This window comes from Populus trichocarpa, chromosome 17 (genome assembly GCF_000002775.5).
Source record: "Populus trichocarpa isolate Nisqually-1 chromosome 17, P.trichocarpa_v4.1, whole genome shotgun sequence".
NCBI lineage: Eukaryota > Viridiplantae > Streptophyta > Magnoliopsida > Malpighiales > Salicaceae > Populus > Populus trichocarpa.
Window position 1 is genome coordinate 10,042,202 of NC_037301.2, and position 71,205 is coordinate 10,113,406.

Genomic DNA, 71,205 nt, shown 5'->3' on the forward strand with positions numbered 1-71,205 from the left:
AAAATAATCCAATGAACTAATGCAAAAATGCCTACTTAAGGGAATAATCATACCAACCTATGGGACACAAGTCAAGTGCATTGGTCTTCCTATTCATTTCTTTCTCGTAATTTTTTTCAGAACCAAATCAAATCTATACCAAGTGATCTTGCAATTATAAGTGGGTTGCTTCAGACACAGAAAGCATCATGTCTGTACTCTCAAAATGCAAATGCATGAAACATGTCCTAAATGAGGCATTTTAAACATCATTTGGATCAGCATAAAAAGTAAGGAAGTCCGAAATTTTGAGAAAAAAAAGCTTACATATTTCCCGCGTCCATAGCCCTCTTCATCACCATCACGATACTTATTACGATCCTCGTCGTCGTCATCACTGCGGCGACTCCCATAAGAAGGCCTCTCATAATCTCCTCCTTCATGGCTAACCCTCTTAGGTGAATCATCTCCATAACTTGGCTTCTCATGATGGCTCCTTCCTCCATACCCTTCTCCCTCTTCCACGTAACTCTGCTTCCTACCATACCCAGAAACATGCTCCGACCCACCTTCTTCATATTCGGACCCTGGCCTCCTCATGTTGGCTCCTTCATAGCTAACCCTCTTAGGTGAATCATCTCCACTACTTGGCTTATGTTGGCTCCTTCCTCCATACCCTTCTCCCTCTTCCTCGTAACTCTGCTTCCTGCCATACCCAGACACATGCTCCGACCCACCTTCTTCATATTCGGACCCTGGCCTCCTCATGTTGGCTCCTTCATAGCTAACCCTCTTAGGTGAATCATCTCCACTACTTGGCTTCTCATGTTGGCTCCTTCCTCCATACCCTTCTCCCTCTTCCTCGTAACTCTGCTTCCTGCCATACCCAGACACATGCTCCGACCCATCTTCTTCATATTCGGACCCTGGCCTCCTCCCATGCCCGGATCCGTACCCCGTCTCAGTCCTCTCTTCATGTTCGCTGGACTTCTCGTACCCAGACCCGTATTCAGATTCGGGATTCCTCCCATAACCCGAACTGTACTCACTTGGCTTCTCATATCCAGAACCATATTCAGCTTCGGGTCTCCTGCTATACCCAGATCCATATTCCTCACTCTGAGGTCTCTCATAGCCAGACCCGTAATCCGATTCTTGTTTACGCCCATAACCAGACCCATGCTTGCTCGGCTTCTCATAGCCAGATCCATCTTCGTACTCGGGTCTCCTCCCATACCCGGATCCATACTCGCTAGGTTTCTCATAGCCACCAGACCCATATTCCTCACTATGAGGCTTGCCATACCCAGCAGACTCATAGCTAGAGCCATGCTCCTCACTAGCCGGCTTCTCATACCCAGCAGACCCATACTCCGATCCGGGCTGCAATCCATAAGCCGGTTGAGGCCCACCATAACTGGATCCAGGTCGAGGCTTGGGACGGGAGTAGCTGCTGTACTCTGTTTCAAGAGCTTCATCAGCGTAAGGAGACGGCTCAGAATGTGAGGAGTAATTGGGACGATCGTAGTCGATCTCGTCGGACGGTGAGGAAGAGCTGATTGGATGGCAGGTATCATCGGACGGTGGGATTGGCCGACCATAAGTTAAAGCAATGTCGTAACCGCCACCGTATGGGGTGGGATCGTACTCATCGTAATCGTCGACTTGGTCATCCTGTCCTCGTGAGTAGTACGACATTTTTTTTTCTTCACTGGTTTTGTGACTGTTGTCTGAAAGAGTGAGAAACGGGGAACGTGAGAAAGACGAGGGTGTAAAAATATCGTTGATATTTGTTTTAATTTAGTCACGAAACGATGTGGGTACAGTGGGAATGCTTGCCAAGTGGTATTTGAGTGTGGTGTGGGCCCACAATTACTTAGTTCTAGGTTACCGGCGCTCAAATATTTTAATTTTTTATAAAAAACAAATTGTATATCCAAGTTTTTTAAATTAACTAATGTAATTCAAAAAAATTGGACGGAAAAATCTCTCTCTCTCTCTCTCTCTCTCTTAATTAAATAAACTAAAAATTATATATATTAATAAATAAATAAAAATTAATTAAAAACATGTTTTAATTGAGATATTTAATCTCCTAAAAAAAATAATTATTCAATTATATTTATTAAGTTTTATTTATTATAATTTTTTTATTCAATCAAACGATAATAAAAATAGATAAATATATTAAATTAATTGAATAAAATTAAAAACAATATTATACAAGGCTACATATATTAGAAATATTATCACAAAATAAATTATTTTAAAACAATATAGTTCATTTATACAAAAGATAATAAAAAACAATTATAGATGAATTAGAAAACATCTTCAAAAATTAAACACATGATAAAAAAAAATAAACATCATTTAAAAGAGGCTCTCTAAACAAAATAAAAAAGAGAATGAATATTAATCTAAATATAAATAATTTTTTTTAAAAAAAAATGATCAGGCGCTGCTAGGACTAGTAAGTCAGGCCAGCCCGCCTAGCCCATTTCCTTAGGATCTACGTGATTGGATTCTTATTTTTTATGCTACACAAAAAAACCAAACAACACATCGTTTGATTTTATCCATATTTCAACCACTGTGATGGCCGGAAAATTAAGACTTAAATGTTTTTGCCAAAAATCCGTTTTCAACCCCTTTTTGACTTAAAACACCTATAAAAACACCTTAAGAACCATGATAAACATATTCATGACCTCAAAAAAACAAAACAAAAACTATCTCAAAAAACAAAATCAACTCAAAACTAAAAATCAACTTGAGCTCATATTTTTTTTTTCACGAACTTTAAAGGTAAAAAAAACACATAATAAAAACTTTCCTCGTCAAAAGGAATAATTTAACCCAAATATTGTCTTTTTTAGTGGACTAAATCGGTGTCAACGATATATTTCTCTTTCTATCGCTGGAATTCAATGACTTTTCTCTCTCTTCTCTCAATCAAGGACTAAAAAATAACAAAAAATAAATTTTATACCAAAATTTAATTTGAAAAATATTGAGGTACTGAAATTGTATAATCTATGATATTTTTTAAGTTTAAGGACCAAAGTGCATCTTTTTTAAAACTTATAGCACACCACCCATGTCTAACGCCCTTTTCATTTAGGTCCCTTTTCTTTCAATCACTTCTTATATAAAAAATCAAAATTAATTGGTTTTCGATTAGGAATAAATCATTGGAAAAAAATGTTTGAAGACCAAATTGAAAAAATAAAAATTTTTGCATAGTCCATCCACAATAATGTGTGAGAGAATGAATAGTGAGATCATACATAATGAAAAATTCATGCCTTTTATTTTTATACCTAATTATCTGAAGAGATTTCTTTTATTTTTAAAAATAAAGTTCGTTTATATAGAAAATACAAAAAACTATAAATTAATCAAGAAAACTCTTTAAGATTTAAATGCACAACAAGACAATTATCAGTCAATTAAGAAAGACTTTCTAAACAAAATGAAAGAGAGAATGAGTATTAATCTACATTTAAATTAAAAAAAAATTGAGAAACAAGAATATAAAAGGCATTAATTTAAGGAAATAATTAGAAAAAAATAATTTAGAAAAATAATATTCAATCTTGCAAGAAATGACATTTACCTATTTGTATTTGCTAAATTTGTTTATTAGAATAATTGTTTTATTCAATCAAATGATAATAGAAACAAATACACAAATTAAATTGATTCAATAAAATAAAAGGGAAAAAAAACACTATTTAAGGCTGCACATATTAGAAATATTATCTGAAAAAACATTTTTTTTTATCAAAAATAAAGTTCATCTATACAAAAACAAAAACAATTATAGATGAATAAAAAAACACTTTAAAATTTAAATGCATAACTTAAAAAAATATTTGTCATTTATAAGAGGCTTTTTAAATAAAATGAAAGAGAGAAGGGGTATTAATCTACATATAAATAAAAAAAATAATATAAAAAATTTAATTAAAAAAATAATTTAAAAGAATAATATAGAAAAAAATATTTAATCTTACAAGATGAGACATTTATCCGATTGTATTTGATGAATTTGTTTACTAAAATAATTTTTTTATTCAATCAAACGATAATAGAAATAGAAACATATTAAATTGATTGAATAAAATAAAAGGAAAAAAACAATATTCAAGGCTGCACATATTAGAAATATTATCTAAAAAGAAATTTTTTATTTTTTAAATATAAACTTCATCTATACAAAAGATAAGAAAAAAAATTACAAATGAATCAGAAAAGCTCTTTAAAATTTAAATACATAACAAAAACAAATACCAGTCTTTCAAAAGAAGCTCTCTAAAGAAAATGTAAGAGAGAAGGGGTATTAATCTACATATAAAAAACATATTTTGAGAAAAACAATATAAAAATGATTAATTAAAAAAAAAAAAGGTAAAAGTAAAGGTCATGCGTTACCGAGCCTGGAAAGCCAGTCTTTAAAATTTAAATGCATAACAAAAACAAATATCAGTATTTCAAAAGAGGCTCTCTAAAAAAAAAATATGAGAGAAGGGGTACTCTTTAAAATTTAAATGCATAACAAAAACAAATATCAGTCTTTCAAAAGAGGCTCTCTAAAGAAAATGTAAGATGGAAGGGGTATTAATCTACATATAAAAAACATATTTTAAGAAAAACAATATAAAAATGATTAATTAAAAAAAAAGGTAAAGGTAAAGGCCATGCGTTACCGAGCCTGGAAAGCCAGGTTAACTCGCATGGCCCATTTCATCAGGGCTTGTGTGATTGGACCCTTATTTTATTTTATTTTTGTATTTGGAATGGATAACATGTCGTTCACCATATTTTTTTTTTAAAAAAAAAACTAGACTACATGTTGTCTGTTTACCCAAATAGTAACTAAAAAATTGGGGCTTAAAGTTTTTTTTACCTAAAAACCCGTTTCTCAACCCATTTTTGACCTAAAATATCTTAGAAACCATGATAAATCTATCTATGATCTATAAAACTAGAAGTTTGGATCAAGATAACACAAACAAGAAGTTTTGAGGGCCAATCAGGATGGAATTAATGAAATCAGGATCCTAATTGAAGAATTGATAAGTTTGGGGACTTAATTGAGCTTTGAATTAGTTTAATTAATGAAATAAAGGGCTTAATTGAAAACAGTATGAAAGTTCAGGGTCAATTTGGGTCTAAATTGCAAGAAATTAAATTCCAGGGACCAAATTGAATAGGCGCTGATACTTCAGGGGAAAATTGAAGAATAACCCTCAGTCCAAAATGACGCCGTTTTACATTTCCTGTCTCTTCGTCTTCTTCCTCCAGAAGCAGAGGAGAACCACCTACAAAGATAAAAAGTGGAAATGCTGCCCAGGTGAAATGTAGACCGAATGATCTACCAGAAAACCCATGTCAATCCTATCTCCCTCAACCCACGACAAGCCCTTGGAGTCCGGATCAAAACCCATCACCAACAATCCAACCATGGCAGGACTGTTGGTGTCCTAATCCCAGCGAAAAGCCAACACTCCCCAGCCATGCTTATCAGGAAAAGAGACGTGGGCTAGGGCAAAAACCAGGGATGATCCCTATAAAAGGCGAGCCGAAGAGCAACAAAAAAAAGAAAAAAGGACAGAGGAGAAACGAAAGAACAGAGAAAAAAGAACGAAAGACAGAGAGAGCCAGAGAGGAAAAGGGAGAGACAGAACCCAGAGAACCAAAGAGAAAACAAACGAAAACAGAAGCAGAGGAAAAAAGTAGCATCGGCCAGCCAGCACGCCATCGCCATCCGCTACGTCTCCAACAATGTCTGAAGCAGGTAAGTCACTCTTCTTCCCTGCTTGCAAATTTAATTACTCGTCAGCAGTAGGGCATAAATTATTAACAAATACTATATAGACATGTATTAGAAATCAATTCAAAACATATATATTAATTCATATAAAGTAAAATTAATTTTAAAATACTTTTAAAATAAAAAAAACTTACATTATAATTGTTCTTTTCGAGTTTTCATATTTTGAAACCGCTTCATAATAGCTTCATTATCAATCTTATCAAAAATATATTTCTCAAAATGTATACAACCAAACTATCATTCATCCATTTATCTCTCATCATGTTCCACAATCTACTATTGACAATATGCATAGCAGAAAAAACTCTCTCCACTGTAGCAGTTGCAACTGGTAGAAGTAATGACAATTTGATAAGCATATATCTGCTGAAAATATCAAATTCTTCTTTGTTTTTACCATTTTCTCTACAAGACTAGCAATACCTTCAATACCAGAGAACTCATCATCACCACGTAGATCAATAATATACGCATCAAGTTGGTCACCAAGTACCATAAGGTCCACTATAGAGAATTCACTAGGATAAAAAAGAGCAAGGAGAATAAGTTTTTCTTTGTTGAAAGTATATTTGGGCTTAAACGTGCCACACAAAAAAGTAACTCCGTACTCATCTCGGTAAAACGATCATCCAACTCAGTAAGTTGCATGTCAATGATATTGTTAAACAATTCATAACAAAAATGGTGTAAGTTTGTAATCCCTTGAGATTTTCGCCTTGAATGCCCGCGAAGCTTGTACTCATCATCCATGTTTAGAATATCAATATCATGTTTGATGCAAAAAGATGACACTTCTTCCAGTAAAGATTCCCAATCATTCTCTCTCATCATTTTGAATCGTCCCTTTGATGTTTTCAATAAACTCATAGCATTTTCTATGTCTTGATCTTTTCTTTGTAATGCTTGTGAGAACTCATTAGTAACTGCTAGTATCCTTCTCAAACAATGAAGCATGAACACAAAATTAAATTATTCCATAATACCTCTTAAAACGACCGCTTTCATTCTCTGTTCTGAGTTCATCCCATCCTCCCTTATAATCTCAAGCACATTAAGAACTGATGAAAACATTGCAAGTAGATGAATAATTGTAACATAGTGGGAGCCCCAACGGGTATCACCATACCTTCTAAGAGAAGTTTCTTGATTCAAGCCTCGTCCACTAGAAATTTCTTCATTTTCAAGTCCTTCAATAACTGTCATTTGTTCCTTGATTGATATGTCACGTGACTCATCAATTAAAATTGAAAATAATGAGTCACCTAGATCTTTGATAATCACATTTGTAATCTCCTCTGCAGCAGCTTGAGTAATGTCTTTTTGAATATCTGGAGAAGTCAATTTGTTATGTTTAGGAGCTTCACTGAAAGTAACTCTTTTAATGGCTTCATTATTTCTGGAAAGGAAATGTAAGAGCTCTAGATAATTTCCTTGGTTACTTGAACATTCACATTCATCATGGCCACGAAATGGAAGTCCTTGGTGCAACAAAAAACGAGCACACTCTATTGAAGCATTCAATCGAGTTCAATAATCACTTTGACTCTTTATTGTCTGCTCAGATAACAAAGTCATGATACTTTGTTTTTCATTCATCAAATTCTCACATTTTATCCGAGATGCATTGTGACTACTATTAGACTTTCCAATATGAAGATCAAATCTTTCCCCTTTTTTTCAATTTGAAAACCCATCACCCACTTTTGACTTGAAGAGGTAACAATACAAGCAAAAGACAACATCTTTGGCTATGCTGTACTCTAACCATGTTGGGTATGCACCAAACCAAGTCGGATTAAAGCGTCGTAGTGTTGATATATTTCCAAATTGTTTTTGAGGAAAATCATAGTGTAAAGGTTGACAAGGACCTTTTTGTAGATAAGCTCTTCGGATTGCATCCCTATCATTTATATGGTACTCATAAATTGGTCTTCTTAAGCCAAGGTCAGCAAGGAGAGTGTCGGGGTTGATTTCAATATGACTTTTCTTTGAACTTGATTGAGTTACATGACTTGAAGCTTTGACTGACTCTTCATCCTCAAGGGATTTACGCTTGAAATACTAGTCTAGTGACATGTTAATTTAATATGAACCTGCTAGATTTTTTATCATCATTAGTGTCTACATAATAATTAAAACAACTACATAATAATTCACTGTTAAACAAAAGTCAGTTGAGTTACACAATAATTCTAAATCTTTCATATGAAATTAATAGCAAAATACAAGTCAGTTAATCAAAATCAAAACCTATTTCAATTCATATCTATATGCATATAATAAGTATGTTGATTAAATTATACTAAAACATTTCTAGACATTTAATTAAGGAACAATGCCTAGTTTATGTGCAAGAGGAACAATGCTTGAAAAACATGCTTTCGACTTGATATTTTACTTACAAACAAATCATGTGAAAATATTGAATTTCAATAAACTGCTCTATCAATGCAAGAGATGTCAAGAATAGTGGTTTTGCATGAATATTAATTTATTTCTTTCTAATAAGAAAAGAAACACTTAATTGATTAAATTAACAGATTTAAATATTTATTTTGAACATATTCATAACAAAACCCCTAAATTATCATAAACCCTAATATTTTTAATAACTAATTATAAAAGAATAAAACTAAAATTAGACAATGATATGAATAGAAAAGATAAAGAAAATTTACCTAAAACATAAAGCAAAAGGCAAAAAAGATTAATTGATGAAAAATTTGCATATAGGAGAGGCAGGAACGACAGCTGAACAAAAAACCCTCTTTGTTTTATTAGACAAGGGAAGATAAAGAAACAAAAGGGAAAAGGAGAAAAATTGGTATACACGAGTCAAGTTAGTCAACAATAATAAAAAATAAAAACTTTCCTTACCTGTAGCAATAATTCACACCCACTAATATATTAATATTTTAATAAAAAAAAATTAAGGGGGCAATTGCCCCCTTTTGACCCACTGTGGCTCCGCCACTGCTCGTCACTATTGCATGCATGCGTGAATAATTCACGCAAGCCTGTAACAGTGGCCAACCTGGCTTGAGGCAGTGAACTAGCTGGGCTAGTTAGATCCAACAAAAAAAAAACAAAAAAAGAATAGCTGAGGTCGGGATAGGCCTAGGCCTCAGGCCGAGCTGGCCCAATTTGTTTTGGGCTAAGGGTGTGTTTTTATGTCTTACCCTTTTTATTTTGCACTCTTTTTTTTTTTATATCTGGTCAAATGAGTCTTTTTTGGATAACAGAAAATTCCAGAAAATTTCGGGGGTCTTCTTTGATTTATTTATGGGTCTCTTGCACTCTTTTTTCCATGTTGTTTTGTTGGCTTTGTTGTATATTCGATTTGTGGACTTTTATTGTAAAATACGAATCGGATATGCAATACATGTTTTTTTTCTTCCCTAAAAAAATAAAAAAAATTGTTTCCTTTTCTTTTTATCTAAGTTTTGCGGATTTATTTAATTACACAAAAGTCAAGAATACAGTACCTTTTGAGTTACACAATATTTACCAACGCTAGAGTTGAAAATATTCACAGGTGAATATTCATCGACACCAGAGTCATGAATATTATAGGAAGACTATAAGACCTGAACAAAAACAAATATTTAGCAATTTAAGACAAGAACAACAATGCAGACTGCCTCAGGTAGGACACTTAAGGGGTGATAATATTTTCTTATATTATACAATCTTTGTTGACTAGTTAGGGTTCCTAGTGACCATAATACTAGATGACGACTCCTTAAACTAGATTTTTTTCCCTCTAAGAACAAGATGGTAGATATTTATTCTTTTTGCACTTTTTAAATAATTTTTTTAAAGGTTGTCGTGATGTCTGGTTGTAACAGCAATTCTAAAGGATTTTGGCCTACATTTCAAAAATATTAAAAACTTATTTTTGGCAAGAAAATATATTATTTACTTTTACTATAAGGATAAAAAACCTACAAAATGGTTAATATCCAAAATATTATTAGAGATAATAATTTATTATTATTTAATTTTAATATAAGGATAAAAAAAACCTGTATGAGGGTTAATATCTAAAATATTATTGAGAGTATTACAACTCATTCATTTTTAATATAAGGATACAAACCTCAAGAGGTTTTATCTGAAATATTATTTGAAATGATGTAGTAGCCAATAACACCAAGTTTGTCTCGAAAGAAGTCTTAATGATACATGTGTCTTATGATACAAGAGTCATGGATATCCTAAATACCAAAGAGTAAAGAGAGAATAAAAATCACTGAATCTCTTTGGATTTCTAGCTATGATTCATCTGTCGTGCATAAGTTGTGAATATACATATTTTCTTTAAACATATTTCAGACCAAGTTCTTGACCTAAGAAACCAGAGTTTATTCATCATAGCAATCTCGTCATAGATACATTAATAAAAATAAAAATACCATCAGACCATAGCAACCACAAAAAAAAAAAACGATACTGTTTATCTCAAGTAAGGTGTACTAGAAGTGCTAATATTTTTCTTTTACACAACTAGTCCCTTTCCTAGAATCTCTAAAGACCAATTAGGATTTCTGATAACCATAATACTAAGTGACGACTTCTTATCCAAATAAAGACTCTTAACTTGTTCGGGAAGGGTTGTTGCAACGTCGCGCTCTCGCGAGGGTATGACAATTATCCCTAATAGAGTTGCCACATAGTAATTAAAGAAAAATAGAAATTCTAAAATAGGCATTGGTCTAAGAGATTCAAGTATTGTGTTACTTCTGCCTAAGAGAAGATTGACGTCACTCTTATCGCATCTGTTCAAACGAAAAGTTACAATTGCTCCATGTTTTCTCATAAATTTATTCTATACATGCTAGCTATTAAGCTTTTAAACCATTTTCTAGAATTATATTTTTTAAAAAGACATCGGAAACATATTGAGAAATTTGACGTTAATCCCTAAAACTAGGAGATTTTATCAGTTTTGACTTTTTAACAAAAATATTTACGTTAATCCTTAAAAGTAGGAGATTTCATCAATTTAGGATTTTGAATGTAGAATCGTGATGTTAATCCCTAAAATATGATATTTTATCAATTTTGGACTTGAAAATCTTTTTATGTTAATCCATAAAATAGGAGATTTCATCATTTTAGAATTTTAAAATAGTGTTGGACTTCAAGGAATGTAAAAAAATGGGGCTTAGGACCCCCTTTTTTAATATGAAAATAATTCTACCATTTATTTGATTATGAAGATTAGTTGAAAATTACTATTTAAGCACAAATTCCTTTCCACAAAAAACTAGCATATTCTCCCATAGAATTTACGCATCCAATCATAAATCAATGATCTCGTACATATAAAAAATCCTCACATAAAAAAATTGAAACTTCCGCGTATAAAAAATAAAAACATCCCCATGTAAGATCGATAATGTACCTTAAATCATTCAACACAAATAAATCAATGCAACATATGTTATTTAACATAAATAAGTCAACATGACCAAAAGCACAACACAAATAATTCATAATAGATAAATCAATGCATTAGGGTTTGTAATCGACATTTTAGAGCAACTAAGGTGGCTTGAGAGCTGATGTAATGTCTGGTGACAGTGGTGGCATGTGTTTGTCACGAGCCGTGAAAGGTAGTTGTTGTTGGTGCATTGTTGCACATGCCAAGGGATGGAGGCGTTTGGACTAGTCCACTAGATGTGCCTCTTCTTCTTCTTCTTTTGATATCGATGGTGTCACCCATCACTACTTGTGGTGGGAGATCGAAGCGCTAAATTTTTAGTCTTTTTTGTTTCTTTCTTTTCTTTCTCTCTCTTCACTCTCAATTGATTCTATAAGGTGGTTGCTCGGTGTGGTGGTTACTGAAGAAGGTGTTGTGATGGGGGGAAGCTAGGTTGCCATCATAATGGCTCCAGTAAGGGAGAGCTAGGTTTTGAGAGAAAAACATTATTGTTTTAGGATGATTTTTCATTTGGTTTTTTAATTGGAATTTGGGTTATTTTTGGGTTGATTTTGAATGTGATGTTGACTAGAAAATGGAGGATTGGAGTTGGGGTTTTGAGTGGTTGGAGCTTTAGTTGATGATGGCTTGTTTTTTTTTTTTTTGGTGCTATGGTTAGAGGTTGAAGAAGGGTAGATTAGTTTTTTTTTCTTCTATCTTTTTTCTTCTCTACAATTTCTTTTCTCCTAAAGTTTTGCTTTCGCCTTTTTTTTTGGCATATATTCTCTCTAAATTTTTTTCCTCCTAGGGTTTTTTTATGGCCTTTTTTTTTAATCTCTCTAAAGGTATCTTCTATTTATATTACTTCATTTGAGAATATTTTTATTTTTTATTCTTTATTCTAAGAATATTCTATCCTACCTAATAATATCCTTATCTCACTAAACTTTTTTTCTTCTTTGTCTTTGATTTTTTTTTCTTTTGAATTTTTATTAAAAAACTGTTATCACGAAAATGATAAGCAAAATGGCTGAAAATTAGCTGAATTATATTGAAAATATTTTTTTATTTTGGAAATTTAGGTATTCTTTGAAAATATATTTGAAAACGAGGGAGGGGGTTTGGAAACGGGTTATGAGACCCTTAAACCAAATCAATCCAAGATTTAATTCACTAATTTACCAGTCAAACTGGCTAATCCAGTACAAATATGAAAACAGTGGCCTCGTGGTTAATAAGGCATGCTCCTTTTTTAACTTTCCAAATCTCAATTTTATTTTATTTTTCATTAAATTTCTTTTAATACATTAGGCTGATGAGAAGAATGAATCCTTAAGATCACTCAATGACGAAGACGATGTTTATTTTCAATTTATTTTACGTTTTAAAAATATTTTTAAAAATATTTTTTTGTTTTAAATTAATATTTTTTTAGTATTTTTAGATCATTTTAATTCGTTGATATAAAAAATAATTTTTTTAAAATAAAAAAAATATCATTTTAATATAATTATAAATAAAAAAATATTTTAAAAAATAATTGCAATCACAAGCTTATCACCTTTCATATACGAACTAAAATATTAGCACAGAACAACTCTTAGGTGTATTTGTTTAACCAATTAATTATTATTTTTTTTAGTTCAGCAAATTAATCCTCGTTATCTTAAAAAAAAACTATATATTTAATCTTTATATTTTTAAATCCATTTATAATTTATTTTTTTCATCATTTTCGTTTTTTTTTCAATTTATTTTGTCAGATTTATTTGTTTTGAGAAATAGATAAAATGGATATATCACATTAAAAGAATAAATTTTTTTCTTCACAGAATACCGCGTATGAATTTGTAGGATTTTTTTGTTGATTCAATTCTAAAAGGTATTGAATTCTAGTAAAGTAAAAAAAAAAAAAATTAAGAGTTTAGTAACAGTTATTTTTTAATATATTTTTTATTTTAAAATATATTAAAATAATATTTTTTAATTTTGTAAATTATTTTTATATCAATATATTAAAATAATATAAAAATATAATTTTAAATAAAAAAATTTTATTTTATTTTAAAAAATAGTTTTAACCACGTTTTCAAATGTTAGAAGGACAAAGAGGAAAGCCGTGGATGCTATAATTAACTCTTGTTTTTGGGAGAACGCAATTAATTAACTCTTGTTTAATTTTCCAGCAATAATAAATTATTTAGCTATTTTAATCATTATTTACTTCCTAGCGTTTTATAATAATCACAATTAATCTAAATTATAAACAGACAAGACAAAAGCAACGAACATTCCATATTTAACAAACAAACAATACTAAAAAAAAACCCAGTAAAGCAAACAAACAAATCCCATGATTTTTTCAATTCGATCTCATTGTCATTTCACATTTTATTGGATTAATCAATGGCGTTGACGGTGGCAGAAGACGGTTGTCAGACTTTATGATGGTGCAGGAAGCAATAGATGGGGTGCCACTCCGCAACACGTGCAGAACTGTGATTCGTGTGCCACCTGGGGTTTACTGGCAACCCGTGTGAGTGCCAAGACCAAGAATCTCATAACTCTTGCGGGTTTGAGACCAGAAGTTACTAGCTTGACTTGGAACAACACTTCTACCAAAAATGATCATCACCAGGTGCACTGATTTTCTGTGTTTTCTAACTTGCTCATCTGGGTTTTTGACACGTGTTTTTGGAGGTCTTTGATGTTGCGTTTTTGTACTGCAGGCTTCGAGGGTCATTGAGACTGGGACCTTTAGGTGTGGGACTGTGGTTGTGGAAGGAGAGGGTTTTATTACTGAGACTATCACTTTTGAGAAATTTTCTCCTGAGGTAATGTACTAATCTTTATGCTTAATGTAGGCTCTCTCTTTTCTCCTGTTGTCAATTTTTTGGTGGCTTCTTGTGATGGAATAAGATTTTTGGATTTTTATTGTGTTTGAGGTTTTGGGACCTTTTGTTTTTATACCAGTATTCGTTGGTGTGATGAGTAATTGCGATTTTTGTTAATTGAAAAATTGATTTTTTTTTCTATGCATACTTTGAAATTAAGTCTTAGTTGTGTGAACAATGGAGGTGAATACAGTACTTGATAATTGTTTTCTTTTAGCCATTGGTTGTGTCAGAATGTATGATTCGAGGTGTTATCTACATTGTTCAAAATGAACCATCTTTAATTGTTTAATAAATTATTTGAAGCTGTCAAATAATTGATCTGTGTTTTTGATCTTCTTTTACCCCAGGTTCAGGTCAAGCTGTGGCAATTAGAGTGACAGCTGATTGGTATGCATTCTATAATTGCCTGTTCATTGGGTGGCAGGTAAATTAACTGTCTCATTTGGTTGGTTTCATGGATCATTTGCTTCATCGTTCAACGTTTTCTGATGACATTGATTATTTAAGAACTCCATTTACTTGTCAAACTTGTTAATTTTATGGATGCTAAATACAGTGATGTTGAGTAATTCTCTCTCTTAGTGAACTGCCAATTATAATACTACATCATCATTCAAGCTTGCTCGTGCATTAGTTTACTAATCATTGATAAATTGCAGGCCTGATATTCTACCTATGTTGTAAATGGACGAACATCATGAATTGGTTTGAAACAATCAAGAATGAGCTTGTTCCTATAAGTGGGAAGTAGGTAATCTTTTGAAAATAAATGAGTTAGTTGTTTGATTATTTCTCTAGGGTTCTGGTGCCTAAGGCTAACATTGTCTGAGTCAATAATGAGCCAGTGCGTGTGCTTTGGTACCCTGCCAATGTATTATTGGAGTTCTGAACTATATGAGGAGGTATCATATGGACACAAACCCAAAATCATGTGCTCGTGTATTTCCTTATTTTAGGATACTCTTTATTTGCATTATGGGAAGCAGTATTTGAAAGATTGCTACATTGAAGGCTACGTGGACTTTATTTTTGGGAATATCACTGCTCTATTGGAACATTGTCATATCCAATGCAAATCAGCAGGTCTTTTAATTGCTCAAAGCATAAAATCTTCCCAGGAGTCAACTGGTTATGTCTTTCCAAGGTGGGTTTTTATTGGCTTTCACCTTTCTTGTCTATTGTTCCTGCCTCCTGTAAGTACCTAGTCAAGGTTTTTGCAATATTAGCATCTTTCTTCTGGAGAAGTTGGGAAGAATTGTACTGACTCAATAAAATTCATAAGTTGTCTGATAGGTTTATCAATGTCAGCCAACATGAATTCTTGTGCAATGAAAATGTCCTGGCATTTTAAACTCTATCGACCACATAAACTCTGTATAGATCCTTAAAGTTTTACATATCTGCTCCCTAGCCCGAACAAAGTAGTTTTGGTGCACTATTGACATCGAGGCTACAGTATTTATTTCTCTAGTTATTAAGATTTCTATTGCTTGATGATAGAAATGGGAAATGCATGTCTTATACAGAGCTGAATCATGACCCTAGACTTTTAGAGCGGGCTCCAAACGGATTGGTTGGAAATTAAATTGTTGATTCCTGTATGTTTACAGAATTGTACAAGGAACCTCTTGAGGAAATTTTTAATATCCTTCTTACAAAATTTTGAAGTGTTCAGATTTGACTTTAAAATATCCTCATTTTGACATCTATTAGAATATCCAAGGTACCTATAGTTGAGAATTGTCAGATTTCCGATGTAGGCTTATTGTTTCAGAGAGAAAATTAGTGTCATTCTTCTCTACTACTTCTTCCAACAACCACTTGTCAATTCCTTTGTAACTTTGGTTGGGTGTAATGAAATGTAATCTAATGCAGTAGGTTAAGGATCCGTGCTTATTTTTCTTCCATAGCATTGCCTATTTCTTTTTGTTCTTTTTTTCTAGCAAGCATTTCATTATTGTTCTTCATTCTTGTTTCAACTTGATTATATAGCATGTGATAGATTACATCATGTAGACTAGAAGTTACCTAGTTGTGCTCTGCAGTTAGCATTAATGGTTTTGGTATGTTCCTAGAGTTATGTTGGGCAGTTGGGCCTCAAATTAAATCTACAGTTATGTAACTTTCACTACTTCTATCTGGTGTTTCTATGAGTCCAAGTTTCTGACATGTCCATGTTTATTTAAGAGATTTTCCTTTGTTTCTGACAACCCACACTGGTATTTCTATCCAGATATTTGACTTGAAGTCGTAGACTATGTAATTTATTGCGGAAGTACAATTCTACAATTATTTAACCTGTTATTCTGATTAAAGCTGGTTGTAGATGAGATATGAAATGCAAAATCAGAGTACTCTGTTTTTTCATGTCTTTCTTCGATCACTCAGAATTTTTTATTTTCTGCCTATGAGCTTTGTGTCTCAGAGATCTGGCTTTAATAGCTCTCTTGAGTTGTCATCTTATATGAAATAATAGTCCTTGTATCTTTTGCCAACCGAACTTTCTGGTATAATTTGCTTATGGCAATACCATCACCATTGATACATTATTCTTGCAGGGTTGTCTGGCTAGGAGATCCTATCTTGGTTCTCTTGGCATTCTTTCTTGTGATGGTTTGGTCTGCTCTAATTAATTATCGCATCCATGCAGATATGTGATTACTGGCAATGGAGGGGACTTCATATATGTGCCTTGAACGTCCATGGGGACTCTTTGGAAGAATCATTGTAGCAGACATGTAGGATGGAATAACTTGGGTAAAGCGGAGAATAAGAGCAATGCAACTTGCTTTCAAGGATACATGTATTTTGGTTAAAATCATCATGCATGCTTTGACTTTGGCGAACTGCTATAAATATGAAATTTGACAAATAACGTTAAATAAATCTTCCCCTGAATGAACCATCTCGTGGTAATTAATCTTATCCCCCCACTAAATCTCTGCCCCACAAAAACTAAAAAGAATAGAGAAAAATAAAGCCCTCTTTGAGGTTCATATCTACTTTCGGTTCACTTCCATCATATGATTGGCACATGTTTTTGTATTATGTGCCGCTTTAGCTGAAATTACAGCTGCTTTTTGTAATGTGGTTGCCCATCAAAATGAGTGACATGGTCAAGAACACTGATAAAGAAGAAGCAGATCATATTTCTGATGCATTGTTTCTTTGTCCCAGATCCGGAAAGGTGCCTTGGCTATTATGCCAATGAAGGGCCTTGAGGATACCATATTCTGCACAGAAACTATAAGCTTCAGTAAAAAGCATGAACAAACAGTGGAGAATGAAGCAAGCTCCCAGCAGATAATGAAAGAATGGAAGTGAAAAAGCATGTAATCTTTGTTGCCCGTGGTGCAATACTTTTCTGATCGTCTTAAGATTCATTAGCTTGAGTAAAATTCAAGGGACAAACACAAGATCGTCTTCGATTATCGTGTTGGACTGGATATGTGGGCAATTGTGGGGAGCCATGCTATAACCAGCAACTCCCAAGTCTAGAACCACAGGGTTCCATGATTCTCAAGAAAGAAGAAGAAAAAAAGAGAGTTCAAAATTACCGGGTAAAGAGAATTCACAGGTACCCTAAAACCCCCAATAATTCACAACCACCAGAAAGAAAAAAGGGAAAAAACAGAGTGGGTCCACATGTCATGACCGAAAGGCATGAGCCTACGTTTCTAATCTCCAAGAACTTGCTTAGTGAAGAACTGGACAAGGTGAAGAAACCCAATAAGATAGGCTTTCCTTTCCCTTCTAAGGACAAAAACAATCGAAGCTGAAAAGAAAGTGAAATTAAAGAAACCCAATAAGATAGGCTTTCCTTCCCTTCTGAAGACAAAACAATAGTAGCTGAAAGGAAATGAGCGAAATTGCAGCAAGGTCCTTTGTCCCATGCCAGCACCAGGTGCTTGTTGGACATTTTAGCTCAAGGAAATGGAAAGAGAAGCTGAATAGGCATGAGCGGCAATGCCATGCACTGCCTGAACCAAAATCAAAGCAGCCTTTGATCAAGAATCAGATGGCAATGAATTCTGCCACCTACTCTTCAAGAATGACTACTGATATCCCTCTCTATGAGTCTCCAGGGGTACCCCCAATTTTCCTCTCCTCTCCTCTCTCTTTCTCTATCTATGTGCTGTGACACATGGCTGGTTTCTATTTCCTTGCAGGCTTCCTTTGATGGATATTTGGAGGATAAGCCTAGAGTTTTCAGCGCCATATTTCCTGACAAAAGGAGGAGCCAACAACTTAATGAGGTTTCTGTTATATCTTTCGTGCAATTTCCTTTTCTTTTCCCTCGTTTTCCTTTGATCTTTTGAAAATTCAGTTCACTGTGTTGATTACTGAAATGATTTAGAATCTGCCTCACCATTGACTCAAATTGTTAAGGGCCATTTATTTACTTGACATATAAAGCCTCGTATGGTTAATAAAAAAAATCTATGCTTTGAGTGACCTTCTGATTGTATGTGTAGTCAAGAATTAAATGACCTCTGTCTTCTTTGCTGCTGTTTTCCATCAATTCTTTTTCATGTCGTTGTCAATCACCGGCCAGTCAAATGGTATGCAGTGTTTTCTCATTCCATAGAATGATCACTGTTTATCTAAGTTGTCCAATTGATTGTTATTTGTGGGATCCCAACTTTCTTCTCCATGAGCAGCTTTACATGATTCTCATTTATTGATTGGAAATTACTGCTATTTTCTCTGGTGACGATGGAATCCACTAATCAACGGTTCTCGTTTCACCAAGGAACTTCTACAGGTACTATATGGGTGACTGCCACTCACCATCTTTTACAAGTATAATTGTATTAAAAAGAAAACTGTACAAAACACTAGTGGCATACTTCAAGAAGCACAAAGGTTCGTTGCCCGAATTTAAATGACCTTAGACAACAAAAAAACAAAGCGAAAGCTAAAGAAAACTCAAAAGTATGAAAAACAGAGTGTCAAACCAACAACATGGTAACTAGTCAACCGGTTTTTGGAAAATCAAGAATCGGACAACCATTTATTCAAACAAAAAACTAGAAATCCAGAAATCGGTCAACTGTTTACTGAAAAACCCAGAATCGATCGATTGGATAAGCAACAAAAGCAGGCCTGAAAAGCAGAACTTGAATAATAGTAGAAGCAAAAGATCTTATGAAATTGGAAGACCCCAAACGAACCTGAGATCAAGGGGAATTTGATACCATGGCTCTAACTCCATCGAACAGGACTAGACAAGCTTGAAAATATCCTCACTAACATCCTGGTAAGGTTGATAAAATTGGTGGAAGACTTGGTTATTTCTCTCATACCAAATGAAGTAAATCGTAGTTGAGAGGACTAATCGAGTAAGCACATGCATTTACTTTTTCTTCTTCTTGAAGTGCGAGGATGCCCACTAAAGTAAATGTCGCCATGTCTTAGTAGGCTAGTCCAGAAGGGTCATGTTCGTAATAGTACCCCTAAACTGAAGCGGAGAAAAGGCACTTAAAGAACAAATAGTCATGTGTCTCAACATGCAACCCATAAAGTATACATACCGAAAAGGTGATGATTTGATAAGCATGCAGTCTATCTATGGTGTGTAGACAACCCAAAGAGGCACTCCATAGGGTAAATGAGTGTCTCGGGAATGTCCTAAAAACCAGAGGAGGTGATGCATAGGGTTTGTGGGCCTCAAGTCTTTAAGAAACTGTTATGCTGAGTCGATAGTAAACTTCCCTAATGAATGACCCTTCTAGACACGGTGATCTGGTAAGACAATCCTAGGATGAGAATGAACTGAGTCCCAAATAGGTTGTAACTCCTGATTACTTGGGGGAAAAGCCCAAGTACTCTCCTCGATGATGTTTGAAACATTGACATTCCAGGGAAGCCCAATAGAGGAGCACCCTGAAAGACAATAGGTCATAGAATCATTACCCATCTGACAACTAATAATCTGACCATAGGAAAGTCATAGTTGCATCACCAATGCATGAAATAAACATCTCTTCACACCAATCTCTGTTGAGAAGAATCTTCCTCTAGGACCAAGAAGATACTGAAGGAGACTTGACATGCCAGAAAGATCTACCCCTGAGCAGTACACTATGCACCCATCCTGATCAAATTGAAGATCTATCTAAAAGGAGTCTAAAAAATGCTTGAGAATAACTATTTTGTTCCAAGTCTTAACGCTTTTATTGAAGGAGATCTTACATGCCAGAAAGATCTACCCTTGAGCAGTACACTACGCACCCATCCTGACCCAATTGAAGATCTGTCTAAAAGGAGTCTAAAAAAATGCTTGAGAATAACTATTTTGTTCCAAGTCTTATCGCTTTTAATTTCCAAACCACTTTTATTAAGAGGATAACAGGCAGAAGCCCAAGCTATCTTTGCCCCTGAATGGGAGAGCGAACAATCCTTCCAGAGAAAAGCAGCTAAGATACTCTCAATCCTCCTAATGATGGAACAAGGTAAAATGAACATAGATGACCAATAAACATATCTTTAAACAAGAAAGGATTGGTCAGAATAAGACTTCTTTGATCTCATCATTTATGATATCAGACTCCAAGATACCATCATTTATGATTCCTCAGTTTCAATTAGTGTACCCACACTGATGCCCTCCAATATCCCTCTGGGGGAGAATGAAGACTGCGAACCATGCTTGAGAGTGATGCCCTCCAATATCCCTCTGGGGGAGAATGAAGACTGTGAACCATGCTTGAGAGTGTTGGAAGAGCAAGTGGAATGGCACAAGCAAGTTTGAGCTGGCCAAGGAATTTCACTCTATTAGAAGAAATCCTCATCCAGATCTGGAACCGGCCACAAGTAGAAAGCTGGAAAAAGGGTCGAAGTTGACCAGCATTAAGTCAGAGAAGGCAAGATAAGAGAACTTGTAGTAAAAAGAAAAAAAAAATAGAGCATGTGTTATTGTGGCTTTTTCCAAAATTTTAACTCGCATAAATGTCTCTAAAAGAATACGGCACTGTAGTGCAGTTATGGATGCTAGGCCATGTTAAATGCATGATACAAGGCCGGCAGCTCAGGCAAGGAAAAGCATTATGGTTCCTCTCATGACCTTGGCTGAAGGCCACCGAATTCTCTAAATCCAAAGCATGAGAAAGTAACTGAACCAGCTAAAGGTGTCAGGTATTTGGTTGAGACCTTCAGACACATGGCCCAGAGGAATGACGAGATTGTTAGAGTAACCCCATTAATTTGAGCGAAAAAATCAAGTTCCCTTATGGCACCCGCCAAAGACAGTGGGATGCCTTGGTTAATAAGAAAAAAATTTCCCCCAATCATGTACTGAGAAGAGACCTTCGATGCAGCTGGTCTGTTAAAGGAGCTCTCCAGTCAGCTTCCAAGAAACTAAGAGCCTCGATGTCAATACAATAACGAACTGATTGACCATATAATTGGATCTGAGTCCTCCAAGTCAAACCAAGAAGCTCCAAGAACTCTGCCGCTGAAACTTGGTGTGCAAGAAATGCTGATGAATGAAATCCCAGTAATGATCATCCAATCTGGTGGCATAAACCCAACCTCACGAGTAGCAAGATGGACAGAATTAGCACAGGCAAAGTATTGCTCAGTCACAGCAGCCATGAGTTGAGAGCTCGAGCGGAAAGATGGAACAGCTCAATGTCTGAAATGATCAAAGAAGCCAGCAACATCAATCACATGCAGACAATAGGCTGCATAATCCTCATGGTAGTTCCTGTCAACTGTATGCCAGTTACAGCCACTCACAAAGTTTGTTGCACATGCTTGCTGCAAAAAAAAAAAAAAATGTAAGCAAAACAAATGAACAAGAAAACAAATTTTGCTGTTGAAGTTTCCTATATACGAATAGGTAAAGGCAAATGGAAATTGATTAAATAGAAGACAAGGAATAACTATAAGAAATGTATCATTCAATATGATTACACTACATTCTTAATCAGTTAAGCATGTTTTATCTTTCATTCCCTGACATCGTGCCAAACATGCCCTGAGTGTATCATGCATAAATGTGCAGGTGAGCTAGTTAGGTCAATGCAGGCCCAAATCAACATACCTTAAAGCTTGCTTGCAATATAAGTTCTAGTTTCTATATATGCAATATTTTGACTTTTTTGTACTTACCATCTTAGAAGTATGCATTTTATAATCCTCTGTGCTATTGTCTTTCAGGCATAGGGGAGCAGAATCTCTCTGTAATATATGTGTGTTTAATGTTTCCAGGAAGAATGGAGAATTCAGATGTTGCCCATAAATTTCTTGTTCCTCACTGTCTGGCCAGTAGTTGAGATGAGATTGAGATGTAAATCAGGAGGGAGAGATTACCCACCGGGAGTTCCTGAAGAGATCACGAAGGTTCTCGAGCTTGATGTTGTAAGCTTTAAAGATATTCAAGCAGTCATCAATGAAAATTTCATAATTACATTTTTTTATATTTGCTCATGTCACCTCTATATGGAAGTACTCTCTTGCAGATCAGGTGGAAGCTTCAAGGACTTGATAATATTTTTCAACCATCTCAATTTTCTCTTGGTGTAAAAGGAGCATTATACCCTGATAGACAGGGAGTACGAACCAGGCTCAAAGGTCAACTAGAGATGAATATAAGCTTCGTTCTTCCTCCTGTGCTTGCTATGGTTCCTGAAAATGTTCGCCAGCCTGTTGCAGAGTCGGTTAGGCCATAATAATCTCCTTAAACTGATGATATTCTTTGACAATGGTTTAACAGAAAACTAACAATATGCTGTCTGTGCATGCATGACTGTTTGTGTATTTTTGCCCTAATCAACCTGTTTAAAATATATGTTCCAAGAACAGGTATTAAGGGGACTGGTGGAGAACATGAAGCTTAGAGTTAATAGTAGCTTGCTCGCCGATTATAGCAAATTCAAGCAGGAGACACCTAAGAATCGGGTTTGATAGATTCAAACCTTTTGAACTTACGGATCAATATAAAAGTTGCATCTTGCTAGGCGCATTCATTCGAAGGTCAAAGCAAATGGAAAAGAAAGGCCAGATGGAGGACAACTGACTGAGTTGTAGAACTTTTTTTATCCGGATAGCACATGTTTCTACTTTTGTCAATGTTGGAGTTGAAACCAGGATTGACTGGAGACATGAATATGATGAGGGGAATAACTGTAGTTTGACATGATGTCAGCAACTTTGATTTATTTTGTTTCTTTTTGATGAATGATAACCTTGGCAGGCACTGCATGATACTGTGTTGTTAAAATAATCTGTGAAATATGATAGGATTACGAACTCCCATTTTTGTTGTTGTGCAGAACTGGATGTTCTGGCCAGAAAATGATAGATATAAAAATGAGTTTCTGTGAAAATGTATGATTTCTGGAGATGCGGGGGAATGAACCGTCGCGCTCTACCATTCAAGCTACATCCCCATTTGTTGAAAGAAACAGTATCAACTATTTTGTTCGGATATTACTTCATTCAAGCAAGATATGAACAAAATCCTATTCAAGTACCACAGTGTGTAATGAACAAAATTTAATTAGTACAACAAGGTGCTTGATCTTGTCGATGAGGCATGTTCTGTTTGATAAGTTTGTTTCTGATTGAGCAATTGCTCCTGTAAATAGCCTTCGCTGTGCCCTTGGTGAATGGCAACGTTTTTGACTCTGAGAATTCTTTGATTTACCCAACCACATTTCAATCCTATTTGTTAGATGATGAAACTGAATGCATGAAAGTAATGATTGGATCCTAAAAACAAAAGAAAGAGTTTCACCAGGCAGAGCAACTATTTCCTCAAATATCTGAGACACCATGCTCTTCCAACCAACAACAGCGGCAGTAGTACACAAAGCTTACCCAACAATTCCACTGAGAACATCACCATTCTCATCAGTAGCCTATGGTGGATATCTGACTCTTGTCACCCCATTCAGCAAACAATGTAAAGGAAAATGCCTTCAAAGAATCTAGGTGAGCAGCATTGTGAAAGAAACGCCGCCTTTTCCTTTTCAACTCATCATCAGCCTTGCAAACAACTTTCTTTCAGCTTCAACCAATTCTTCAACCTCCCCTTTGTAATTAAATCCCTCCCACGATGATCAAAGCCAGATTCCAAAAACAATAATGTTGTTATCTGATGAGTCCTTGTAGGAGAGAGCAGATTTTAATTAAGAGAGAACTAAAACATTCCAGTCAAGCGGGACTTCGTGATGCGGCTCATCAATTAATTTCTTCAAATATCTGCTTTGCATTTATATTTACCAATAATCAGAGCAAGAACATGAACCATGCTTGAAACAATGAAAACGATTCCGATCTCTAATTACAATTTCTCGGTTGTATATCTTAGAAACAATTTTAATAGCAGAATGACAATCTTGGCATATGCGTAGATTCTTGAATATATAAAGAGGTGCACCAGGTTTTGTGCTTATATGCCCAAAACAGACTGCCAGCTTTTCGCTGTGCAAGAACAATGCCTGCTCTTTCTCCTCCATCTCCTCACTGCTACCCTCCCTGCCATCAGAACCTGGAAAAACTTGGTTAGTAGTATTGGGTACATAACCAGCCAATCTCAACCTTTGAATCATATTATTCAATGCATGATAAATTTCCTTTGTCAGTGGGTGTGACTTATCCCCTGCACTGAACTGATGAATATTTCCACCAACATAAATAGAACTCACTCCAGGGACCTTTCTAATACCCTTACTCTTAAGGATTTGTCTGAGTGAATTAGCCTTGTCTTGCTTTCCTTCTAAAACATACATGTTCGAAAGCAATACATGATATTCTGTATTATGCCCATCCATCTGAATCAGCTCTTGCAGAATTCGCTCACCAAGCTGTAACTTTCCATGGGCATTGCAAGAACCCAAAAGGGATCCTAGAACAACCTCATTTGGACACATTGGCATCTTCTTTATCAACATCACAGCTTCTTCTAAATGACCGGCCCGGCCTAGAATATCCACCATACAAGCATAGTGTTCAATCTTAGGTGTTGTTCCATATTCTGATTCCAGACTACGAAAATAATGGTAGCCTTGATCAACTAAACCTGAGTGGCTGCAAGCACTTAAGACAGCCATAAAAGTTAGATCATCTGGCTTAGCTTCTTCAATCATTTTTGGGAATATATCCAACACAAATTTACCCCTTCCATGCATCGCTAGCCCACCAAGCATTGCATTCCACGCCACCACATTCCTTTTTGGTAGGTACTTGAAGACTTTGAATGCCATATCTATCGGGCCACATTTTGCATACATGTCCACCAGAGCTGTACCCACCATGATATGCATCTCCCTTCCCATTCCCTTCAAAGCATAAACATGAACCCACCTCCCCATCAAGACATCCCCTGATTGTGCACACGCAGATAAAATTGAAGAAAGTGTAACAAAATTCAATCCTAACCTGAACCTCAAAACCATTTCATCCAATAGTAAAAACCCTTCTCTAGAAAACCCATTTCCCACATAACCTGCAATCATTATAGTCCAACCAACCTCATTCCTCTCCGGCATCTCATCAAACACCACTCTCCCATTCTCCACCCCTTCCCATTTCACCACTCCCTCCAACAGTGTACTCCACGAAACCACATTCCGCTCATTCATTTCACAAAAAACTCTTCTCACCTCCTCAACTAACCCACACTTCACATACATGTTCATTATAGCATTACACACCTTAACCCCAAGCCCCAAACCCATCTTCACAAGACACCCTTGCGCTTGTCTTCCCATCCCTAAATCCTCCACACGCGTGCACAATACAAACACAGAAATCATGGCAACATCGTCAAGAACAACACCCTCCTTCCTCATTTCTTTGAAGAAAAAAAACCCTTCAGAAGGTTTGGTTCCGTGTTGAACAAGGGAGGTTAACAGGGTAGTCCAATCTGTAACGTCTTTATGTGAGCGGGGGATTTGGTAGAATAGGTGGCGTGCAGAGGATGTAACGCCGCAGGAGGCATACAAGTGGTGGAGGGCGTTGAGGAGGAAGGTGTTGGGGGATGAGGAAGCAAGTCCGGAGGTTAGGATAACGGCGTGGAGTTTTTTGCCAGTGGAAAGAGAGGAGTTGCGGGCGCAAGAGCGGAGGAGAGAGCGGAAGCGGGCAGGGAGGGATTGGAGAGTGGTGAAGTTGATGGTTGAACATTTCATATGAATTGGGTTTTGGACAAGAATGTGATTTGATTATTCTGAGGATTTTCTAAGCTACCAAACCAAACAGATGGGTCTCCTTCCTTCCTTCTTACCTGTGCAGAGTAAGACATTGATAGCCATTTTGCCGCCTCTTCTTCCTTTGTTTCTTGAGAAAACCGTAGCCGTTAATGAATTGCCTCGTTTTCCTTCAATCGGGGATCAGACTATTGGGCTCATTAGTTCCTTCAGATTTTACCTGCCAAAAAATGAAGATATTCTTACTAATTTTTTTATATATATAGATTATGAGTTTTATTTTGTTTTCTTTTATTATTGTTCTCAAATAAAAAAAATAAAGATAATGGAGATAAAAAAACAAAGATAAAATTGTGCTTTATAATGGTGCAGAAGATAAAGTAATTGTTTATGTATGCTCTTAGGTTATGGTGGACAAATAAGATAAAATAAAAAATATATATATTTTACCCTTAATATGTATCATTATCAAATTTATATATTTTTAAAAAATAATTAGATATTTTTTTTTATTTAGTTTATATTAAGTGTTGAAATTAACAATATTATACTAACCCTAGTTATAAAACCAGGACTGGCCTGACAAGTTGACTCGAAATCGAGCTAATTTTGGGCCTCGCATGGTCCGAGTTTAAGTAAAAATAAAGCAAGGATTAACTTATTTTGACTGATCAAAAACCTAAGTCGACCCATGATAAAACACAAGTTAAAAACCAGTTAATTTTTTTAAAAACATTTTGGTCAAAACAAGGTTACTTTGATTATTTTTCTTTAAAAATTAGGTTAATCAAGTTGACCATCCCGACTCGTGATCTAAACTTTTCCTCGGGTCAAATTCAGAGTCAGGTTTTAAGACTATGATAATAATTATTTTTATTTATACATTGACTTGGGTCAACCTGAGTTAGCCTTCCCGACCAGTGACTCGGGTCTTGCCCTATCTGGTTCCTAAATTGGGTTTTGAAACTATAATAATAACAACTTTATCCTTCCATTGACACGGGTTGACCCTCATGATCTGTGACCCAAGTCTTGCCTTGAGTTGACCTCCTAAATTGAGTTTTAAAACCATGAAAACAACTAGTTTTATTTTTATTTTGATCTCAGTCAACCCAGTTGACCCTTCCAACACATGACCCGGGCCACCTTGCCCTCAGGTCAACTCCCGAGTCATGTTTTAAAATTGTAATAATATCAATTTTATCATTATGTTGACATGGGTCAATGATCAACCCCTCTCGTGCCCCGAGACTTACCTTGGGTCGACCTCTAAATTAGATTTTAAAACTATAATAATAATCATTTTTATTCTTACGCTAACTCAAGTGAATTAGAGGTCTTGACCAATGACCCTAACTTTGCCCTAGATCGACCCCCGAGTTGAGTTTTGAAATTATTATAATAGTTAATTTTATTGTTACATGCTTTAGTTGGATAATTTTAGAATTGTGAGTTTTTTATAAGGATATTTTATAAATAAAAAATAATAAATATTATTTTTGGAGGCATATCTTTTTTGTACCTCTTGTTTTGAAAGTACAGAAATTTACTATAAATTTTATAATAATAAATTTATTTTTATGTATTTGTCTCTTAAACCTAACACATTTCTATTTCAATTGTCTTTGTCATTTTTATTCTAGGACAATAACCAAACATTACCCAATAAAATATCACCAGTTACTCTTTAAATAGTATAAAATTTTCTCACACATAATGATGATTAAACAAAAAAGATATATATATATTAAAAAAATAAAATTAGAATTTTTTTCAAACATAATATATTTTTAACTATAAAATTAAAAAAGTAATTTTCAAGTTTTTCAAATTTATAATGAGTTTAGAAAACATATTTTAGAGGTTTTCTCTTAGTTTTTATTTACAATTTTTTTACGGTTTTTTAAAAGAAAAAATATATCAATAATATTTTTTTCTTTTATATACAATCACTTTCTGGTAATGTAAAAAACATGTATATATATATTTTTTTATACTTTCAAATTGAATTAGTGTCATCGATTTAATTTTTATTATAAAATTAATATAAGTCTCAATAATCTGGTCCATAATACTTTCAAATGTAATGCTCAAATTGTCATCGGCATTTATTTGCCCACACTAGCGTCTCTCCACACGTGTCCCTGCCTCTGGGTTACAGGTGCAGGGCTCTTTTTATGAACTCTGATTTGATAGTGTCCGAGGATATCATTGTTTCCCTATGCAATCAATAATACCATTTTTTTTTCCTTTTATTTTTAACATTAAATTTATTAGAAATTGATTTTTTTTATATTATTTTCGTTTCTTTTCACATGTTTGTTCATTGGAACATTATCATATTTGTTTTTCTCTTTTTTCTTTGTTTTTATTAATATTTTTTAATATTGAATTTATTATAAATTGAGTTTTGTTATTTATTTTGTTTTTTTTATACAGGGTTATTGTAGTCTAAATAAAATAAATCTTTGCATTGAATTGGTGCTCAATTTTACTATTATCTATTTTTTTTTATCATATTGTTAGATAAAAGATGGTTCCAAAAATAAAATATAATTACTATGAATTAAGTTTCATGATTTATTCCGGTTTGTTTTTTATTGGGTTATCATGGTTTCAGAAAAAAGTCCTAGTATTGAGTTGGTATTCAGTTTTGCAAGCGATTGTTTTTTTATCATATAATTAAATAAAATTATTTTTTAAAAAAAAGTTATTGATCTCGATAAAGTTTATAATTCAAATTGTGGGTTTGACAGGTTAATTTAAATTGATAAAAAATAATCCAATTAGTCGTTATCTCAATATTTTTTGTTAAAAATAAATTATCTTAAAAATATTTTTAAAATCAAATAATATATATTTTTTAACCTGTTATTTCGACCGAGTACATAAACATTATTTTTGGTCCTGTGGCGGCGTGGCTCTGGGAATATTTTTGTTTTCCTTTATGCTGGGTTATTGTAGTCTAAATAAAATATATCTTTGCATTGAATTGGTGCTCAGTTTTACTATTGTCTATTTTTTTTCTATCATATTGTTAGATAAAAATGGTTAAAAAAAACATAATTACTATGAATTAAACCTCATGATTTATTCCGGTTTACTTTTTATTGGGTTATTATGGTCTAAGAAAAAAGTCCTAATAATGAGTTGGTATTCAGTTTTGCGAGCACTTGTTTTTTTTATCATATAATTAAATAAAAATATTTTTTAAAAAAAATTTATTAAACTCGATAAAATTTATAATTTAAATTACGGGTTTGACATGTTAATTTAAGTTGATAAAAAATAATCCAATTAGTTGTCACTTCAATATTTTTTTGTTAAAAAAAAATCATTTTAAAAATATTTTTTAACCTATTATTTCGACCGAGTACATAAACATTATTTTTGGTCCAGTGGCGGCGTGGCTCTGGGAATTATCTAGTACCTCCTATTTTTCTTGAAAATTAAGGTCCCAGCCAGAACTCCCATTTTCACTTGCATGAACTAGGAGGGCTCCTTTGGTAAAAGATTAGTACCATCTTAGGGAACGGACTTTGAGTCAAGCATGTATCGTATAAATTCTCAGCAATAAGGCAACGACTTCTAGCCCGTCACCCAGAAAGCTGAATGCAGCATGTATTTGCAGCAACAATCTTTGGTGAATTCTCCGATTGCTTTGGGATGGATACTATTTTCGCTTTTTCTTCACGATGAGAGCAAACTTTTCTGTTCCCAGTCAGCTATGTAAGTTCCTGAATTAATCTCATGTCCAAAAAGAATACCGTAATGGGAAAGAGATGCCATGAGTTCATCAAAATTCACTCCATATATAATTAAAATGGATAAAAAGTACACGACTATATATAAATCAAAAACTTCACTCATATCAGCAGTTGATTGCAAAATCACACACAACCGAATTCAAAAGAAGGAAAAGCAAAAAATCAAGACATGTCTTGATAAAACACGCGGGTCGGAAACAAGGGATATCTTGGCTATTTGAGTTTGAAGTACAAGATCAAGCTGATGACAACCACAAGGACAGCAATAATGGCACCAATAATCCACTTGTTCTTGTTGATCCTCCTTGACATGGCAGTCAGCACTCTCTTACTCTTACCGATGTTGCCATCCACTCCATGAAGCTGAAAATATTTGAACCATAAAATGAGTACAGGGCATATGGCGTTACTAGTTCCAAATCCCAATTCCATTACTTCCCAGACTCAGTGAAACCCTTTACAGTAAAGCACTGATTAAGATCAAAAGGAAACTGTGGTATGCTACCAAGGGCTGCCTTGCTAATAATGCATCAGAATTTAGAGTCAGTCAAACTATAACTGTCATTCAACACGTTCAAATATCACTAGTAAATAAAGAAAAAAACAGACTTGCTAGAATGAAAGTAAACAATGTTCAGAGACGGCAGTTTGATGCAAATGAAATCAATACCGTGTCATGGGCATGCAAGAGAGACTGTCGCTGTTGATGCAAATCTTGAAGAATAGACACACCAAGTTCCTCGGTTTCAAGCATAGTTCTTCTACTATCCTTGATTCTGTCACCGGACTGATTTAGCCTTTCTGTTGTCATCATCAATCTTGATCTTTGATCTGCTGAGGCCTATTCCAGTTGCCCAAACCATAATTGTCAAAATATATATTCAACACTAAGAACAAGAAAGAGACTCAGAATTGCATTGCAGATTTTAAGAGAAGTAGCCACAAAACTACAATGAAATTTTGCTCACAACAGGCTATTCATTTATTCATCAAAATATACACCCAGATTGCTTTTGAGTTTTGATGCTGCACCAAAATACAGATTATTACTACTATTATTATTATAGCGTGTAGCTGGAATTAGAATTGTAGCACACACCACAATGACAAACAGCCTATATATATATATATAATGAAAATCATAATCCTACATAAAATCTACCAAAACAAATGCGTAAGAGTACAAACCAACCCAGAGAGAGAGTGACATACCGTCAATGAATTAGCCATTCCAGCTTCCAAGAGCTCATCGCGAGCAGATGCATTGAGATTACCAGAACCAATTCTTTTAACCTCAGTTTTCAGATTGTTCAAATCTGACTTATACTCCCTCAGCTTAGCCAGAAGAACCGCCTTCACATTCGGCTGCAAGTTTCTCGCTTCCATATCCATTTTCCGAATCTGCAAAATTAAACTTTTTAAGAAATAAATAAAGAATAATACATAAATTCCTGGGTGAGGAGAATCAGGATTAGGATTTTTTTAAAGGTACCAAAGATTCAGCATCCTCTAATCCAGCTCTTATTTCAGATATCTTTTGCTTCTTTTGCTCTGTGCAAATAAATATATATTCCACGAAATCAAAATCAAAATTAAAATCAAAAGAAAATGAAAATAAATAATTGAGAATACGTACGTACCTCTATCAAGAGCAAGAGCAGCGGTGCATTTTCTGGATAAATTAGCAGAGAGCTCGCAGTATTGACGCTCGTATCCTTCAAATATTTCGTTCATCTTTTCCAATTTTTCACCTCTCTATCTATCAAAACCCAATTCCTCAGTTCAATCAGTCAATCAATCACGATCGGAAATCCAACTACCTGGTATGATCGGAGAAACTGATCGGATTCTGGTAACCGTAGCTTCTCGAATCGGCGTTGGTGATGGTTTTTTCAAACGACAATGCACGTTTGCTTGGGACAGGACACGAATGAGTATAGTGGGAGGAGATATGTCACGTGTCGGTTTGTTCGGTCATGTAACTCATGTCTGTTGTGTTGTCTTCGGTATGTGCGCCATCTGGTGAGATTAGTTTTCTCTCCTGTAAGAACCGGGGAATATCCGGTTTAAATTTTGTAGAGTTATTTCAATAACGTCGTCGTTATAACGAAAAATTCAGTACCTATACTTGTAAAACTTTTTTAGTTGAGAGTCTCTACTTTTTTTTTTTTAATATATATATATATATATATATATATATGCGCGCGCGCATGCATGCATCTCCATTGATGATGTGACCTTTTTTAAGGTTTTGGTGTTTAGAAAAATAAAAAGATTTGTTAAGTGAAATTGAATTGTATGTTTAGGTTCAATTTGCTTTATCTCTTTCATTTCTGCTCTTCAACTTAACCTTTTTAGCAAACTTAGTCTGAAACATATTGCCGCAAATAACAAAGAAAATAACATAAAAAAATTTTATTTTCTAGTTTAAATAGTCCCTTGCTCGAATAATCATTATTTTTAACTCTAGGATCAGTTATTAATTTTAGAAATTACAGATAGACTAGGAGAATCAATTCTAACTTGAAAATCTTTGTTGTCATCTCTAGTTTTTCCTTGTAGGGTTTGGTTTCCTTACTTTACTTGGACAAAAATAATGATTCTTACCTTTTTAGTTGTTGACTTTATTAGTTTTTTTCTAGACTAGAAAAATTATTGTATAATCCTCCCTACTTTAGAAAACAAATTTGATACCCCTTAGTTTTCTTGGTGGTCTAGGAAACTTTTTCTTTTTGAATGCTAAGAATCCTATAACCGCTAACTTTAATAATTCTAATATTAGAAAATCTTGCTCAAATAAGGATTTCATAGAGTTGTTCACATTAGGCCCATGTTGTACTTGGATCATGTGATATTTTTTTAAGGTTATGGAGTTTAGAAAAATAAAAAGGATTTGTTAAGTGAAATTGAATTGTATGTTTTGGGTTTTGTTTAGGTTCAATTTACTTTGTATCTCTCATTTTTAATCTTTAACTTAACCTTTCTAGCAAAAATTAAAATACAAGTCTAAAATATACTGCTACAAATAAAAAAGAAAATAACATAAAAAAGTTTTATTTCCTAGCTTAAATAGTCTCCTTGCTCGAATAATCCTTTATTTTAGTTCTAGGATCACTTGTAAATTTTAGGAATTACAAATAGACTAAGAGAATCAATTCTAACTGGAAAATCTTTGATGTCGTCTCTAACTTTTCCTTGTAGAATTTGGTTTCCTTGCTTTACTTGGATAAAAATAATGATTCTGACTTTATTAGTTTTCTTCTTAGACTAAGAGAATTAGAAACTTCTTCTTTTGAATGCCAAGAATTCTCTCCCATTAAGAATTTGATCTTGATGAATTTACCTTGCACAAAAAGAAAAATAACCACCAACTTTTAATCGTTGTAATATTAGAAAATCTTGCCCAAACAAGGATTTCATAGGGTTATTAACATTAGGCCCATGTTGTATTTGGATTGGACTCTTCTTATATTTGGATTAGATGAATCAAAAGCTGATCTTGAAGCTTTATAAGTGTAATGTGCTTCTCTAAATCCATCTTGGCTCTTCGCTCTTGGCTCATGGCTCAAACGTGCTGAACAAACTTATTCAATGCTTTTTTAAATTTTTTTGTCATAATTTGTTTTTGTAATTAGTCCATTTGGCATCTTCAATGGGTCAATAAAGTATATAGTCGGTATAGTCATGTAGTTGAATTGGTTCTGATAAGATACTATAACACAAGATTATCAAGGATTGCACGTACATGTCATTACTATTACTACGGGGCTTGACATCTACACTTCAAAAACTCTTTCTTGAAATATTTTTGGATTTTAGAAGAACAGCACTTCAAGAATATTCGCATTTGAAAACCAGTCAACCATCTTCAATCAACACATGAAATCATTAATAACACATGTAAATTTTAGGAATTATAAATAGACTAAGAGAATCAATTCTAACTGGAAAATCTTTGATGTTGTCTTTAGCTTTTCCTTGTAGAATTTGGTTTCCTTGCTTTACTTGGATAAAAATAATGATTCTGACTTTATTAGTTTCCTTCCTAGACTAAGAGAATCAGAAACTTCTTCTTTTGAATGCCAAGAATTCTCTCCCATTAAGAATTTGATCTTGATGAATTTACCTTGCACAAAAAGAAAAATAACCACTAACTTTTAATCATTGTAATATTAGAAAATCTTGCCCAAGCTTTCACAGAGTTATTAACATTAGGCCCATGTTGTATTTGGATTGAACTCCTTTTATACTTGGATTAGATGGATCAAAAGCTGATCTTGAAGCTCTATAAGTGTCATGTGCTTCTCTAAATCCATCTTAGCTCTTGGCTCTTGGCTCATGGCTCAAACGTGCTGAACAAATTTATTCAATGTTTTCTTAAACTTTTTTGTCCTAATTTTTTTTTGTAATTAGTCCATTTGGCATCTTCAATGGGTCAATAAAGTATATAGTTGGTATAGTCATGTAGTTGAATTGGTTCTGATAAGATACTATAACACAAGATTATCAAGGATTGCACGTACATGTCATTACTATTACTACGGGGCTTGACATCTACACTTCAAAAACTCTTTCTTGAAATATTTTTGGATTTTAGAAGAACAGCACTTCAAGAATATTCGCATTTGAAAACCAGTCAACCATCTTCAATCAACACATGAAATCATTAATAACTAATTTCTTTGTTCGAGGATTAACCATGGATCCTCCAGGTGGAGGAACAAGAATGGCCCTTGACAACTTCATTAATCTGGAGCCAAAATCATACTATATATATATATATATATATGTCTACTAGCTAGCATGCTAATCACTTGCCTAATCTACAGCTTAGTACGTAATAGTTAATGGAATATTTTAAAATGGAAGAGGAGGAATAACCATAAGCTCCCAAGTGGCAAAGCTTTGGCCAATTCAGGACTTGAAAATTAACCACTCTAATATAATTAATTAGATTATAAACTAGCTCTCATTAACGGGTCTAATTAAGCAGCAGCATCAACGGGTCATGGCTTCTTCTTCTTTTCTTTTCTTTTTTTTTTTAAATTTTGTTTTGAGAAATTTATTCGTTTGTTTCTCTATCACTCTCTCTTCCTTGTAGAGAGGATTCTTTTTTGGCTGGTTAAGTCGTCGGGCGGCGCATGCAAGACTTAATTTCTTGCTGCTACTATTCAAGCTAACATAGAGGATGGAAAACTTAGAAAAATGCAGCGTAGCCAACACCAAAAAGTGTGAAGCTGTTGGCATCTATGATCTTGTTCGTCTCTTCTTCTGTCATGGCCCTACAGGACAACCTCCCTTCAAGATCTTAGACGTCATAGTTTACAGTTTCTTGAATTTGTTTAGATTGGAGAGAAAAGTGAGAGCAATTCAATAAATTATTCTCTTCCTTGTTATGCATCATCATGACTTGCTGTAAAACTTTCACTTCATGTTAAATTTTAGTTTTTTTATTATTCATAAAACATTAAAAAAAAAGCATATTATCCTCATCTGGCTAAATGTTACTTGATTGAGGGGGAAAATCGTATTTTATTATTGTAATTCATTGTAAAATGAGTCTACTGTTACAGTAAAAACAATCATTTGCAGCCCCTTTTCTTTTTCAGTTTATTTCTATTATAATCCCACCAATTTGTGATTAAGTACTAATCTCGGCATGTCACCTTCACTTCAATATTTAAAGATGGCTTTGCTCTGCTATTTTTTAAACTAAACGGTTTCATGATAATAATATTCCAAAGATGGATTAATATAATATATTGTTTAATAAATAAAAAGGTTTATATAATTCATCATGTCTCCTTATCGTGCTCGGGCTTTGGAGAAATCGACAATTTTAGACTTTTATCAGCAATTAACAAAGCAAAAATGATTAGTTTTATGCTACACATGACTAATAATCCCAAGTAATTTTCTTGACTTTTCGGGGCTTGAAAATGACTCACATGGCAGGTTTCCTTTCATTTTATAGTGAATCAGGTTTTACTACGGACAATTTCGCATGTGAATGATTACATGGTTTTCAACATTCTATCAGAATAACAAGAAGAATACAGAAACACAAGAAAACAACAGTGTTACTGCTAAGAACTGAATCACACTTGACATTTATGAAATGTGAAGTGCAATAATTTGGCAGTCCACAGCATCCATGCATGGACATCTCTGCAGGAAATGGATGGGGCTGTACTGTAGTTTGTTTTTGTTGGAGCTCATTTTGGCTAGTTAAATAATGCATTAATCTCTCCATGTCTTACAATAGAAAAGCTACAATTTAGTCTCTTTCATGACAGTGATGATTTCTATGTTTGTCTCGTGGGTGCTTGAAGACAGGTTGCTTAGGGGAATCAATTGTATTTCTTAATTCAACTCTATCAATAAGTCTAAGCAATAAAGATTGATGAAAAGGGTAGATTGACTCTTTCAGGCTTAGATTTCATCATTAAATTTTTTAAAAAAAAAACCCTGTAAACAATAGCATTGTAGGGAGCATTATACCCTTTGTCTGAGTCAAAGCAAAATTCATGGAATTAGCATCGCCTGACAATATATCCACTTGGTGGTGCTCCCTCACTGTAATTTAAGAGAAAACTCCACCTGGTTCCATAAGAGGCTTAAACTGAAAAAAGAACAAGGGAGTATGAACAAACAAGACCATTTCAACTCTCCATTCTCATTTGACAGGATCTTCAAGAACCTCGTATAAATGCCACTTGACCAGCCAACACAACATACCCAGAGCAATAAACATAGCTTCCAACAACACAAAAGAGAATATAAAGAACTTAGTGCTCATAAATAAAGATATGGCTAGGAAGAGAAAGGTCAGTGAAAGTGTTGAGGACAAGAACTCTAGTGAAGGAACCATGGCTTGGGATGAGATGGTCAAGGAAGCTGCAGCAGCAGCAGCACTAGGAGGAGCTAGGAGAGCTAGAAAGAGATTTGTTGGTGTTCGACAAAGGCCATCAGGTAGATGGGTGGCTGAGATTAAGGATACCATACAAAAAATAAGGGTGTGGTTAGGCACCTTTGATACTGCTGAGGAAGCAGCAAGAGCCTATGATGAAGCTGCTTGCTTGCTTCGCGGTGCTAATACAAGAACTAACTTCTGGCCTTGTTCTCCAACTTCTTCAACAACTCCAGCTCTTCCCTCAAAGATTACTAACCTTCTCCTCCAAAGGCTTAAAGCAAGAAACAACTCTTGTGATCCTTCCAAAACCTCTCAGCCCCACAATCTGCAGCAAAAACTAGTGGAGGAATATAGAGAACCAGCAACCGATTTCTCAGACACCCAATTCACTGATTTCCTCGACCATCCAGACGATTACCCCGTGTGCAACGACGACACCATTAACACTAATGCTAGTGCATTTGATTGCACGACAAAAAGTCTTGGGCCATGCTTAACAGAGAAAGAAGATAGCGGGGGGAAAGAATGGGACTTCGACTATAGCTGGAGTGATGTAGCGCAGTCATCTAGTGGTGATGGTAACAACTTGGGAGGTGAAGCAGAAGAAGATGGAGAGGAAGAGGAAGAAGGGAACGACATAGGAGCTTTGGATTTCCATTTTTTTGATGATGTTGGATCTCCTTTTTACTACTCTCCTTTTGAGATTGCTGAAGATATTGAGGAGCCAGTGGAGCCTGAGTGCTATGGAGATGAGCCTTCTATGCTTAAAGCAGCCATGAAGAGAATGAAATATGAGAGGAAGTTCTCAGCTTCTCTTTATGCTTTTAATGGAATCCCTGAATGCTTAAAGTTGAAGCTTGGATCAGGAAATGCCAAGGGAAAAGGACGTTCAGATCAATTAACCGAACTTCGAAATGCATGTAACGGTAGAAAGGAGGGGAATAGAGCAGAAGAAGAAAGCTTGGAAGTGATGCAGAAACAGGATGATTACTTACAAAGCTCAACGGAAATGGGATCTTCTTCCTCTTCTTTGATTAATGATGGTGAATTGTCACTTTGGAACAATCTTGATCTACCGCCAATCTGCTTCATAAACTAATTGACAGAGGATCTTCCTTTCATATGCATTTCACGCTCCAATATATTAACCATCCCACATTCCATTTTTCACAATTGCTGAACTTTAGATTTTTGTTGACATGTAATATTAGCTTTCTAGCCAACAACAGAAAGCACCTTTTAATCTTGTATCAAGTTCAGAAGTCATGAACTGTTGAAGAAAATTCAGATGTATAGAGCTATGAAGCATTTGAGGCTTGATTGAATCATTTGGACAGCAAACAAAAAAAGAACTGTGTGTCTGTTCTGCTCTTTTAATTCTTAACTGATAATAATCACTCTGAAAGGATTAGTGGGGTGATTGTCATGAATTCTAGTTCTTGTTTTCCAGTAAGAAAATCTAAAGACGGAAAGCAAAACGTTTTGCAGGAATTTAGGAATCTGGACTTAGCCTTGAACGTGAAGCTAAATAATCTCCGTTAGTAAAGCTAGCTCATGATGCAAGAATTGAGGCTAAGAGTAGTGATGAACAATATCTGGCTTTGACCAGAGAAACCATTACAAGAAAGCCTAGGAAGGGATCTTAGTTTTTTCTCGTTGGATTCTTTTCTGAGGAGGTAGCAGAGCAATGAGGTTTATGAGACAGAATATTATTTGCACTGGTGAAAACAAACTGCCATCAGCCAAAACCTATTCTCTATGACTTCTACCATCTTCTTTTGGTAGGTTGGAACATTTGGATTGCCATGCCAATACTCCAAGATGAAGTATTTCTCTTCATTCGAACAAAAAAAACAACAACAGGATGAAAAGAACAGAAAAAAAAAAAAAAACCACGGCAGTTGGTTGTTTTGAGCAGAGTGTCAAGTGAATGGTGCCTTCCACTTCTACCGAAACAAAAGCAGTACAGCAATAGAGTCAACTGTTTTTAAAAATGAATTAGCAAGTACGATCAAACCCTTTTCTTCTTTTTCATGGCCTGGCCACTTTACAGCCATAAACATGGCAGGAGCACCTATGCACGCATGTTCAGGCGTTTTAGCCTATCATCCTGCGCTGAAGTTAGGGTAATGGGGTTACCACTCATGTATCGTTTGTTATCCTAGATTATCAGCAAACCTTCCACGTATCCGCCGTCAGAGCGATACTGTTTACCAAGGTGAAAACAGGGCAGAAAAAAAAGAGACAAAAACAGGAATCTCCGTGGTTATATATGGCAAGAGGCATTCAAAGATTTGCCGTTCATCACACCAAAGACAATAGATAATTTTTCAAGAGTATGACTTGCCATTCAAGTAATCGAACAACACGTCTCTCTCTCTCTCTCTCTCTCTGAGATGATCCATCATCGGACCAAATAGAGCCAACAATTAATGTGTTCAACCAAAGCTTGCTCTTGATGCTCCCACCAAATATAGGCAGAGGCAGAACTAGAAAATCTTAACTGGGGTTGCCATCGTAAAAACTATAAGATTAAAGAGCAAGGGGGCTAAATGCATAACTATTATGAAAAAAATTGAAAATTTAAGAGCTAAAATTAAAATTTTCTTAAAACTTTGGGGGTGCCAAGATCCCTCAAAGCTTGTCATAGATCTGCCCCTGCCTGTAGAGATATGGTCATTTGTCCGTATATGATTTGCCAAAATCAAATGAAGAGAATCGTATAAAGAGTCAAATAGTTGGGAAGGGTGACAGAAATTTTTTTTTGTACCATTTACACTTGAGTTACTGTTTGTTGGCTTACGTTATATATATTTTTTTAATGTTAATATGACTCAAGAAATCAAGGATTAACAAAATAGCCTAATTTTTATATGAGACCGTGATTTTTTTTATAAAAAATAAAAAAATAATTTAAAATAAATCAAATATTGAATGTTAAAATTTATATAAAAAAATCAATTAAATCTAAAAATTCATTTTGATCCATGTTTTTTACCCAAAAACACAAAACAATAATAATAATAATAAAATTAATAACACCCTAAAGATCTATATAAACATGTTTTTACCTTCAAAAAAATCCAAAAAAACATTTTAAAAAAAATAACACCCTAAAAACATAAATATACATGTTTTTGTCTTTAAAAAAAAAGTTCAAAAACAAAAAATAAACTCGAAATCCAAAAACATCCCAATATTAAATATCCTATCATAAACAATTTCGAGGTAAAATAACACACCGGTAAGACTATCCTTATTAAGGAAAAGTTTTGACACCAAGATAAATAAAAAATAAAAAAATGAAATCTTGGGTCAAAAGGGAATTTTTGAAAAACAAAAAGGACTAAAAATGGGTAAGTTGTAAAGTTAGAGGGCCAAAATTAATATTTTGATCAATTTCAAAACCATCAAGTTTCTCCATGTTTTTCAATTTAATCCCCATCTTTCAATTTCATTGGCCATTGAAGGATCCAATTGAGAGGAAAAAATGTGAAAGAATGAGCATTAAACATTTGAGCTCTATAAACTAATTGCTATCTCGTTGTTGCATGGCTCAGGTCGGAGCAACGCGCCATCGGACGTTCAACAGGCAGTCTCACGATCGGGCATTGTCATTCTCAAAAGAAATACTAATGGCAGTCCAATTTTGAGGGCTCATTTGAGCCTTTTAAGTCCAAATCACGGAAATGGATAGAAGGAAGAAAATTATTTGGAGCATCACTCAGTAGTGACAAGCATCGGCTGTCGGGTGAAGTCTAGCTGGATAGCTTGAAATACATAATTACAATAACATGTGCATGCACAATTATAGTTACCATAATGGCATAATTTCATGAAAAGCAGCTAGATTCGGTTATCCTTTCTAAGAAATTATAAGAACAGAAATGGTTACATAACTTTTGAGAGAAATCCTAGTTAAGATAAAACCACTGTAAGAAACAAGACTACTGGTGCTTTTACCATCTGCGCTGTAGGATGTTGGCCTCAAGCAACTACTACTACTCTCATGAAACCAAGGGAAAATTTATGACATTAAAGACAAAGGCTAAGCCGAAAAGTTATATACATCATGAGTGAATTCCTACTCACAGGCATGACATGAGATCCATGGCAAAGGTCTTCTCGAAAGGCTACCTACAGGACCCGGAGCTGAGCTAGAAAAGCTGCACAAAGATCCAAGAAGAGAAACTGCGGGCCCTGTACTCTTTGCAAGTCCAGCAGGTACTTCTCGTCACGAGTTTTGTATAGCTGTCACAACCATTGAAATTGCAAAAATATTAGCCATCATACTCTGAATCAGCTCAATGCAACAATCTACAGAGCTACTGACATGAAAAATGATCCTTTATCAGCAGTGCGACATTTGGAAATGACTAAGCAAAGGCAAGGCAAGGCAAGAGAAGCAAACTCCACTATATCTTTTGTCCACACACCGAACCCAACAAGTTACAAACTTTCCTGTATAAATTCTTTCAAGGAGGGTCGAAGTGCAATAACTAAAGAAGCAATCAGAATGGTTAACATCACCTGCACTTCAAACTTGACCACATTTGGTGAGTTAATGATTCCATCATTTTCAATAATGGTGGGTTCATCCCCAAAGAAATGATTGTAGTGTGCAGGATGGTTAACCATTCCTTCATGGTGACCGGGAGTGCCTGGAATCCACCTGCACTTCATATTGTACTGACCAATTTTCTTCCAGCATACATTCAGTTCTTGCAAAGCTTTGAGAACTTCTGTCATTATTTCACGAGGGTGGGCTCGAGACTGTCAAAGAGTAGGGGGAGAATATGATCAATTATAATTGTAACACAACCACAGGGAGTCATAATAAAGCCATTCACTCCATCATCATTGCACATGTTCCACAAACTATGACTTGAAATAGTTGCCTAGACTTCCCTAACATTATAGGTAAACAAGTAGATTTCAATTTCTTTGTATATCATGTTACTTGTATAGGAAGGCATCACAAAACCTTGAACTCTTTAGCAGATCAAACAATCAAACCCCCTTCACTCATACTAGAAATTGACTCATAGCATCCGACACCATTGGAAACACCTAAAATGCCAAGAAACTTAACCTGAAGGCCAAGAGCCCATTTCCTCTCCACTGGGAACTGTGATTTCAAACCCATTCCTTGATAATCCATGAATCCTGGAAGGCGGTGTCCTCCAGCTGGAGACAAAGGTTCGTTTGGATGCATTCGATTGAATGCAGTTTCCTATAAAATCCAGATAAAAAAGGGTCAAAATGAAAATGGAAACAAAAAAGAGTCCAGTGTTTTTTTCTCTGGTCAAATAAAAAGAGGGGGGAAAAATTGTTGACAGTAAAATATAACCATTGATCACAAAATGATTGAACCAGTAGTGCATGCCGCATGGAGTAATATCCCACTTTGGCACACCACATATGTGGCACACACAAATGCACAAGATGCCAAAATTTAGAGGTTTCAATCTTTTAAAAACCATTATCAACTCAAGATAACTTCCTACACATAAAAAACAATGGGGACACAATTTTCTTCCTCTCTATAGTAAACTTGGAAACCAAACGCACCATAGTTTCTTGGAACTCAGCTCCAAGATAGCCATTGGAAACACGAAATCGATTGTCCAATAACAAATAGTAAGCAACAGTAGCCTGAAAAAAGCATGGTAAGTGATGAGGCCATATCTTAATATTGTATACAAAACGAGTTTTAAGAGATCAATCAGAGTCCAAACCTCATTTTGCATTCTGTTGCGAAGAGATTCAATAAGTTGGATCCTGTCAAATCCCATCTTGACAACGTCCTGGAGAATCTCCTCGTCAATCTGCAGCAATGACAACCAATGGTTCAATAAATTACTTGATAAATCTCTTCAAACATAAAAAAAAAAAAAAAAAATAGACCAAACCTTTTTAGCTTGTTGCAATGTATCTGGTGGGGGCACTGCCAAATAACGGGGAAGGCGAGCTTGGAACCATTGGTGTTGACGAATTTCAGGAATGGTCATTCGCTTCATTGGATCAACCACAAGCATCCTTGGGATGAGATCTCTTGCTCCGGGTGATAAATGGCTGGGAAGAGTATATATCCCATCCTAAAGAACAAAATGATATAGACAGAGAACATAAAAGTTAAATCCATGGGCAAATGAAATGCAATAAAATGATCCTAATCTTAGAGAACTCACGATGGCCCATTGACTTAAGTTGTTACATAGACGAGCTACTCCATATTACAAACCATGGCAACACTCCCTATCCTAACAACAAGTGATTCATATTCTTAAATCACACTCGGCACATGCTAGGTGAGCCTAGCAAATGGCACAGTCATGATCAAATGCAAGAGAATCTACATAGAAGAACAAGCTAAAAAAAACAGGTAATGTAACATGGGCCACAGCTGGACAGCTAGTGATAATATGTTAGAGAACTTATAACCAACTCAAAAGCTTAAGATCAGTGCCTCACTTAAATTCTTATTTTTATCTATTGGTCTTGGAATTACTGATTTTCTAAACTATTACGTAATGAGATCATAAATAACAAATATTTAAAATAAAGTGTTTGGCCTGGAAATTATATTGCAGAGTCTTCGAATCTAACAAAAAAGTTTCAAATAACAAAAAAGAACTCTGGGACACATAGCATTCAGCAGAAATACAAAATTCATGTCAAAGCATGCATAACTGAATCTATAAGATAAAAGTAATACATGGAAAATTAAGTCTCCAAACTATATTAGCTCGACAATATTCTAAAGATGTTGATGACCTGAAACCATGAGTGCGTTGAGTGAAAGGTCATTAGTTATGCCCTGATCCTAGTCAAAAGAATTCCCAATACCTTTATTTTCTTAAAGAGGTTGGGAATGTTTTCATCATCGAAAGGTAGTGTACCGCAGAGAAGAGCATACAATATAACACCACAACTCCATACATCTACTTCAGGTCCAGCATACAGTTTCCCAGAAATCACCTGCAAAATAAATAAACAAATCATGCATAAAATAACCTTCAAGGTAAAACCAATACATGGGCACCTGTATTTTACATTAAATAGATGGGTGTACGGAGAGCCTCCTTTTTTCAATTAAATCTTTATAACAAGTAATTCCACAACTCCATACCTCTGGTGCAGCATAGTTTGGGCTTCCACAACTTGTCTTAAGGAAATGACCATCACGCATTATATTGCTCAACCCAAAATCAGCTATCTTCACATTCCATTTAGAATCCAATAACAGATTCTCAGGCTTGAGGTCTCTATGAACAACCATATTCCTGTGGCAATATTCCACACCGGATATTATCTGCACCAACACAGAATTTTGCACACCATAACTAAATAGCAAAAATGAAGGTAACCTATATGAGGATTGTGATGCATGTTAGTAGGCAATAGTACTTGTTGGAAGAAATTCCGTGCTTCATCTTCCTGCAATCTACCCTTCTCCACAATATAATCAAAGAGCTCCCCAGACTTCACATACTCCATGACAACATATATGTCAGTTGGTGTTTCTATAACCTCATAAAGTCGTATAATGTGGGGATGCATAAACAATCTCAAGATTTTGATTTCTCTTCTCACTGCAAAAGGGAAGAAGAGGGAGCACATAAGCAAATCAAAATGAACTGCATCAGTCATTGAAAATTTGAACAAAACTATCATGCACGAGGAGAGGAACAAAACCTTACTTCAACTCCCCAAAAAACTGTTAAAATAACCTCAGATATAAATCTTTATAATCTCGGTATTGCATTCTGTATTTCAGGTTTCAAATGACCTCCTTTTAATCATATAAATACTGTTAGTCACTATGGGAAAAATATCATCCATGCAAATCATGAGATGGGAGCACCCATCATCAAAGATAATGGAACAGCCAGATTACCCAAGCAAACCTACTCATTTTGATAGAAAAGAGTCATGGATCATCCATACCTTTTTCTTCCATCTCCATGTTTTTTATCTTACGACGGTTAAGTATCTTGACAGCAACTTTGTGCCCAGTCAATGCATGCTCTGCTATTTTTACCTTTCCAAAGGAACCGATTCCAAGAGTTTTACCAAGCTTGTAATTTGGTAAATACATATCCACACCACTGCTGCCTCTGTGAGATGGCCCTTCCATTTTCCTATTCAAATGGAATAGAGAAAAACATAAATTCAGAGAAACATGAAAGCAACTACACAAATATATCATGTGTTGTATGTATGCACTAGCATGTTGAGGTGGGCTTAGAACTGGAAGCATCAATAAAGCACATCAGCATGGCATTTCAAGGAAACTAGTTCAATATAAATAGAAGAGGTTGGCTTATAAAACAACATTTCATGCATATGTAGAAATAACCTTCAGGCAATGACACAAGTGCTAACTCATATGCACCAATCAACAACCCAATGTGTCACTTGAAATCAATTACGAAAACCAGGTATGGTAGCATGCCAATAACAGAGGCTTCAAGAGCACCTATATGAACAGTCTCCAGATTCATTGTTGATAAAAACCCACATGTTGTGGGAATGGAATCAAATAATTGCCATGAAGCAATGGAACCATTCAGAATAACACCTCTAACAGCCTTTGATTGCCAGTAACAGCCATTGCAGCAATCAATGTGTCGCAGCCATTTCACTTGACACTGTCGATGTATTACTTTCAGGAACACATCGAGACATCTCTTAGTTATGCATATATTAAGCTCGGTTGCGAAAAACTTTAATCAAGTAATAAGGTAATGCAGGTATTTATTCATTTAAAGTAATAAGATATTCATTTATAGTAAAACTAATAAAACTTGTTCACTAAAGAAAATTTGTTAAGTTTGTTAAACAACTGAGCAACGGCAAACAGCCATGACCATTAAGCATCCCCCACGATCACCACGGCATCATGATCCTAACTGAAATTTAAAACCCTGGCTGTGGGTCCCACTGGTGGGGTTTCACGCTATAATTTCACCAGCAGTGAGATCTATAGAGCATCTAAATACTCACTTTAATAAACAACTGCTCTTACCACTGCCCTATTATAAATTCTACTGTCCAAGCAGTTCCCTTATTTCCTAAGATTTTGAAGAAACAACAGCAGCCGATGAATAAAAACAGCATGCTGATAAGCAGGCATGCATGGTTACAATCCAATACAAAAGAAAGACTAACGATCACAGATACAAATGAAATAAAGACAGTACAAAGAAATAAAGACAGTACAAAGACAATCACAAGCAATTTCAAAAACCCATTTAAACTCTTACAAAGCAGTAAAATTTACCAAAATGTTAATCCCAAAGAATCTCATAAATCCCAAGATTTCACATTTCCAAGAAAGATCAGTTAATCCCTAATGCACACTCATAATTGATGATTTCATCCAATTCAAATAACATGCCAGAGAATTTTTAGCCCTAATTGAACAACTCAACCTTAAAAAAAAAAAAAAAAGAAGAAAATCGAGAACCCATTAATAAAATAAAATAAGATTGGGAACTTATCAAAATCAGATAAAATTAGGCTCTGATTGCACAGGAAAGAAGAAAATAATGTAAATTTGAATCAAGTAAAGAACCCTAGCTTCCACAGATCTTAAATAAAACCATATAAAAAAAAAAACAAACAGTTAAGCCAAACATTTTACAATCAAATACATACACAGACTTACCTAGAATGTGAGAATCCGAGCTCAAAAAAGAGAAGAAGAGAGAGAGAGATTGCAAGATTCTATAACGAGACAGTTGTAATCATGGATTAACGAGAATTATTTTTGTACTAAAACGTATGAGACTAATTACTTTTGTTGTTAATTCTCTCTCTTTCTCTCTGTGGTTGGTTCTTGTTTGTGTGCTCCCTCTCTCTCTCTCTCTCTCTCTCTCTCTGGGAGTTACAGATTCTCTCTCTCGAGAAGACAACAAAATCCATCTTCATCTCTTTTTTCTTTTTTCTTTTTTTTTCTCTCCTATTTTTCACTTTCTCATTTAATGACTCGAATTGCCCTCGGTGTCCTTGATTAATGGCTACGGTGTCCTGTGTTGGGCATTGTAATTCTTTTCAGGTGTTGGGGGTAAATATGGGAATGAAATGGTAAACGAGGAGTAGGTTGTGGTAGATTCTCCTCACAATAAAAGAGGTAAGAAAAAGAAAAGATTGATTAGTGAAAAATTAGATCAGAAAATAAATAAAAAGAGATGTTTAAATTAAGCATAAAAGGGTATTAGTAATTTATAGATATTCTTTTTTTTTATTTATTTAGAAAAAATAGATGAATGAAACGGAAGGCAGCTATGGATAGGTTTGTATGACACCACATGCTGAGTCATAAGCAGCTAAGGATTTATGTTCTCTTGTCGTTTGATTTCAATTGAATGATGATTTCATAAAAGAATTTTCGTAGTCATACCACATTTCTTTCTTTTTTATGATAACAATATTAATCCAAGAGAAAACAAATAACAATATTTCAACAATTATGTTGTCCTAATGTGATTTAATATGATTCAATGATCATATTATTTTATTTTTGAAAAAAAGCCATTTTATTTATTTAACAAAACATTAAAATATGAGGTTAAATCATATAATCACATTCATGAAATAATATTTACTACAACAGTATTTTGTATTTTTTTTATTTAATCTCACCCTTTAATAACTCAATTTTATTTTTTTTATTTTTTTTTCAAATTGATACTTCAATAGTGTTTTTTTTTTAAATTGTGCTTAATAGTTTTTTCAATTTTTTTGTTGGGTCATTTTTTAATCTCATGAATTTAATTTTTTTTTTCTCTATTTCAACTTTCAACAATATATTTGTTGGAGGTGGTGCTTTATTTTTTTATTTGTTTTCTATTAATCTATCATGATGTAATGATCCAGGTCGCAGGTTTAATAGGTTAACGCGCATTGATGCGGGTTGTTTTTTTTGCCTTTTTTTTAATTAATTTTTTTTCGATTTCGTCATTTAACATAGGGTTGGTTGGAAATTGAACTTTGTAATTGTTTTTTATTTGTTTTTTTTAGATTGTCCCAATCTCAAGACACGGATTACAAGTTTAGCAAATTGATTTATGCTGGCTATGTTCATTTTTTTATCCTCTTTTAATTGGCCTTTATAATCTTATTTTTTATTATTTTCTATAAAATTATCTTAAATATATGAATTATATGACTAGTGTGATACAATATCACGTTGAATACATATTTGGTGTTGATTCATTACTCATTATTGAAAAGTTGATCCAATATGATCTCATTTAAGAACCAGGCAACTCATGTATGCTTCTTTAAAAATATATTTTTTATTAATAAAGATATGTTTTATCTTTGATATTCATTTATGTTTGATTAATGAGTTTAGAGTAAAGATATTTTTTTTTGAAACAAAAATATTTTACAAAGAAAATTATAAAGTGGTTATAATAATGAGAACTTCTATTGCATTAAAGCACTATTCTGAATTGTTCATAGTCAATGCTCTATTAAGACTAGATATTAATTAGAGCTATTGAAACATGTAAATATTATTTTTTTTCTTTATTAAAAGAAATAATTGTTCTTATAAGTTGAAGTGTGAGTAATATCTCAAACTAATATGTAGGCGTTTATCAATCGACATGTACACTGAGTTGACTCATATGAGGATTCCATATGGAGAGATCACACGTGTCTCTATAAAGACTCATGCGATAATTGTGTAAGTGAGCTTTATACTTAAGATCATTAAGTTTTCTTACATAAAGAATGCAATATTTTGATCCTGACTAGGTGTTTTCTTAATCAAAAATAATAAATGGGCAAATATTGGATAGGTCATAAATTATATGAAGATATTTGAGTGATCAAAAGATGATTTATTATTCTAGATGAATTAGAGAAAATATCTCACATATTCTTAAATAATATTAATTAAGAAATCCTTATATGAGGTGAAATGAAATTTGAAAAGGGTTTCAAGTCTTATTAAAAAAACAAATAACTATAGTGTTGAGAACAAATATAATTTAAGAAAACAGACACACTTCATGTTCAAATATCTAAATCAAAATATTATTTATGATGAGATAATAATTATATTGAGAAACTAGTCACTAAAAGATTAAGTTAAACAACTTATAACTTTTCTAATATTTAAAAAATCATGACACATTACTCAATAGTGCACTTGATCTTCAATATAAATCAATTAATTTGTTGAATTGATAATAAGTTAAATTATTTAATTTATTTAATTCTATTTTATTTAGAATTGTAGTTTATATTTAGACCAATATATTAGGAACCTAATGGGTCATAAAAATTAAGAACTATTAGTAAAAAAAATTAAATTGAGATAATAAATTTGTGAAACTTGATTGTAAATAAGTTTTAGAAATTGAAGACTAAAATTTAATTTATATAAGAGATTACTATTCTAGACATAGAAAAATCAAGTAGGGACTTGATTGCATAAATTTCTAGAACTATTATGAAATAATATATATGATATTTTTTAGGAGGTAAAATGATTTTTTTTTCATTAATAGGGTTATCAGATTTTTTTTCTTTAAATAAAATGTTATGTCTCATATTTCTTTCTACATATTATGCACTTTTTACACATCAAATACACATATACAGATAAGCAGAGATGAGAAAAAAAAAAAGAGAGATAGCACTCAAGACATAACAATTCTTATCTCTTAAAAGGGTTTTAGAAGATTTTTGATTTGGTGATTTGTGTGGATTATTATTAGATGTTAGATAATTGGATGACTTATTACTTGTAATAACCATGTTCATCTAGCACAGAAAGAATAATTGTTCTTTAGATAATCTTCACGCAAACTTTAAAGGGTCATAAATTGTCTAATAAGATTCTTGAGACTCCTAATTTAAAAAAAAAATTAATGTTTTTGTTGTATTTATGTATTTTGGAAAAACCAACAAATATGGATGTGGGTTCATCTTTGATTTGTACTATAACATCCTTAACTTTTAATTTCTCATTATTGATTTTTGTCTATCATGATTCAATGTAAAACCAATGAAATTTTTTTATGATTTTAATAGGTCAAATCTTAACTTGACGTTTTAATTATACCAAAATTTTGACGGAGTTTCCCCTAAATTTTTAGTTTTTTCCAGTGTCGACATCCTTCATTATTCACAATTAACACAACTCAAATATTCAATCCAATTGTTCTAGATTATTTTCATATTCTACATACTCATTATTATGACACTTTTATTCTTCCACATTATAGGTATAACCACTAACCAAAATATAAGAGAGTAGTAAAATGAACAGACATTCTCTATTTAAAATAACAGGTGTTAATTATGTAGTGATATTACTACATAATTATAAAACTAAAATATTATATGCTATTAGCGTTAAAATTTAGATACACATCAAAAGACATTTTTTAAATTAAAATGCATAAGAAGTTTGTAAAAGTTCCTATTACAACCTTAATAATATTAAAAACTAAAGTAATCTATTGTTCGGCACGAACATGAGAAGATCCTGAAACCAATTTGATTATTTAATGAGAAACATTGTCTAATGACCAATATAATAAGATGAAGTTATATATGTACTCTTTATCCAATTATATACTTTAATGGTATTTCATTTGCACAGTGTCTCTATCTTTTATTATTATCATTTAAAACTTTAAATAACATATTATCTCAACTATCTGATACTCTAATACCCCTAGCACCACTTAGGTACTAGTCACTTTTATTCCCGGTCGCCAGAGTCATTGACACCTCTAGTAACACTCAAGGTACTAGTTGAATTCAATCTTGGTCGTCAGATTCGTTGACGCCTTTAATACAACTCAAGGTACTAGTCAAATTCAATCATGGTCGTTAGATTTATTAATGCACCACTCAAGATACTAGTCAAATTCAATCTAGTATCCTCAACATAGACCTACGCAAGTATTTTAAGAATTTATCAGTAACTAATATTCAAAACTATAATATATAAAAGATATATGAGGGTGAGAATAACACCTACCTGGTGTTAGTGCTCATGTTGTCGCTCCTAACTATTTCTCTAACCCGACAGCTTCCTTTGTGCCATTATGGTTATGATTATTATTAGAATTGTAACCATCAATAATATCTCAATTCTATTCTCATTCAAATATAAACAAGGAAAAATTTCCAGAATTCCACATACATAAGTATTTCCTTTATATTCATACTCATTCTCGTAGTTTCCATGTTAGAATTATCCATTAACAACAATTCCAAACAACATTTGAAATTTGTAAAATCTTGGTCGGTTTAGTCTTTTCAACCCCGAACATTATTTAGTATTTCAATTATATATAGGGTTTTATAACTTTGTTTTGGGTGTGGTTAGTCTTTTCAGAAAACTTAGACATAAGGTTACAAGTTCCAAAAAAGAATAAATACCTAGTTCTGTCATTTACCTACCCAAAATTATCTTTAACATTATCACACCCAACAGTCCTGTTTAAAATCCAATTTGACCATCTTTCCATTATTAGTCCATAATGGGAGTTTTATAACTCAAAATCGCCTAAAATCATTTTTCATTGAAATTTAACACCTCAAACTACAACTTTCATAATGAAACATATTTAAAACTCCCTCATTTACTTGACATAACTTATACTACAACCTAGGTGACAAAACTATCATAATTTCAGCTTACAAGTCTAAAACACAACCAAAATATTTTCATGTGTTCTTTTATCATTTATGGCAACCACTTCCATCCTCCACACCACTTAACATCATTTATATATATGTCTCCCAAAATAAATTTACTCTTATCTATTCTTTTATTGAAATGGTCCATTATGGAAGAAAATGCATTTTTTTTAATTTTCTCTCGCACTCTCAATTCAATTTTTTTCTCGTGAATTCAAATCGAACAAGAATTTAACAATTTACAGTCGGAGCCCTTTAATTTCCTTCTCTTGTTCGAAACCTTATGGCCACATAAAGTGATTCTTAAATTCTCATTTTAGGGATTTTACATGTTATTCAACTTTCTAATACAATACACATTATTTTTAAATACAATTCTCCTAATAATTTCATCAAATAAATTCATTTCCTAATTATTTTTTTCCCTTTGGCTGAATCCTTGTAAGTGATGGGAACATGTTTTATATTTTAAATTTTCCAAATTAGATCATCACCTATATATAAGCATCATTCAAACATTATATTAAACATTTAATCAACCATTCATTCAAACCCACATTCCATAATGCATTTTCTAAAAAAAATGTATTAACACACATACATATAATTAAAGTTAAGATTGAAACTTCTCACCTCTTAAACATAAGAATTTAAATAAAAGAAAGTGTTCCCTCCTAAATTTTCCTCCCTAACCCGCCATTTTCCATGCCAAAATCTTATAGATTTTCTTTATTTTTCCTAGCCTAATCTCCTCTTAATTCCTTTTTGCCCCTCAATTCTTGTATGGAGATAATTTGGGTAGAATATTAAAGAGATTTGAACAAAAAAAAAAAAAAAACTCTTCCTCTTTCCTTTTCTAAACAGTCGACCATTCTTGACTTTTAAAGAAAACCAAAAGTACTTATATACTCATCTTTTTTTACCCTTTAAGGACAATAATGCCTTTCCTTTTAATAATCTAGTGTTTTTCATTTCACCAAGTATTTCGTCTCATCAACCCGACTAATTTTTAATTTAAAACGGTTTTTTTAATCATTTTATTATTAATGTGAAAATCTCTCAGTTTAATTTTACCCATTTTATTTTCTGAATCAATAATATTTACAAATTCAAAAAATTCTAACATGGGGTTTACATGTACTGTGATATATTGTAATGTAACTTATTTTGCATTCCTCTTAATTAGAATCTTTAATATATTATTAAAGAGAAACTCATTTAAACTCAAATAAATGATATAAACATTTAACAACAAATCTAATATCAGTATATTGTATATCATAAAATATTTATATTTGCAGGCATATCTTTTTCCTCAAGGTATATAAGTTGAAACATGAATGTCAATTCAATAATTTTGCTAAGCAATTGCAATACATAACACTTAGTAACTTTTCCTGAAACAATTTAGAAGTTTCAATTCTAATAGGATTCTTAAATTTTTTCTAAAACTCAAAATAGTTACTAATGGAATTTAGAAGTTAAATGACGCAACATTAGCTTTATATTCCATTCTTGATTATGCTTCTTAAAACATAATAATATTTCTTTATGAATTGGTTCAAAGACATTTCAAGACCTACATAACCATCAAATAAGGCATCAATACTTTTACTTTAATGAGTTGTTGATATTCCTTCAATATATACTATAACCCAATGACCATGAACAATATATAAAGAAACCAACTATTTTTTTTAATATAATAATATTTGATAATTTAAGTCCAAGTCTTTTCACATTATTTAATCTTCATATAAATATAGACAATCCTCTTGAAAACTTTCTTAATTTATTTAAATCGTACCATATCTTAAAGTTTTTTAGGAATTTTTTTCAAGATATATCAAAGGCAAAGTGATTACGAAAACACCATTTCACTTACCCTTGAAGATATTAATCAATAATAATAACATTTGGACCACGTTACAACATACATTCCAACCATGATTTAAATAATAAAACAAAGTTATCTTTGTCTCCCTGTGGTAAGAAACCACACCCAACAATATAGTTTATGCATAGTGTTTAACCCCTAATAAAAGAAGCAAAAGGCACATCATTACTATCAGTCAAGTATATATAATCACATGAGATAATATCACCAAAATATTTACAATCACATAATGCTGTTCTAAAGGCATCCATTACTTTTTATTTTGATGAATCAAATCATTAATGATGAATTAATTATTACTCTTGAGATTCTTTATTATAGATTCAATTAGTACACAAGTTATCTCAAGGTGTTGAGTTTAAGTGGTTAATTAATAATCAAATATTTTAGAGACCAATTTAATTCTAAAATACCTTTAAAATAACTTAAACCCAAGAACATAATGCTTTCATACATAAATCTTTTAAACCTGCTTTGAAATCATCATAGATAAATATATTGTTGCTAGATGATCCCATTCTAAGTTTACAACTTTTAAACCTACTTTGAACTAATATAATCATCATAGATCGATAGTTGAACTAATATTGTTACAACTTTTAAATACAAAATATGATTAATGAAGTAATATTGCTATAATAATGATAAGTTTTAGAAATACATACGAGTGAGACATGCATGAACATTCATGTAATCAAAAGAAATATTTAACCCTTGAGAAAATAATACTATATTAATTTTTTTATTCTTATTTTTTTTCTTTCATAATGGAGCATATCTTGAGAGATAAAATGCTAACATTACAATTACAAAACAAAAGGTCTTTCATTGTTGTAGTTATTGTGGAGCTAGACTTGACGCCACCATGGGTTGCTTAAAAAATTAAGTTGTTGGGTGAAATAAATTGCTTATTTATTAATATATTTTTGACAAGTTTTTATCACATTATTTGAGTTTTTTCACGAAATCACATATAAAATATTAAAATATTATTTTAAAAAAATTAGCATCATGGTAGATTTTTATTTAAAAAATAATGCTTGCGATTAAAAAAAATAAGATTTTGTTAAAATAATAAACAAATGCGTAATAAATAAATCAAGTTTTAATTTAAAAAAATACATTTTTCCTACTTATTTCAAATTATGAAAAATTTAAAAACTTTTATTTTACTTGTTGTTGCCTTTTATTCACAAAACATGTTGCTAATAAAATTTATGTCAATGTTTTTAAGAAGATTAGGGGTTTTTTATGATGATATTATTGATTACTTTATAAATAATTATATAATAGCATGATATGCAAAGTTTTTAAGATGATTTGCTCATTAATGTTAAATAACAATACAATGTCTATTTCTTTTTTCTTTTTTTTTATTGTAGATATCTTATATAAATTTTTAAATTTTTTTATTCTAATATTTTTCATATAGTTGCAGATAAATGATTAATTTATTATTTTTTAATTGAAACTTGCATTTTATGATAAGTTTTTACGTAAAAAAATATTTCTCATAAAAAACATGTTTTTATAAAAAATAAAAAAGAAATGGATTAATAAGATAATTAGTATTTTTAAATATATAATTTTTGTATTTAGTTTAAAAGTTTTCTGATTGCTGTTGCTTTTTATTTAATGAGTTATGTTGCTATAAAACAAAACCATTTTGTTGTAAAAAAAAAACTTTAATAAAAAAAGATAATTTCTATGAAAAAATACATTTATGTTCTGTAATTTATTCATTGTGTTTCATTCAAATATCTATTTTTATTATTGTATAACTAAAAAATTATATTTTAAAAGATAATATTATTAAACACATCTTGACCCATGACTTGAGTAATAAGTTAATAGAGTTAACTCAATTTCATCTAAGTCAGTTCAAAATGTTATTCCTTTCATATTTTTTTAAAAAAATATTAAAAAAATATTATTTTTTAAAATTCTTTCATAAAAAGTCGAATCTAATTTTGATAAAGTCGATTGTCTGGTTTGGAAAACAATCTCATGGCTTTGGCAAATCAAAATTGATAATTGAATTCAAAAAATCCAAAACAAGAATTTAAATAGTTTGTTCCTAGTCCATCATGGGTTAAACATGAAATAAAAATATCACAAAATTTGAAATCAATGTTGAAATAAAAGGAAAAGATAACTTGGAAAGCTAAATTCTCTAAACGATAGCAATGTGGGGCTTTGAATAAGCTTTTCGGATCGGTATGATTTGTGCCCATTAGACACCCGGATTAAAAACCATGACCCGTTAAAGCAACGGTACATGCTTGCTCTTCCAAGCACGGCAAGTTGATCCGTGAATTCTTTAGCCACATCACACATCCACTTCGAAAATATGCATCGTCATTGGTAATTGTTTACTTTATTATTTTTATTATTATTTTTTTAATTTTGGAGAAAAACTGATTAGGTTTTGTTTCATGTTTTTTTTTTTTTTTTAGGGAAATGGTATCATATAGTATTGGATTGATCTTCTATTTCAATTATGCAATTATGGAAACTTAGTTTTTTTTTTAATTGTATCATCTAATATTAGTATTGAACTCCATAATATAGTTTAATTTTTTTTTATATAGTCTCTTGGTCTCATGACTCGAATCTCAAATCGTGAGTTTTGCGGGTTAGTCGTGTTAACTCAAGTCAATATTTTTTGTCATTTTAATAAATTTTTTCTCAATCTCATTCTTCAACAATAAGTTGATTGAAATTGGACTTTATAATTATTTTTTGGCTTGCTTTCTGTAGGGTTATCATATTTCATAATCAGGCTCGCGAGTTTGCCATGTTAACTCATGTGCTTTTTTATCTTTTTTTAATTGAATATCTTATTTTAATTTCTTTGTTTAATATTGGGTTGATTGAAAATTAAATTTTATATATTGATTTTTTGATTTGCTTTATATGGAGTCATCTTGGTCTCTTAACTTAGGTTTGGTAAGTTAATCTTAGTTGATTAAGGTCATTTGTTTTCTATTTTTAATTTTTTTTTCAATTTAATCATTTAATATTGGGTTGATTGGAATTAAGACTTATAATTTTTTTTTATTTGTTTTTTATGAGGTTATCACGGTCTTATGACTTAAATCGCAGGTTAGGGTAATCGAATTAGATTTTTTTGGTTCTTTTTGTTGGTTGATTTTGTTTCCAATTTCATTCTTAATATTGGATTGATTGAGAATTAGACTTCATAATTTGTTTCATTTTACATTATATGAAGTTATCTCAATCTAATACCTCAGTTCACGAGTTTGATCGGTTGACTCGGGTGGTTTTTATGCCATTTTTGTAATTAATTTTTTTTTTAATTTTATCCTTCAACATTAGGTTGAATGAGAATTAAGCTTCATAATTTGTTTCGATTTGCTTTCTATGGAGTTATTCCGATTTCATGACCTATGTTTGACAGGTTAACCTGAGTTAACTCGACTCATTTGTTTAGTTGAATTTTGTTTTAATATCATCCTTTAATATTAAGTTGATTAAGAATTAAGTTTAATAATATATTTTTTTAATTTGTTTTCTATTGGCTTATCAGGGTTTTATGACCTGAGTAGCAGATTTAGCAAGTTAACTCAAGTTGATCCGAGTCAATCTAATATATTGATCGTTTTAATATTTTTAAAAAATATTATCTTGATTTTTTTATATCAAATTATATTTTTATTAATTATTTAGATTATATTTAAATTTAACAAATCAACTAGTTCATATCATATAATTAACAAGAAATGGCACTTATAAGCCTGGACATGCTAGGCCTGTGTTGAATGGGTCTAATTGCAGCCCATATGCTTTCCCTATTACAGCCTTTATTCTCTTCACTTAGCTCTTCACTTTTCTAAACGGAATCGTGATTATGCACCACTTTTTGTATACTTGGAAAATACTACTAGATTATTTACCCATGCTGTTGTGCAAGTTAAATTAATTTTTTTTATTTTTTTTAAATTAATATATTTTTAGTTTTTTTAGATTATTTTGATGCACTAATATCAAAAAAAATATTTTAAAAATAAAAAAATACAACTACACTTCTAAACACACTCTGAAAAAGAAAAATGGAAAGCAAAGAAAATTATTCTCTCTTGTTGTGTTTGGATGAGCGAAAGACGAAGGGAAAGAAAATAGAAAAAAAAACTGTCTTTATTAAAAAATAAAAATGAGAAGGAAAGATTAGAAAAACACAAAAATTATTTTGAATTTTAATGCATTTTTAGTCAAATCATTTGATTAAGTCTGTCAAATTAATCTTACCATAAAAAAAAATACAAATAAACAATAACTCTAATTCAAACAGTACAAATCTATTTTAATTGAAGAACTCATTTGTTTTTTTTTTTAATTTTTAAATTATTTTAATGAATTAATGTTAAAAATATATTAAAAAAATTATTTTAATATATTTTTAAATTAAAACATTTTAAAAAACAATAACTACTTGAAACTATTCTGTTTTTCCAGATTCTGTTGGTCGTTTCTAACTGTTCGCATTTGGCGGAGTAACTAACTCATTAAATTAAAGACGACAGCACCAACGCTACAACATAGAAGAAAATAAGCATATTTACAAATAGTCCTCAATATTTATAGAAACTAACAAATTAGTCCCATCCCTTAAGATTTTGCTAATATCAACCCTTTTTCGATTAACAAAGTAACATAATAAAGATGTCTGATCTACTCTTTTTGTTTCTAATATAAACGAATCATATAATAGTATCATAGCATTTCATCGACAAGAGCGATTTTAATAAATTCAATACTCTGGCAACAGAGCTGATGGGGACGAACTCGTGAGACCAAGGAATGTAAAGGGAAAAATCAGCCAAATTTAAGAGATTGGAGGCCGATATGTTCATGAATATATAAAACAGGGACTGATTCTTAATTACCAAATAAAGGAAATGCTTATCTTATAAAAAGAAAAAGGACATGATCTAAGGTAACGTGACGTGTAAGGCTGACAACAGATCAGACAAAAAACAAGTAACAGAAAATCACAAGACTCTCTCCTTCTCTCGCTCTGTCTCTGTCTGTAACCAGCGAGTTTAGGACATAAATAAAGGAAAGGAAGGACAGGAGACCTTATTCATAGACAGTTGCATTTATGTTAGCGCTGAGTACAATAACCTTTTTTTATTTTTTTGAAAAAAAAACCACTAAAAATAACCTATTTATCAGTAATGGAACAACTCAATCTTAACCTTTTCCTTTTCTTTTCTTTTGTTTTGTAAGGTTTGTTTTATAGATAATTGTTATCTATAAAGAGAGGAAGTAAAAGAGGAGTGGTGGTTTTGTTGACATTTTGACCCGGATCCGACATCGTCGGACCCACCTACCTTAATCACCCGCCGCCATTCCTTGGAACCTCCCTCCCCTCCTTCTCTTTGTCTTCCGGTTCGTGGTCAGAGTGGCGAGGGAGATCGATTCTTTCTGCAAAACCGAGGCTTAATCTTCTATATACAGGTTGGTAATGTTCTACTATCATCATCATCATCATCATCGTCATGATCTCTGTTTAGTTGAATGATGACATGTTTTTCTTTAAAAAAAGATTTTTTTCTATGTATGATGCATGGCATTGTGATTTACCTGGATTTTTCTAATCTGGGTTTTGTTCGAAATGATCATTCATCTGCAAAGGGATTTTCTTTTTTCCTTTTCTGTATTACAATGATTTTCTGTCCTTTTTTAATGTTTATTTACGGGAAATTTGAAAATTTAATTGTGGATATGGGGTTAAATCTTTTGTTTTTGGTATTTCCTTGTGATCATATATTCATTTGGATTTTAATGATAATATATATTCTTATCATTCACTTTGCTGTGTATTCTTCTTTATTTATTTTCGTGTGTATGCATTTCCCTTTCACGTTACCACGTCAAACGTCAACCTTTCCATGATTTTCCTTCGATGTGTTTTCTTCTGGTGTTGTACCTGTTTTGTCTTCTTTTACATTATTTGATGGGGACCCCTTGCCATATTTTTCTTACATTTACTTCAGCTCTCGCATTGCAGTTTCTGATTTGAAACTGAAACAAGTGCTTCTTTGAAAGTGAAAAGATCTTTTTCTTTCTTAGATGGTTTGGAAGTTCTTAGGACACGGGTCAGATTATTTTATCCATCTTTTTATTTAATTCTGTCTTGCAGTTGCTAATCACCTGCTTGACTTGAGATTAGATGCTTGGACGCTAGGTTGTTTTACCAATTTAGGAGGTTCGTCTGAGATTATTGCTTGCAGAATATTTTGTGAATTGTGATCATAATGATACTTAATTACACAATCTCCCTTTTTAATCAATACAGTTTTTGCCGCAGCCTGACTCCTTCATCTCTCAACAAATTTGATTGTATGCTTGTTTACATATGTTCACATACTGTACGTTGAGTTGCTAAAAGACTGTTGAGTGGGCTAGCACTGTGGCTGGATAATCAGCACTCCCTAGTTAAGAAATTGTAGGGAAAATGATTGTCTTAATAAGTCATTTATTTGATCTAATTTTAGATTTGTTCTTTTACATTTTTTGGCAAGCATGTGTTTTCAAACATCAGATTAGTCTTCAAGTTCCTGTTTATGGACTCGAATCTCTTGTGAATAGTTTTTGCTACTGGCAGGATTGTATAATTAGGTAGCTAGAATGGGCAGCTGCGTATCAACACCACCAAAAAAGATTAAATTACATAAAAGGCGCCATCGTAAGGGCAGACATCTTGTGAAGATATCCAATACTGTCCAGGATGGAGGTAAGAAAAGGATTAGCGATGCCAGATGTGTGAAAGATTTTACTGTTAGTTAATTTGTTCATATGAATTTTGAGAATGGTGCAGCTACCAGGTGCAGAAAATCTGGAGTCTCCAATTCGACATTCCATCTCACCCAGTTGCAATGGCACCTCAGTCAAGTGGACTCTGATGGTACTTTTTTCCATCTCACTGTGTATCATAAAATATGCTAATCAACCACTGTTTTGGCATTCTTGATTCTGTTGGCCGGATCTTGTTTTAGTCCCAAATGGGAAGCATCCATCATGGCCTCGTCAAACTAATATGCCATTCTTGCACAAATTATGAAGTCCAGTAGCCCCCAACTTTTAATTGCTTGTAGACTATACAGGCAATGGCACACACTATGCTACGAATCAAATACTTCTGCTTTGACCAATTTGGTAGAGATTTTTTTATGGAGTTCTTGGCCAATTTCTTATAAAACACAGTGTGATTTTGCAATGACTTCCTATCTTTTCTTCATAAGCTATATGCTTAAAATGGAAACAGCTGAAGTTCATTACACATGCATATGCCCATCGAAATTCACAGAAGATTTTAAGAATTGATAGTCCAAAAACTGTTCCTTATTGTTCTGTTTTGGCTAACCTTCAACCTTATGGATGATTCCCTTCTATCCTCGTTCAAATTGATCATCCTGCTGATATACACCTTGTTTAATTTTGAATATTTAAATTTTGGGCACCTGGTGCCAGGTGAAATATTAGGAATTCTTATTTTAATGCAGCAAGAGCAAGTGTGAAAATTAGCTCTTGATTTAGTGTCATTCCTTTCGGTTTTGATATGCATGTTCTGGTTGCTGGAGTCATATCTTGATGGTCACTGTTATAAAATGCATGTGTGTTTACCTGTCTGGATTGGTATCCATCTCAAAATTTGAAGTGAGCTTGAGATGGAAGCTCTTCTGCATTAATGCGAAATTATTGTATTTGTTTCTCAAAATATAGTCTTTGTGTAATTGTTATGTTTTTTTTTTTCAAGGGGTCCATTGATTATTGATGTATATGATAGATTAAAACTTACCAATTTTACCATCTATTCTTTCTTGTTCTGAATGTTTAACTCACTGGAACAATCTTTCAGACCATTATATAAGATCATTACAACCTTTATTGTTGCCTCTGTAGTCCCAACAGGGTCCACAGACACCTGTGCATACTCTTCTAACTGCTGAAGAACATGGCAATTGACTTTTAAGAGTTTTTGTTTGCAGTAATCCAAGAGGAACCATGGTTTGATACAGTCAGTATTCTGGAGTCAGATTCTGATGATGAATTCTGCAGTGTGCTTGGAGGTAGTGAGCGCTGATATCTATTTAACTACTTTCATGAAATGGTACCCTCATTTAATGAAGATAAACAAGGGTGTTTTTATTAATGATGAAGTGATCTCAATCAAAAGCCCCCACCATGTTTTTTCATTTAATCTCAACATATAAAACTGAGATAAAATCTACCTTGTACTGATTTCTTCAGGACATAGTGGTAATATGTGGAAACGCCCTAGCTAAATGTATTTATAGATATTTTATATTGACAAGTTTCCCGCCATGTCTCCCTTCATCAGTTGCGGTTTAACATGTAGAGTATGTGGTAAAGTAACTCCAGTTGTTGATGTTAATGTGAAATGCTTGTTCACTAGTGTACACTATGTATATATTTATATATATATTTTTTATTGCAGACCGCTTTTCATCAGTGGGTTCTACAACTGGGAACATCTCAAGCGGACAAGTGCTTCAATATGAAAGCTCTTCATGTTTTGTGGATGGCAGTTATAAATATGAAGAATACCATGAAAGTTATATGAAAATAGATGGATCAAAAACAGGAAAAGATGAATACAAGGAATCCAAAGGATTTGCAGTTATTAGTGCTCAGGGTTATGATCTTTCACATTTTAGTAAAGCTGATGAAATTCGGAGGAAGAAATTATTAAATAATTCCTACGGAAGCTTCAAAGGTCTAAAAGAGGATAGACGTGACTCTCAGGAGAATAACTTGAAGTCAGGTCGATCTCGATTGGTTCCTTCTGTAAGTTTCAATGACAAGATTTTATCTGCTTCAGCTCCAAAAGGGAAGCTAGCAGTTTTTAGGCTTTCTTTTAAGAGGAAATCAGGTGATATTGGGGAAGAAGCTAGTGAACACTGTAAGTACTCAAGTTTTTGTTGCACAACTGCAATGCAGCATTTCTTTATCAACGTGTATTTCCATGATTTTCAAGCACCACTTCTCTCGTTGTCTAATTTTATTATCCTAATATAACTTAAGGTTGCATGAGTTTTCTCTCAGTCTATATTTCTTTGAGTACAGTATTGAGCCTCAATTTTGGACTTTTCACTTTATTCGTGTTACATGCAAAAGGGTAACTTTGCAAGACATTCAAGTTTATGTGCTTGTAAGTACATGGATCGCTGACATAAAACGTCAATCTTGTTGATATATATGTATTCAGGTCCATCAAAAAGATTCTTGTACCGTCCTAAAGCAGGATTTGTTATTCCACGAGCCACGGGAGAGAAGCCAACTGCAGGATGTTGGTCTGAGATTCCACCCTCAAATTTCAAACTTCGTGGCCTGACCTATTTCAAGTATGTCATCGACTTACTTTAATCGTCCTTATTTGGTGGTCAGGCTATTATTACTAGTAGTTATTCTGTACTTTGTTCTGTGATAGGCAATGATATAATTTTGGAATGATTTACAATGCAGAGATAAGCAGAAGTGCCCTGCTCCAATTCACAGTCCATACACTCCAATTGGTGTAGATGTATTTGTCTGCCCAAGAAAGATAAATCACATAGCTCAACAACTTGATCTTCCAAACTTAAAATCAGATGGGAAACTCCCTCCTCTGTTAATAGTAAATATTCAGGTATATGTTTCTTATAAATCATGGTAATTGCTCAATGTATCCTCTTTGTCCTGCGAAAATAGCAATTATAATTTTGTTGACTTTTAAAGTCAGCAGTTTCTCATGTTATATTGAACCTTCTTGATGCTTCGCAGATGCCAACCTATCCTGCTGCAATGTTCCTTGGTGATACTAATGGGGAAGGGATGAGTCTTGTACTGTACTTCAAGGTTTCTGAAAACTTGGAGAAAGACATTTCTTCCCAATATCAAGACAATATCAAGGTAACTCCGTTTTAAATTGTCTTTTTTTCACCAGCATGCTTTATTTCAGCGATATAAATCATAAGGTGTTCAACTTATACTCGCTTTTAAGGTTTACTGTAAGAAGCTAACCTTTCGGTGCAAGTGTTATGTTTATTTTGGCTTCTTATGTCCCTTGATGTTGCAGATGCCAACTTGATGCATAACAAATCTAGGAGAAGTTTGTAGTTTCTTGTGTTTAGGGTTAGGGAGATGCAATCTCTTTCTTTTAGTAGAACTCCACTTCCATTACCAAAAAATGGAGAGAGCACTACTAAGCATAGTGGAGACTTCATCTACACGATATTTTTGTCATCAGATGTTGACTTTGCTTCAACAGGTTCCCAAATCCTATGCTCTTACAAATAATTTTTTGATGGGTGCTGACAGACTCCGGGCTTCTGAGCTTTGTGTACAGTATCGAGTGGATTGTCTATCATTTTGGGACAGATCATTTGAACTGTCATTAGATGTTGACTTAGCTTCAACAAGGTCCCAAATCCCAAGCCCTCAAATAATTTTATCTCGAAACCACCACTCACTCGAACGTTTGGATTCAGACAACTTTGGTAGCATTATTTTGTTCTCCCAAAGGACTACGACATCAAGGGGAACCTATAACGTCATGGCTTAATGACAATTAAAAGGGTGATTTCAAGTTCAATGGGGCCTTTGGGTGATAATCATGGAGGGGAAAAAAAACGACCATGCACAATATTCATATTGGGAAGAAACATCTGTTTTCCCTCAATTTCATTGTATGAGGAAATCACTATAATATTTCATCCAAAGTACTTCCAATGACTTCTTGAAAATACTCTTCATGCTGTTTTAGTTTGTTTTCCTGGGTTTCAACACACTCTGTGTTCTGTTATCTTTGGTTGCTATTGTCTTGGTTGACTGAAATTTTCTTTCAAATGTGACAGAAATTGATTGAGGATGAGATGGAAAAGGTTAGAGGTTTTGCAAAAGACTCAACTGTTCCATATAGAGAAAGGATAAAGATCATGACTGGGTTGGTTAATCCTGAAGATCTCAATCTAAGTTCTACTGAAAGAAAGCTTGTTAATGCTTATAATGAAAAGCCAGTTCTTTCTCGTCCACAGCATGAATTTTTCAAGGTAAAGCACGGATTAAATTATTTTTGGTTCAGCCAAATGTCAAATTAGTTTGCAGACGATCTACTATGCTGTTGAAATTTCGTTGGATAATAACGGACTTGAGGTCTTCTTTCTCATAGTTTGCTACATTAGACAGCAATTACTTCCTAGTTTCTTTCTTCTCTTTTTGTTTCCACTGTGAAATATGCTAGTATTCCATCCTAGTGATTATGTGATGTAGCTTTGATATGCAAGACTGAGGGAAAAGATTCATGACCATGCCCATCCTATTGTTCATCATGCAGGGTCCTAACTACTTTGAGATTGATCTGGATATCCATCGCTTCAGCTACATATCAAGAAAGGGACTAGAATCATTTCGAGACCGCCTGAGGAATGGAATACTTGATCTGGGTCTAACTATCCAGGTGATCAATCTAACTTATCACATGCATTCTTTACTGCAGGACATTCAGGCTTGTCTGGCGTCAGTGTCCATCCAAGTTAAAGTTTCCATATGCTAAACCTAAGATCACTACTCAGATAGAATTAACCCCACCTTTATCACCTGAGCTAGCTGGTTCTACAAGGTTGCTTCCTATTTTTGTTTTTTGTCAATGTTTCTGGGAACTTATTCTGTGCACAAGAGGAGGATTAAGGAACTGGATAGTAAATCATTAAGCCTATATATACTTGATCAAGAGCACTCTCAAGCTCTCAAGCTCATTCTGGGGTCAACATTTGTCTTGTATTAACAGGCACAGAAACAAGAAGAACTTCCGGAGCAAGTGTTGTGCTGTCTGAGATTGAACAGAATTGATTTTGTGGATCGTGGTCAACTGCCGAGGCTTATGACCCTTGATGATGACTAAGATGGATATATTCCTGCATATACCAATGCTCAATCATTGAAGGAGTTGAAACTCCTTTATCTCTAATAATGAAAAGGTGAAATATGTTTATTACGTGATGCACAAGTAAATAATGAAAATACAAATGTTCTTGTATAATTTTGTGTTTATATTTTTGGATAACCACCGTTCCAAAAATTTTGAATTTTTTTATGTTTTTAAATTGTTTTAATATGCTTATATCAAAAAATAAATTTTTAAGAATAAAAAAAATATTGTTTAGATGCATTTTCGAGTGAAAAATTATTTTAAAAACAACCGCTACTGTATCACTAAACACATTTTAACTTATTAAAAAATATCCTTTATTACTAACCAAGTAAAACAACTGTTAAATGTTCATAAATGAATAACCAAATTATTAAGGAATAAAAATGATAATTCATGGAAAATATTTTATTGAAGTTGTATTTTTGATAAACTTTTATTATGATAAGACAAGTAGTTTGATTAAATTGGCAATTAGAGATTATAATTCTCAATGGAAGTTTTTATTAGAATAATTTTTTTTTAAAATAATATTCAAAGTAAGAAGTGTTGATCAATTTAAAATTAACAACTCAAAACACCTTAACATTTTTTGGGCAAAGTACATATTAATCCCCCAACTATCATCCAATTCTCAATTGGGTGTCCAAACAAAAACAAATTCCCAATTGAATCTTTAGCTAGTAGACATTACCCCATTCACCTTCTCTATAAAAGTTTTTGCCTTTATTATCAAAAGGACTCATTTCTGTTATTAATTTTAATTATGGTTTTTGTGGAGTATTGTAAGATAGATTGGGATTCAATTGAGAATTGCTTTTTTGTTTTGTACCAATTTGAGAATTATGTGATAGTTGGAGGACAAATCTATACTTTACCCCATTTTCTGAATTTAATTTTATTTAATTTTATTATTTTTCACAAAGTTGGTAAACATTATTAGATTCGTAATTAAGGTTAGCTAATTAATCAAGGTTAATTTATATCAATTTAAAATAAAGATATTTAAAGAAATGTTTTTTAAAAATCAAATAAAATCTCAAACGAATTAACTAAATCATGAATTATTCATCAAGTTAACTTTAAATTCATTATTTTTTTTACTCAGCTAGGCTAAAGGTTTGGTTGTCCAAGACACGTGTCAGCCACGGATCACTTCAAGTATAATAATTGTGATATTTCATAAATCTATTACTTTTTTCATTTCCAAATAAATTTGTTTAAACAAAAAACCAAGAGAGAGCGCCTTGCTGGCGTTCCCGTACGGCACCAGCTCTCTCTCACGACGGAACGGGATATTTATTATATTCAAATAAAACGGCAGGGATACAAGCGTAAATATAGAAAGCATATAGTGGCAAAAAAAGAAAAGAACGAAAATTAGGGTTGCTCTGGTATAAATTGAAGAGAGGGCGAGCGGGCAAGATCTAAATCACGCCCAAGGCCGAGCGCTTCCCTCTTTAGTTAGGGGTGGCGTGGTATTCCACGAGAGAGGTTTACATCGTGGCGCACGTCAGTGCGTTGGGCGCACAATAAGAAATAGGGAACTCCATGGCCGCTTTGCTGCTCTAGTCTTTGCAGTCAAGGCGAGGGTATTGTCCTACATCTTTTCTTCCTTTTTTTTTTGGCTTTTAATTTCACACAGAAGTTATTTTCCAGAGATTATTACTTGTCAAAGTATTTTTTTTGTGTGTGATCGAAGAAATCCTGAGTCGTAACTACACAGAATGGAAATCTGAGGTTTTTATCTTTTCCCGTTTTTATTTTGAATTTTTTTAAGATTTTGTTAATAAAAATGGAAAAACTTAAAGCCGCAAGGTATGTATCACCTAATACAGTCCCCGTGAGTCTTGTTCTAGTGCTTTTGATTTTTGAGTTGAGTTAATAATGCAGGATTTTATTGCAGAATTATTTCATAATAATGTTTCAGTAAAATAAAAGCAAAAACGTTGGAGTGCGAATAAGTATTTTTGTAAAATTTTTCAATTTTGTTTCTATACTTTAAAAGCACATTCAATCACATTGTGTAGTGCGACTTGTTTGTTGTTCTTAACATAAAAGTATTATCTTTTTATTTTTATATGAATTTAGATATTCATATTTATTTGGGTATCCAGGATTAATCAAATCCTTGAGGTGTAAGTAGTAAGGAAAGTGAAGGTAATTTTGAAAAATTAGAATAAACATAATTTAATTTGAAATAACATTTAATTACTATTATTTACTTACCTGTTGTTGGTTTTGAAAATTTTATTCAATAACTTGCATAGAAATATGAGTACTTTCCCTTTGAATTATATATGTCAAGCCTAAATGTGGCCATGATCATGTTGTTGATTCGAAGAAGTGAAGGCCATGAAAAGATAAATCTTCTGGCTTTTAAAGATCAAAATATAATAACTGGATTAGAATATTATGACAAGATGAGATGAATAAAGAAAATATTATGACAAGATGAGATGAACAGAGAAAAAAAATTGAGGTTGAAATGCTATTTAATTAAATTTCTAATAGGTTTAATTAATTTATTTAATGATTTAATTGAAAAGAAACTAAGTTAAAAAGTCAAGTCAATTGGGTAAAAATTGGAAGAATTAATTAAGTTAAAGGATTTAATTAAATTTTTAATGGGTTTTATGGATTTAATTAAAAAAAAATCAAGTGTGAAGGTCTAATTTATAAAAATTGGAAGATTAAGGATACAATTGAAAAATTAAAACTTTAAAAATCTAAATTGGTGCAATGAGGGGTTTAGTTGAAAGAAATTTGAAAATTAAAAGCTAATTGAGGGTTAAATTGAAGAATTTCTAAACAAAAAATTGTTCTTATATGAAAAAAAAAACTCTTAAAACAACATTCACACACTTATTAAGAATAGAAAAATTAAAAAGTTATTAAAAAAATAAATATAATGAAAAAAAAAAACTTATTTTAATTTCATTGCGTGTGAAGCTAAAAAAAGAAAAGAAAAATCCATAAAGTATGTTAATCAAGAAAAAAAAGACTAAGAAGATAAAAGAAAAAAAGAGAAGAAGATTTACATGTGCATGGAGGAGAAGAGAAGAGAAAAAGTTGAGGAGAGAAGAAAAAAAAAGAGAAGGACGTTGATATTTTTACAAAAGAGAAAGAGAGGAGAAGAAGAAGTGCATCTGTTATGAAATTAGTGATTTTGGTGTTTTAATTGAGCTTTTTTACAAACAGATAATTAAATATTAATATTTTTAACTCATTATTGGTGAATTTACAATGCGTTGGTGATTCTGCTTGTAATATTTAATTTAATAAAAAATTTTCAGAAACCCTCCAAATATCATCAACGACTTTTTCAGTCTGTCGATGATTTTATTTGTAAAAAACAATAATTAACTGTACAATTTAAAAGCGACCAGTTCTAGAGCTTTTAGGAAAATACCAACGGACTTAATCCGTTGGTAATTTCGTATGTAATTGACAACATAAACAATGTAATTGAAAAGTAAACAGTCTCAAAGCTATTTGAAATATACTAACAGACTTATTCTGTCGGTGTATCTGTTGGTATTTTATAATTCCAATTCTCTCTTAAATATTAGAGATAAATTTATGGATGAATTAATACCGTCGGTAATGCTATTTATATAAATGACATGTCATTATACCTTTTTTTTTAAGTCCTTTTCCCACTATCATCCCCTAATATATATCGACGAAATATTTATGTTGGTGTTTACCAATGGATATAGTGGAAGATATTTTATTGGTAAAATTTATAACAATCTATCGATAAAAATATTCCATCATTATTTTTATTTGCATTTGTTAATTTTTTAATAATATATATATATATATATATATATATATATATATATATATATATATTACAGTCATCTTGGGCCTAATAATAAAATTTTAATGGTGGCAAGTAGCAGCGCAACTGAAACTAGCAGGCTGCCTAGGGCCATGTTCACGGTTTCCAGACTGCTCTTCTGCTTGCATCTTTTACAAATACAAGCCATCTTCTGCTTGCAAGACTTTTGGTACCGCCAAGCCACGTTGCAATGGTACTCACTAGGGCTGAAATAGTCTTATTGTCATAATAATAATAATAATAACAACAACAAATTATATCACAATTATAGTATTACATGGCAAAAAGTGTGTTAATTTACTAAATAAGATTAAAACAACCCTTTATTTTTTTTAAAAAAAATGTTTGTAAAATATCTTATCTTATTTTGAAAAAATAAAATAAAAATTGAAGCCACGTTGTCACAAAATCCAAGATGCCGCTGGTTTCCAAAGAATTAACTTTTCATCTAATGCATGAATATGGTTCATTTTTTATACAATGAATTTTTTTATTCTATTTTTTAAATTGATTAAGATTAGCTTATTATTTTAGAATTATACTAGCTAGATGGACTACTTTATAAGCCAAGCTATTTTTTTAATGTAAAAAAATATTCAAATGACACAAATATTTATTAAAAAGTAAATAAAATCTAAAATTGAAGTTATTAACTTGACTGAGATTAATAGGTTTGGTTAATTTAATAATATAATTAAGAAAAAGACAAAAATAATAAATAAAGCATACAAAAAAAGATAATAATAAAAAATAAATTATCAATATTATACACTAAAGAAGAAGAAAAACAAGTTTATTAGAGACATATATAAAAACTAAAAAAAAACAATAATTAAAAATAAAAAAAATTATCAATATAAAATAACGATATCATTTCACTAAACTTAAAAAAATATATATATAAAAACTAATTTGTCTCTAATTAGTTTGTTAATACCCAATAAATCCCTTGTAAACGATGGTTTTACTCCCCCAGGCAAGCTTTGCTAGTTTTTCTAAGAAAAGCAAATTCATAAAAATACTTTTCCAATTCACAGTATTGTATGGCTGCTTGGGCTATTGTATTTCTCTTACTGTATTTCTCTTATTCCTCTCTCTCTCTCTCTCTCTCTCTATATATATATATATATATATATATATAAAGAATTACAACGGTGATTGGTACCAAGAGAAGAGAACATGAAGCACTCGCAATAATCGTAACAAGTAATTCTCCAAAAAAGAAGAAAAAAACCCAACAGTTCCATTGTCAGAGGTCACTGAGACCATATTGTTACTAGTAGGAAATGTACATTTATGCAAGAAAGATAGTTATGATGATGAGTCTACTAGACGAGAAGAGGATTTAAGATAACAGAGATGGAAATGATGATGATCAGCAGGAACATGAAGACTCCACCGAATCCAATGGATATAGCTAAAATTACGCGATAACAGTAAGTGGGCACTTGGCTGCAGATTGGTGGCCAAAATGCCTGAGAATCTCCATGCTTGTGCAGATACGCAGCTGCTATAGCTGCTGAATCCATTGCAACAAGGAGTCCGAACATGATCTTACAAGAGAGAAAAACCATATAAATATCCAACAAATTATTACTACTGTAAAGACCAATTAAATTATACTTGTTCATGCCAATATATAAATTAATAAAAAAAATGCATTAGAAGACCATGCAAGAGAGTGTTACCACATCTAAAACAATAGCCAATCGCCAGAGCAAGCTCTTCGGAGGAAGGCATACAAAGAAAAAGCTGTAAAGGCTTGCGGCAATGTTTGCACCCAAAAAGGCCCTGAAAATCATAGATTTTTTTTTTTTATATAGATTAGAGAGAGCATGCATGGACCAA

The 71,205-nt window shown here is 32.9% G+C and overlaps 8 protein-coding genes and 1 pseudogene across 13 annotated transcripts in view; 4 read left to right on the top strand and 5 right to left on the bottom strand.

Moving 5' to 3' along the window:
- The window catches only part of LOC7495990 (uncharacterized protein At5g39570), a 3,204-nt gene extending 1,417 nt beyond the window's left edge, over positions 1-1,787 (bottom strand). The window contains exons 1-2 of one of the 3 annotated variants that reach the window (XM_052448615.1): positions 734-1,781; positions 307-571 (exon numbers count right to left, since the gene is read on the bottom strand). In XM_052448615.1, coding sequence (XP_052304575.1) covers positions 307-571; positions 734-1,677 — 1,209 coding nt within the window. In that variant the 5' untranslated portion in view covers positions 1,678-1,781. Of the gene's footprint in view, positions 1-306 lie in introns of all 3 variants that reach the window. The other 2 variants (XM_052448616.1, XM_002324037.4) reach the window with 2 other exon arrangements.
- Positions 1,788-13,517: 11,730 nt separating this feature from the next.
- On the top strand, positions 13,518-17,029 carry LOC18107307 (pectinesterase 31-like; annotated as a pseudogene).
- Positions 17,030-17,320: 291 nt separating this feature from the next.
- On the top strand, positions 17,321-23,404 carry LOC18107310 (uncharacterized). Its single transcript, XM_024588998.2, has 5 exons — positions 17,321-18,230; positions 18,313-18,399; positions 22,358-22,507; positions 22,609-22,806; positions 22,952-23,404. The coding sequence occupies exons 1-5, from the start codon at positions 18,003-18,005 to the stop codon at positions 23,051-23,053; spliced, it is 765 nt and encodes a 254-aa protein (XP_024444766.2). The 5' UTR covers positions 17,321-18,002; the 3' UTR covers positions 23,054-23,404.
- Positions 23,405-23,560: 156 nt separating this feature from the next.
- On the bottom strand, positions 23,561-26,545 carry LOC7495992 (pentatricopeptide repeat-containing protein At5g15340, mitochondrial). Its single transcript, XM_002324038.4, has one exon. The coding sequence runs from the start codon at positions 26,278-26,280 to the stop codon at positions 24,370-24,372; it is 1,911 nt and encodes a 636-aa protein (XP_002324074.3). The 5' UTR covers positions 26,281-26,545; the 3' UTR covers positions 23,561-24,369.
- Positions 26,546-30,090: 3,545 nt separating this feature from the next.
- On the bottom strand, positions 30,091-32,042 carry LOC7495993 (vesicle transport v-SNARE 13). 2 transcript variants are annotated; one of them, XM_006373279.3, is made up of 5 exons: positions 31,706-32,042; positions 31,558-31,616; positions 31,278-31,466; positions 30,736-30,906; positions 30,091-30,428 (listed from the first exon to the last, which is right to left on the bottom strand). In XM_006373279.3, the coding sequence occupies exons 1-5, from the start codon at positions 31,797-31,799 to the stop codon at positions 30,279-30,281; spliced, it is 663 nt and encodes a 220-aa protein (XP_006373341.2). In that variant the 5' UTR covers positions 31,800-32,042; the 3' UTR covers positions 30,091-30,278. The 2 variants fall into 2 exon arrangements, with proteins under 2 accessions (XP_006373341.2, XP_024444369.1); XM_024588601.2 differs by lacking the exon at positions 30,091-30,428 and adding an exon at positions 30,443-30,584 and having other exon boundaries at positions 31,706-32,031.
- Positions 32,043-36,744: 4,702 nt separating this feature from the next.
- Positions 36,745-38,330, top strand: LOC7495994 (ethylene-responsive transcription factor ERN1). The gene has a single exon (XM_002323842.4). It carries the CDS (start codon positions 36,875-36,877, stop codon positions 38,075-38,077), a length of 1,203 nt encoding a protein of 400 aa, XP_002323878.4. The 5' UTR covers positions 36,745-36,874; the 3' UTR covers positions 38,078-38,330.
- A 2,393-nt stretch (positions 38,331-40,723) lies between these two features.
- On the bottom strand, positions 40,724-46,908 carry LOC7461096 (SNF1-related protein kinase catalytic subunit alpha KIN10). Its single transcript, XM_006373280.3, has 11 exons — positions 46,652-46,908; positions 44,929-45,122; positions 44,389-44,573; positions 44,111-44,293; positions 43,828-43,959; positions 42,891-43,076; positions 42,717-42,806; positions 42,550-42,633; positions 42,071-42,211; positions 41,509-41,751; positions 40,724-41,229 (listed from the first exon to the last, which is right to left on the bottom strand). The coding sequence occupies exons 2-11, from the start codon at positions 45,116-45,118 to the stop codon at positions 41,116-41,118; spliced, it is 1,548 nt and encodes a 515-aa protein (XP_006373342.2). The 5' UTR covers positions 45,119-45,122; positions 46,652-46,908; the 3' UTR covers positions 40,724-41,115.
- An 11,620-nt stretch (positions 46,909-58,528) lies between these two features.
- Positions 58,529-65,675, top strand: LOC7495995 (uncharacterized). Of its 2 annotated transcripts, XM_024588604.2 has the most exons (12): positions 58,529-58,678; positions 58,805-59,035; positions 60,186-60,314; positions 60,399-60,485; positions 61,570-61,650; positions 62,040-62,504; positions 62,811-62,946; positions 63,068-63,230; positions 63,365-63,493; positions 64,438-64,632; positions 64,917-65,039; positions 65,370-65,675. In XM_024588604.2, exons 3-12 carry the CDS (start codon positions 60,209-60,211, stop codon positions 65,481-65,483), a joined length of 1,599 nt encoding a protein of 532 aa, XP_024444372.1. In that variant the 5' UTR covers positions 58,529-58,678; positions 58,805-59,035; positions 60,186-60,208; the 3' UTR covers positions 65,484-65,675. The 2 variants fall into 2 exon arrangements, with proteins under 2 accessions (XP_024444372.1, XP_024444376.1); XM_024588608.2 differs by lacking the exons at positions 58,529-58,678; positions 58,805-59,035 and adding an exon at positions 59,655-59,676.
- Positions 65,676-70,578: 4,903 nt separating this feature from the next.
- The window catches only part of LOC7484553 (CASP-like protein 1C1), a 961-nt gene continuing 334 nt past the window's right edge, over positions 70,579-71,205 (bottom strand). The window contains exons 2-3 of one of the 2 annotated variants that reach the window (XM_002324041.4): positions 71,046-71,148; positions 70,579-70,910 (exon numbers count right to left, since the gene is read on the bottom strand). In XM_002324041.4, the coding sequence (XP_002324077.1) occupies positions 70,686-70,910; positions 71,046-71,148 (328 nt within the window). In that variant the 3' untranslated portion in view covers positions 70,579-70,685. Of the gene's footprint in view, positions 70,911-71,045 lie in introns of both variants that reach the window. The other variant, XM_024588362.2, reaches the window with a different exon arrangement.

Bases quoted from the DNA above. Each gene is read 5' to 3' on its own strand.
- LOC18107310 (XM_024588998.2), top strand. From the start codon at position 18,003: ATGAGCGAAATTGCAGCAAGGTCCTTTGTCCCATGCCAGCACCAGGTG. The intron at 18,400-22,357 runs GTTTCTGTTATA...TAATGTTTCCAG, and splicing joins GGAGCCAACAACTTAATGAG to GAAGAATGGAGAATTCAGAT. The intron at 22,508-22,608 runs GTAAGCTTTAAA...ACTCTCTTGCAG, and splicing joins AGGTTCTCGAGCTTGATGTT to ATCAGGTGGAAGCTTCAAGG.
- LOC7495992 (XM_002324038.4), bottom strand. From the start codon at position 26,280: ATGAAATGTTCAACCATCAACTTCACCACTCTCCAATCCCTCCCTGCC.
- LOC7495993 (XM_006373279.3), bottom strand. From the start codon at position 31,799: ATGAACGAAATATTTGAAGGATACGAGCGTCAATACTGCGAGCTCTCT. The intron at 31,467-31,557 runs GTACCTTTAAAA...TTAATTTTGCAG, and splicing joins TAGAGGATGCTGAATCTTTG to ATTCGGAAAATGGATATGGA. The intron at 30,907-31,277 runs GTATGTCACTCT...CAACTGGAATAG, and splicing joins GAATGGCTAATTCATTGACG to GCCTCAGCAGATCAAAGATC.
- LOC7495994 (XM_002323842.4), top strand. From the start codon at position 36,875: ATGGCTAGGAAGAGAAAGGTCAGTGAAAGTGTTGAGGACAAGAACTCT.
- LOC7461096 (XM_006373280.3), bottom strand. From the start codon at position 45,118: ATGGAAGGGCCATCTCACAGAGGCAGCAGTGGTGTGGATATGTATTTA. The intron at 44,294-44,388 runs GTACTATTGCCT...GTGTTGGTGCAG, and splicing joins CACGGAATTTCTTCCAACAA to ATAATATCCGGTGTGGAATA. The intron at 42,807-42,890 runs GTTTGGTCTATT...TCATTGCTGCAG, and splicing joins CATTGCAACAAGCTAAAAAG to ATTGACGAGGAGATTCTCCA.
- LOC7495995 (XM_024588604.2), top strand. From the start codon at position 60,209: ATGGGCAGCTGCGTATCAACACCACCAAAAAAGATTAAATTACATAAA. The intron at 62,505-62,810 runs GTAAGTACTCAA...ATATGTATTCAG, and splicing joins GGAAGAAGCTAGTGAACACT to GTCCATCAAAAAGATTCTTG. The intron at 63,494-64,437 runs GTAACTCCGTTT...CAAATGTGACAG, and splicing joins AATATCAAGACAATATCAAG to AAATTGATTGAGGATGAGAT.